Source organism: Patagioenas fasciata, chromosome 9 (genome assembly GCF_037038585.1).
Source record: "Patagioenas fasciata isolate bPatFas1 chromosome 9, bPatFas1.hap1, whole genome shotgun sequence".
Taxonomy (NCBI): domain Eukaryota; kingdom Metazoa; phylum Chordata; class Aves; order Columbiformes; family Columbidae; genus Patagioenas; species Patagioenas fasciata.
Window position 1 is genome coordinate 26,026,423 of NC_092528.1, and position 68,235 is coordinate 26,094,657.

General features: G+C 52.3%; 5 protein-coding genes across 8 annotated transcripts in view; 3 read left to right on the forward strand and 2 right to left on the reverse strand.

Annotated features, from left to right (window-relative positions):
* Positions 1-4,410: 4,410 nt before the first annotated feature.
* MASP1 (MBL associated serine protease 1) lies at positions 4,411-28,588 on the forward strand. 2 transcript variants are annotated; one of them, XM_065844861.2, is made up of 11 exons: positions 4,411-4,680; positions 6,644-6,869; positions 14,066-14,243; positions 14,499-14,630; positions 15,124-15,320; positions 15,610-15,757; positions 16,266-16,384; positions 17,224-17,302; positions 21,830-21,967; positions 22,975-23,049; positions 26,024-28,588. In XM_065844861.2, the coding sequence occupies exons 1-11, from the start codon at positions 4,460-4,462 to the stop codon at positions 26,917-26,919; spliced, it is 2,409 nt and encodes an 802-aa protein (XP_065700933.1). In that variant the 5' UTR covers positions 4,411-4,459; the 3' UTR covers positions 26,920-28,588. The 2 variants fall into 2 exon arrangements, with proteins under 2 accessions (XP_065700933.1, XP_065700934.1); XM_065844862.2 differs by lacking the exons at positions 21,830-21,967; positions 22,975-23,049; positions 26,024-28,588 and adding an exon at positions 18,944-19,497 and having other exon boundaries at positions 4,419-4,680.
* Positions 28,589-31,736: 3,148 nt separating this feature from the next.
* Positions 31,737-33,949, reverse strand: LOC136105309 (receptor-transporting protein 3-like). Its single transcript, XM_065845010.2, has 2 exons — positions 33,693-33,949; positions 31,737-32,596 (listed from the first exon to the last, which is right to left on the reverse strand). The coding sequence occupies exons 1-2, from the start codon at positions 33,872-33,874 to the stop codon at positions 32,035-32,037; spliced, it is 744 nt and encodes a 247-aa protein (XP_065701082.1). The 5' UTR covers positions 33,875-33,949; the 3' UTR covers positions 31,737-32,034.
* Positions 33,950-43,025: 9,076 nt separating this feature from the next.
* Positions 43,026-48,447, reverse strand: LOC136104826 (programmed cell death protein 1). The gene is made up of 5 exons (XM_065844064.1): positions 48,339-48,447; positions 45,732-46,064; positions 44,586-44,741; positions 44,043-44,077; positions 43,026-43,244 (listed from the first exon to the last, which is right to left on the reverse strand). Exons 1-5 carry the CDS (start codon positions 48,445-48,447, stop codon positions 43,026-43,028), a joined length of 852 nt encoding a protein of 283 aa, XP_065700136.1.
* A 4,083-nt stretch (positions 48,448-52,530) lies between these two features.
* DYNLT2B (dynein light chain Tctex-type 2B) lies at positions 52,531-57,539 on the forward strand. 2 transcript variants are annotated; one of them, XM_065844872.2, is made up of 5 exons: positions 52,531-52,675; positions 53,173-53,306; positions 54,902-54,971; positions 56,406-56,469; positions 57,099-57,539. In XM_065844872.2, exons 1-5 carry the CDS (start codon positions 52,608-52,610, stop codon positions 57,144-57,146), a joined length of 384 nt encoding a protein of 127 aa, XP_065700944.1. In that variant the 5' UTR covers positions 52,531-52,607; the 3' UTR covers positions 57,147-57,539. The 2 variants fall into 2 exon arrangements, with proteins under 2 accessions (XP_065700944.1, XP_065700943.1); XM_065844871.2 differs by lacking the exon at positions 57,099-57,539 and adding an exon at positions 56,724-57,092.
* A 1,565-nt stretch (positions 57,540-59,104) lies between these two features.
* The window catches only part of PCYT1A (phosphate cytidylyltransferase 1A, choline), a 20,878-nt gene continuing 11,747 nt past the window's right edge, over positions 59,105-68,235 (forward strand). The window contains exons 1-2 of one of the 2 annotated variants that reach the window (XM_065844687.2): positions 59,105-59,232; positions 66,949-67,089. In XM_065844687.2, coding sequence (XP_065700759.1) covers positions 66,973-67,089 — 117 coding nt within the window. In that variant the 5' untranslated portion in view covers positions 59,105-59,232; positions 66,949-66,972. Of the gene's footprint in view, positions 59,255-66,948; positions 67,090-68,235 lie in introns of both variants that reach the window. The other variant, XM_065844686.2, reaches the window with a different exon arrangement.

Here is a 68,235-nt window from a genome sequence, read left to right on the forward strand (position 1 = left end):
CAGTACAGGAGGGAATGCCAGGTTGCTGAAACAATCCTGATCATCTCATATCAGTCGTGAACATACCTAAGAGTCAGGGTGCACCCCATGACCTGTATCACGGTGTGCATGGGGCAGAGGATGGGGTTGAAAAGGATGAAAAGAGGGCTCAATATTTCCACTCACAGCTCTATAGATTTGATTTTCTCTTGCAGCCAAATGAAGCATCGATTTATTGCAAATAGCCACTGGGCTGTGCTGATAGTACACCAGATTTTTTTTACGTACCTTCTAGTGGATGCTGTGTGCTACCTCAGCAAGTCACCTCTGCAAAGGGCTGTGGTGTGAACCTTAGGCAGGGCAACTGCCAGAGGAGGGACAGCATGGTCCAGGGACAGGGAGGCAAAGCTGGGTGCAACTCAGCTGTCCCAAAAAACCATGCCACCTCTCCTTATCCAGACCACAGGGCAGAATTCCCCCTGGGAAATGCCTGCAAGGAGCAGTTTTCAAAGCTCCCGGAGCCCAGCGCTCCCCGAGCTGCCCCGGCGTCCCCAGGACCCCCGTGTCGCAGCGCGTCGGGCCGCTGTCCCCGCCATCCTCCCCAAGCAGAGATTCAAGTGCCACCTAGTGGCACCCGGGCCCCGTGGGACACACGGCCACCTCCCGGGCAGCCTTTCACCTCTGGGATCGCTGCCTCCACGCTGTAAGCCCCTCTTCTCCACAGAGCCTCCCTCTGCCATCACACTCCTTTTCACACCTCTGTGTAGCCTCCTTTCTCCATGGGTCTCCTTTTTCCCATTGTCATATATCCTCCTTTTCCCGTGTCCATACATCCTCCCTCTCTGTCCCCCCATGTGGGGCCACCTCTGCCTGGGACTGTCACACAGCACCATGCAGCAGCCACCAAGGAGAGGGGAGAGCAAAGCCTCAGATGGACTTGTCTCATCCAAGCTCACGAAGCATGGAGATGGCTTTGCAAAGGGACTACCTGCCTTGTTCAGACTCCTGAGTGTCTCTGTTGTCACCTCTGTGCTCTGTCCCCCAGTGACATCCCCAAGGTGGGTCTTGCTGCCTCCAAAGCACTGAGGCTGCAAAAAGAACCAACAACAGGGTGCTGTGGGCCTCACAATCAGCTCCCCAAGGACAGTTTTGGTGCAACCTTGTCAGTGGCAAGAGCCACGAGGGGGCTCTAGGAACTCATCTGAGCTAGAGGGGAGATGCCAGGAGCAGAGCTTGTATCTCCTGGAGGATGGAGGGGAGATGCTAGGAGCAGAGCTCACATTTCCCGGAGGATGGAGTCCCCTCCAACATCCAGAGTGGAGGAGAGCAGGAGAGATGTCACAGCTCTGTTGAGGAGCGGGATCTGCAGTACTTTGGTCCATGTCACATACATCATGACAAGGAGCAGCGCACGTGTCACAATGTACCCAATATGGAGCCTGCGAGGGGCTGTGGCGTGAGCTGTTCTGGCCTGACCCGGGGCCAGCAGGGCCACAAGCTCTTGCAGGATCCTGGTGTTCAGTGTTTGATCATTTACACCAGCTGTGGGTTCATCCCACAGTCTTATTCCTGCAGATCCACATTTATCCCTCACAGTTGTTTTATCCCTGTCTAACTCCACTGAGCATAGGGTAACACTGCTGAGCTCACTCCTTGGTGAGCATCATGGATGTGCAGAAGTAACTCCAGGGATGACCTCTTTGAATATGGGAGACATTGGTTAGAAAGCAGGTCCAAGTCTGTCAGCTGGTCTGTCACAGTCTAACTCCACTGTACCATCAGCACTTGGGAAAGAAAACACTCCTCGTTAAGGATTTACCATGCCCACTCTTACTGTGTGGTGAGACCTCAGATAGCATTTTTGTAAGTGCCCCCGTAAGGTGGGGACAAGACCCAACATTGCTGGCATCACTGAGGTAGTTATGTGTTAGCTGAATGTTTCAGGTAGAGAGCAGATAACAGTGTACATGAGACAAGGTGACTCTTGCCTGGCACCCTGGCTGGCCAGCACCAGAACCTCCTCTCAGTGACCTATTTTTCCCTTTCCTCATGGTGGACACTTCACACAGCCAGGTGACTGGCCAGGCCTGACCATGGTGGACCCTCCTCTCAGACAGGTGGGAATAATCCCGGAGAAGGCGTTGCAGCCAGAGCAATTACCCAGGCCAGCTAATTAGGGCTCCAATAGGACTGTTTTGGAGACCTGAGCCACCTAGGAGGGGGCTGGAACACTGCAGGTGTTGAGGCTGGGGGGGCAGGAGGGAATGGGGATGCATGAGGCCGAAGTTAGCTTTAGACACTGGAGAACAGCAGAAGTGAGGTTGTGGCCATTCAGCCACTGCCTCTCAACTTTCTTTAGGAGCCCATGCTGTCTGAGATCAGATTTGGCCAGAAAAAGAACCCTGATCCCTGGGCTGGTCAGCATGAGCCTGCAGAGAGATACGATTCTGCACACCAAGGGGTTTGGGAGGCTGGTGGATGGGGACAAGCACTGGGGCAAGGAAATTCCCCAGGATGTGGCAGTCTGGCAGGGTAATCAGCTCAAAAGAGGGCTCCTGATGGGATCTGCAGTTACATACCTCTTGGGCATCCTCTGCCGCCTTCCAGAGCCCACACGGTCAGCGTGGACACTTTAAGCCCATGCTACACCCAACAACATGGTCCAAAACCCTGCAGAGCTTCTGCTGCCACTTCATGTGTCCCAGTCCAGCCTCACAGTGTAAACAGAGACTTTGACCCTCAGTGATCTGGCTTGAAAGAAGCAGCAGCAGGCAAAGAAAATGACACTTCAGAATTAAAGTTGCCCCTGAATTAGAGGAACTGTTCCAAAAAGCTATGGAAGGTTGTTGCGATGGAAAAATGAGGGTATGAAGGACCCACCCTGCAGAACAGGCAGGGAAAAAATAGATCACAATGTATTCAGGGCTCAGGCAAGACCACACTTGCTTGCAAAAAATAAAGCCTTGCATTTGACACATTGCTTACATATTAATTAGTTTGATCAGCTTGCCTGGGTGTGTTAGCATGAGTGAGAGCTCATGTCTGTACAGTGATGAGCTGTTAAAACTTCCCCAACAGAGCTACAAATAATGGCAGACTGAGATCTTCCCTTTGCCCACAGCCTTCCTGCTGTTCTTCTAGCGCTTTTGCACTCATATTTTTCTATTTTACTTCACTGTGTCTCCCAGGTACTGTTTCTCCCCAAGTGCAGAACCAGAGGTCCAAGGGAGCAAGAGAAGCAGCTTCTGCACAGAAAGCCAAAGAATTGTCACCCCCCAGAGCACAAAGACAATAAATGGAAAAGGAGGAAAACTCTATTTTCTTCACTAAATCCCCTTCTTTCCCAGCTTGTCCGGGATGGCTGGAGGGGCAGCAGCCGCTGCAGAGGCTGGAATTAACATCGCCCCTTTAACGGCAGCGCCGCAGCCTGACTTCAGCGAACTGAGGAGGGCTGGAGCTGCTGCTCCAGGAGTGATGCCAACACATCCCTGTTTCCCTGCTTCTTCCCCGCTCTTGTTTGTGTGCCTTTTAACGTGCCACATATGTATCCGTGCCTGCCAGTGGATGTCTGCAGGGTTTACATTAACCAGCTCAAGCTGAGGTTGGTAAACAGCTATTAAAGTTTTGCTCTTTCTGTCTCCAAGGGTGTCAGTTCTGCACAAGAGAATCACTTGCATCCTTCGACTTCCTACAGACTATTCCCTTGTTTGTAGCTCAAATGGATCTTCCCGTTTAGTTATGCAGACAACAGGGGTTCGGGTTGGTCTGTGCCTGGCACAGGGAGGGGAAATTAATTTCCTGTGGCTTAGTGGGGAGTGTTCATATTTATACCTTTTTCCTCGACAGGAGAGAGTCAGGCGCAAAACCTGTAACTTCAGTGTTTAAAGTTCTCACTCCTAAGCAGAGCCCAAATCTACAGCTGTCCGTGTCCTGGGACAAGCTGCTGAACCCAGCAACTTCTCACCTTTGCAGGAGGGTGCAAAGTAGGTTCCGATTTTACACACACTGTCACAACTCTGAAGTTTCTTGGAAACCAGATTCCAGTCCGAAACGCTGCACGGCACTGAGCGGAGAAGCCAAAAACAAGTCCTGAGCACCCATCCCAGCTGCCGCACCACCACTAAAGCTACTTATCCCCGCACGGTTTTCTTTTTTCACACGTTCTTGCCTTCTGTTTTTGCTGGAGGCTCCGACCCTATTGAGAGGCAAATTTTAGCCATCTGGCAAAGCAGGCTGTAGGGAAAGAAAAAAAAAACGGAGAGAGAAAAAAACACAATGTGCATGGGCACACACGCGCACACACTCACACACACACAAAACTCTGGAGATTAGGGAAGACAAAAACTTGGCTGAATGGCGCGGGTTTTGCTGGGGCGCACGGGCAGCCCCGAGGCGGGAGAGGCGGGAGCGGCGGGCGGGCGGCGGGGAGGACGGGTTCCAATGCAGGCAGGTCTGCCTGCCTGCCCGCCTGCCTGTGGGGATGTGGGGAACGGCTGCAGGCAGGGGAAGGCGTGACCTGCATGGAAAATGCCAGACAACTCCAGACGCACACACACATAGGCGCGCACACGCTCACAAATCTCCGAACGGAGATAAGGCGGACGGCGGAGCGTTTGGAAGAAGGCAAAGCCCTCCCCCGCAAAGCAACCGGCGATCCTCCCCGCCAAAGCCACCGGCAAACCCTCCCGGCTGCAAAATGAGGTGAGTACCCCCGCGACAGGGTGACCCCAGGGTTCCACATGCAGTGGTCGGGGGGCACGGCCGGGCAGGGGGGCCGTCCCGCTGGGGAGGTTTCCCTCTGATGACCGTGGCTTCGGTTTCCCCATCTGCGAGCAAGCAAGAGGTTGCTCATGCCTGGGCTTCGTGCTGCAGCCCAGCTTGTGTGCTGGCATCCCGGCAGAGCCAAAGGGAGCTTGGGGTGACGGGCACGCAGCGGTGATGGGCACACAGCCAGGGGTAGCGCTCTGCCATGGCCCATGGGCAAAAAGGTGCGAGAGAGGCTGGATGTGCTGCACGGACTTCAGGTTTCTGTGCACGCCGCAGTCGTTTATCACTTTTACGTGAGGTTAAGACTTTCCTGGCATGAGAAAGAAGTTTGATGTTGTTTTGCCTCCCCTGTTTAAAGGGAAAGCAGAGAGTTGCACCAGCAAATGGGCCAGTTCGAGTCAAGATGATGATGCCCATTTACGCCAAATGAGCATCCTGCCCCCCATGCATGTACCCTGACCAGAGGAGAAACAGATTTTCCCTTCACACATGTTTGTGGTTTCAGACAAGCTGTCAGAAAAAGGCATGTTCAACCTCACGCTGCTTGAAAGAAAAATTGATCCAAATTTCTCAGCTCCCATTAGCTTTGTTTTGTAATGAAGAGCTGGGAAAAGTGATGGCACTACACAAATGAGTCTCAGAAATCTAGTGCCCTGGTTTTGAAAGAAGACAGACAGGTTAAAAATAATCCACTTATATAGCTTCAATTTCCTCACTAGCATACCTAAATCAAGCCCTGATTTTGAAACCAAGTGTACGTGTACATGTGAGTAATTCCAGCTCCTGTAATACACACCTACAAGCCTTTGCCAGGCCTTAGTACCTATTTAGAAAGTGGAAATTTTATTTGCTAATGGTTCTAATTTCCTGCATGTTTCTTTTACTTTGTGCACTCCACTGAGTGTAAAGAGCCTGAGGTCTGCTCTTCTTTCTGGGTCCCATGCAATGGCACAGGGTTTTGAGTTTGCACCTCCAGCACAGGCAGTGCTCTCCCCTTGCACAAAGAAATACTTGGTTTACTCTCCTTTTTGTGCTCAAATGGAGCTCAAGGCTGGTGCGAGGTCAGCTGGACTGCCACTGATTTACCTGTCCTCTGCCCTTCTCTGGAAGAAAAAAGTTCCTAACAAGTTGGGACCAAGTCTTTAGGCTGAGGTTTTTTAAAAGCTGACTTGGATGACAAAAGATCTCTAGGGATCTCAAACTTTGTGGTTCTCCATCTGGGTGAGTGGTACCCTAAGAACTGAAGAGAAGAAGAAGAAAGGAAAAGGAGAAGAGAAACAGAGAATAGTGGGGAGTAGCATGCTGGGTGGCACTGCTGGGGCCCCAGTCCATCCTTGCCCAGCTGCAAAGATGTGTGCTGTTTATTGAGAGTCAACGATCCCATTTTGGCAGGATGAAGCTAAGCAACAATAATAATAATGATACTTAGCAGTTATTGCCATGATGCTTTCATTAAACCAATTTAGAAAGCGTCATTATTTTATTAAGCATCCTTATGCTTATTCTTCCATTAAATGAAGATTTGCCCATCAGAGCCCCATTAGTTAAAGGACATGTTGCCAGCGACTGCTGCTCCCAGAAGCTTGAGAAACACCGAGATCCCAGAGCTGTCTGGGAGCTGTGGAGGTGGCTTTGGATCGCATGTGGCACCTGCATCACCCACCTTCCAAGGGGACTTTCCCCTTCTGGGAAACACGTGCAGCTCCTGCCGTCACCTTCATCTTCCTGTGGCTTGGCGGAGGGTTTACTTACGGTGACGTGGTGATGTATCAGCTCTCCCAGACATTTCAAGTGTCTGACCTTACATGATACAACCCACTTGGGAAAACAGACTGAGCACTCAATAGGTTTTGGCGTTGACAGAGTTTCATTTCATCTCCCCATGTGTGTTTTCCAGGTACCCCCTGATCTGGTCTGTTTGTGCCTTGCTGCTCTGCGTGGCAGATGCCATCGAGCTGACAGACATGTTTGGGGAGATCCAGTCTCCCAACTTCCCTGACTCGTATCCCAGCGACTCAGAAGTGACGTGGAACATCTCTGTGCCTGATGGATTTAAAATCAAGCTGTACTTCATGCATTTTGACCTGGAGTCATCCTACCTCTGTGAATATGACTACGTGAAGGTGAGCTGTGGTATCAGGGGCAGATGGTGGGGTAGACAGTAGACTTGTTTGGCCAGCAAAGAGAGGGTAGTGCTGGAAAAGCTGGGAACAGACTGGTTTTCCCCATTTATTTGGCACAGGAGTTGTCAATCCAGTGCACAACTAGGAGAGCATAGGCAGGCTGACAACATCCATTGAACTAACAGTGAGTGGGACACCAGATTCAGAGCTGAGCCACAGAGAACCAGATTTCTGGAAGTATTTGGGCACTTATTTCTCATTAAACCCAATGGGATTTACACACTCATGGGCTGATGAAACCCCTGTGGCAAAGCCACTAGCCTGTGGCACACTGGTGTTAGCCATGGGCAAGGAAGACCCCTGAGCCATGGCCATGAATGCATCTTACAGCCAGCCTGGATCCCTGGCCGTGGCTTTGCAGGATCTGGGGACATCCTGTCCGGCCCCAGGGGAAGCAGAAGGGAAAGGTTAGACCCAAGCTTGAGGCTGCAAGCTGGGGTCTGCAGGCAGAACCCCCACAAGCCACAGAGGACAGACCCAAAGGCTCGCTTAGGTTCCATGCAAACCCATGTCACAGCTCAGATCCAAATTTCAGGGCCATTGCTGGCAAATCTCTGCAGCACAAACTATCGTGGTTTCCAGGGAGCTGTCATGGACAAAACCACAAAAGATTCCAGCCTGCTTCATTGCTGGGCAGTAACCCATCAGAAACCAGGGTGGGCCACACACAGCAGTGCCACAGAGCACCCTCACCCCTTGCACCACAGCTCTCTCCGAGCAGGACTCTCCTTCATGTCCAGGACAAGCTGGGTTCTCCATATCTTTGAACTTGGTCAGGTTTGGTGCTTTCTAGCAGACAAGCAGTAGCAAGCAGGTGCTTTCTACTTTTGCCTGACTGAACATGCCTTACCCCATCACCCAGTGCAACTTCCACAGAGGCAGGTGGAGGTTTCACCCAGGTTTTGAAGTGAAGAGCTCAGCCCTGCTTCTAGTTGTCAGCTAATTGAAATTATTATTTTATTCTTGCCCTGAGAAAACAAAGGAAACATTTGTGTTTTTCTCCTCTAGGATCTGTTCGCTGCTTTAATTTCCCCTTTGTGCTGGCACTCATTCCGCTACTAACAGCTCTCATTGAGGTTTGATTAGTTCTTTCTGCTTCTGCTGGATCTTCTCCAAGCACAAGGGCCAGGGACATATATAGAGATATATTGCTTTAAAAACCCAATAAGCTCAAGGAGCAGATTTCCTGGAAACTTTCCCCATTCCAAGCTTTACCCCTCCTCCCACCCTTCACCCCCTGCTCTTTTTTTTCCCCTTTTTCATAAGGCTCCCTGTTATTTGGCCATGGTGCCAACTTGGCATCACAGCTCTCCCTGCTGCTGGATTTCCATAAGAAGGTGGTATTTTTCACAGGGATTTAGATCTCAGCTGTATAAATTTGCTTGGGGCTGTAACTCAGCTTGCAGAGCTTCCACCACAGAATTACATTTTTAAAGTGCTGAAAATGGATGGATTACGGCCGATTCATAGGCTCCTCCACTGGGTAGGGGGTGCAATCTTTAATGCTTCTAAACCACCAGCTTAACAGACATTAAGGAGAGCAACAAATGACTCCATGGCTGTTTGCCTTCTTGGGTCTGTGTGTCCAGCCCCTGTCTGTGTGAGCTCAAGATGTAAAAACAGCATCAGCTTGCTCTTTGACAGAGGCCGACAGTGCCTGGCTACAGAATATAATTATAGACCCGGTGCTTACAGGTGCTTCTCTGCAATACTCTGCCAGTGCCAGTGAAGATGCTCAGAAAGCCACAGGTGGTATCTCTGCATTTGATGGCACTCGATAGATTCCCCCTCCATGAACTTTTCCGCCTCCATAAACTTGTATTCTTTCTGAACTCATGAGTGACTTTAATCTCTGCAGCGTCCTGTGGCAGAGAGTTGCACAGGTTAAATATATAATTACATGTGTATGTGAAGAAACACCTTCTTGTTTGTTCTGACCAGGGGTTTGACCATGGCTCTCCATCAGGGTCTTCATCATCTTGACTGCAATAAGAAGGAGGTCAAAATGGGGGCTGAACAGCCCCAGTGCAAGGTGGGGACCCAGCTCAGGACAGGCAGAAAGCCACCGTGCCCTGGCCTTTGTTTTCCTTACCTCTTTGGCTGCCCATGTGCCTGAGATCTCAAGCAGCATAGAAACTCATCCTGTGTGCCAAGCTCAGGGCGAGCTGAGCTGTAAACCCATGCAGATCTCTGCCTTCGGGGTGGTCTTCAGAAGGGAACAGTTTCCAGAGCTCTGAAACAATGGCTAATTAAAACAATAGCTGTTTATTTATATATATAAACACATATATGCGTGCATGTGTGTATATATATAAAAAGAACATGGCTCCTAACACAATGCTCAGAGGCCAGGAGGATTGTTTGTGTGAATGGGGATGGCAGAGAGGAGGAGTGGTACTTTGGTAAGGAAGTGAGCCAGGAGGAACAGCCACCCCCAAAATACCCATCCGAAGAACATCAGCCCCACATAGGTAGGGAGCACCAGCCACTTGGACCTCAGCACTTCGGAGACAACCTCTCCTCAGGTTTTGGGTGGCCACCTAGGTCAGGTCCAGGTGCATGAGAAAGGAGCAGCCATCCACACTGGGTTTTCAGCTCCTGCCCTCCACTCTGCTTCTCAGCAGGTTCTGCCCGGCTCATCACTGTCCCCAGGGAGCTGGCTTGGGGTTTCCTCATTTGCGGGGGGCCTCACCGTGCTTTGTCCAGATGCTTTCTGATGTCACCCAGCACTGAACGCTTTTGCACGCACATCTCCAGCACTGGCCTGGGGCATCCTGAAAGCCACGGACATGACTGGGAAACTGGGTTAAGTGACTTGCCTAGTGTCACTGGTTTGTGCTGTGGCAGAGGCAGGGAAATGGGAGATGAAATCCCAGTGGAGGCCCAGAGATGGGAGATGAAATCCCAACTTCAAGGGGCCTTCATGAGTAAGTCCCCAGGCTTATTACACAGATCTGAGCCTGGGCTCCAGCCCATGAGATTTTGCACATAACTCGGTCAAGCCCTGAAATGAAATCAAGCCCTGAGGGCATGGCAGCCAACTTGGGACCAGCTTCTTGATTGCAGGGAGTTTTTGCCCCATCCGCCCATGACTAGTCCTTGTGGACTCACAGTCCTTTTGGGGTTACATGTCTTCGGCTCAAGCCCTACCACTGAGTCCTGGTTCAGGATGGCTCATGCTTGAGATCCGTCAGGTTTCAGCACCTGCCACAGGATTTTCCCTTTCCTCCTTCAAAGCCCAGGGGCTGTTTGTGATGGGTGTCTCCAACTGTACAGGAGGGCAGAGGGGTCCATGACACTTTGTGGGTCTGGTAGGTCACCTCTTCCCTGACACAAGCCAAGTCTCCTTTGGATGCATCTCTTTATGTTGTGTTCAGACTCCTGCCCATACATGGCACTTGGGATGCTTTTCTGCAGCTGCTGTTCACACCTGTGTCCCCAGGGAGGCTCTGTGCTATGGAGTAGTCATGCACCCAGGCAGGACTCCTGCTAACCTCATGTGTAAGCGCCCAGAAATAGGGCACAGCAACCTGTGAGAGGGGACAATCTCCAGACACCAAGCCAAGTCCACAGGAGGGGAAACCAGCCATCGTCCCCTTTCACCTACCACACAGTTGCTATGTATGTTCCCGTGGAAATTCAGGTGCACATTTGCACAAGAAAGGACCGTTAACACATATCAAGGAGAGGATGTGTGCATGTTGGGGAGAGAATCTCTAGGACACCTAGACGCAGGCTCCCGCTCTCATCTGGGACTGTCCCATCCCTGCCTTGTTTCCAACAGTCAGCAGCAGCAGCATCAGTTGTTTTGCAAAACCCCTGTTCATCTAGGTGTTGCCTTCTTGTGTGCACGCTGACTTCAAGGTCAGGGGCTGTTTGATGCCTTTCCCTGTCTCTGAGCATCTCCTCCCCATGTCATGTTCCCAGTGTCTTCAGCCCAGCGCTTCGATTTCTCTGCCTAATGAGCCATTTATATATATTACAAGGAGTGTGTTTGGCCTTCATCAGTCCAATTAGTGCATTCCTGGAGGGCTGGAGAGGGGGACTGGCGGCTGCGTTTCCGTATCGCCGGCTGCCTGCCCCCCTCCAGCAGCAGACACTGAACTGTCGGGCCAAATTCTCCGTGGTGTTGTGGTGTTTGATTAACCCATCCGCTGCAGGAGGCATCTCTGGAGCATCGCTACTCCAGCATTCCCAGCAACCCTGGTGCAGCATCTCGTTGCTGCCAAGCCAGGGCACCCAAGCTCCTGCCTCCTGTTCCAAAGGGGGAAGTCAATATGGGGCACAGGGGGATGGCACAGCTTGGGTCACCCCTTCTCTTAGCCACGGTCCAAGCCAAAATGCAGAGGGAACAGAGCCATAGCCACGGAGAGACCTCATCTGCCTCTATCTAGAGAGGCAGAAATATTGACAAGGGAGTGAGAAGGCAAGCAGAAACAGGGGAGATGGTGGGAGGCGGTGGCAAGGGTAAATTTAAGACATAAGAGTGTCACTATATTTTATTTTTCAAAGGAGGATTCTTTCAGCGTATTTTTATAGGGAATTTCTCTGCGGCAATTGATATTTCCCTCAGGGACACATCTTCTCTAGTGAAAACGTCGACATCGTGACCCGAGAGGGAGAAACTCCAAACAAACAACCAGGATTTAATTACCAGCCTGCTCGCTGGATGTAAATGATCTATGAAAAAGTATACAGTCCTCAGCAGAAGCAGCAAATATTAACCAGGGATGATGACCTCTCTGTTTAGTTTACTGCCGGAGGGCTGTCTCTGCTCCCTGTGGCTCGGGGCATGGGACCCGTCACAGATAAGGGGCTGTGGATACCTTGGGTGAGGAGAGTGAGGGTCTCTTGGGCCTCATCCTGCCACTCTGGGGCTGTATCCTGGGATGCTGGGGGTGGTGTTGGGGCTGGCCCCATGGTGGGAGCATCCTCAGGACAAGACACAGGCCACCAGTGAGGTTTTGTTGTGCATGGGTGATGCTGTGCTGCAGGTCCCGCGCCGGCTGGGGCTGGAAAGGAGGGATGGGAGCTCACACGGTGGCTCGTGTGTCCTTGCAGATGTGACAGCCACCAGTCCCGCACAAAGGAGCTGGCTGGAAATTGCTCCTTCCCACAGGTTTCCTTCGGAAGAAGCAGTTTCTGCAGAAAAGGCTGCGTGCCGCACGCTTGCGCAGCCAAGACTGTGCCAGGTCTGAAATGCCATTGTCCTTTGCTTTTGGTGATGGCACTCCCGTTTTTCAGTCTGAAACGCTATTTCATTTCAAAACAATCTTCTCTCAGATTTAAAAGAGATTCTAAAGCACCGCAGTATATTTCAAAGGGATTGAAACCAGATGGATCCCAAATTACTTGTTTTCGTTTTTTTTTTTTTCAGAATGCTGTTTCACAAAAAAAAAGAAAAAAAAAATTCAATTGAGTTGTTGTCTCAATGCAGGGCGCGTGTTTTTTCTCCAAATTCTCAAAATTTATCATCGGAAAGTCTCTCTCTTTTCTGGCCAGCTCCAGCTGGTATGAGAGGATGGAAAATATCTGGAGGCAATGTCAAGGCATGCTGAGTTGCCATTTCCATGTTGGCTTTCCCTGGTGTGAGCGAGTTTCCGCCTGCTTGTTCAGCCCTGGGAAATTTCCCTTTCAGCCGCAGACCCTCCCCAGCGGGCACATCCTGGGGGTCTGCAGGAGACAGGGATGCAGCCAGAGGGGGATCCCACCTCGCCAAGGCCACTCAAGATGGGGATAGCATTGCAACACCTCTGGGACCCTGTGGGTCCCCAAGCAGGCGGCTGTTTTCCCCGGACACAAGGTGGGGGGGCCGCACACTTCATCACGGCCTCAGTAGTGTTGGCTTGGCATGAGCAGCGACAGGCTGGCATAGTGGTGTTCATCATCGCATTCCTCAGCTGAGGAGTTATTCATATTCAAATTTCCTGGGGGAAAACAGGCAGGGTGCTGGGAATGAGCTGGGAGAGGTTGTGGTAGAGACACAGGCTGGGGATGGGATGTGCAGGAGAAGATGGGGTCAATGCTGAAATAGTCCTGGGGAAAATAGTGAAGAAAAAGGAAGGGAGGGAGTTTCCAGGGATTTTCCACAGGCACAAGCACAGCCATGCTTTACAGGGATGTACGTAAAGCCTGGTGAGCACACTGAAATTATGTCAGGGCATGCTGGCCTGTTGGTCCCCTCCTGTACCCCTCTGAATCCAAACCATGCCTGGCACTGCAGACCTGGAGCCAGACAGGGACTCTGGATGGCAGGGACAGGACCGAGCTTGTCCAAGCCAGTCCAGGGGACAGAAACAGCATCCAGATTACAGCTACTGCTTTACTGATGTAAAACTGATGGCCAGGGGCTTCTTTGGGGTCCCAGTGCCCTTCCAGCAGCACAGTGCTCACACAGATGCTGCTGCCCAGCTCAGCGTTCAAGCTGAGGGGGAGGGTGAGTGGGAGCATCTCAGGTGCTGACAGCTCTGAGTGGAAATGATACGACCTGGGGCTGATTTTCACATTCTGTCATCTGCATGCCACCTGCCCACGTCCTCACCCCAACTCCCAAACAGGCTTTCTCCCTGCATCCTTTCCTTACACCTGCCAGCTGCTCCTGACACCCAGGATGCTGCCTGCTCTCTCAGCATCTGCTTCGGGGGTGACCCCGGGCAGAGCGGGCAGACCAGAATCCCTGTGTTCATTTCGGAGAAACCGTTTAATTGCTTTACTGCATTTACAGCACCTCAGAGAGCTGGAGCAGCAGCAGTCAGACCTGCCAAGCTCTGAGCATCTCTGGGGTCACGCTTGGCTGCAGGAGGTGATGTGAATGCAGCAGGGATGGCTGCAAATTGCTGTTTCAAAGATGTCCTGGGAAGGGCCAAGGCAGTGCGGGGCCAAGCAGGATGGGGCATCCAGAGAGGCAAAGCTGCATCCTTAGGCTGTGGCCACCTAAGGCTGCTGGACGAGCAGCATGTCCCATGGTGACATTGCTGAGCCCTGGCAGGGACAGGCTGGGCAAACAGAGGCAGAGATGTGAGCTCTCAGGTGCAGATCAAGATTCCAAACACAGCCTGGCATCCTCCAGGATGGGCTCTCTGGGCTTGCAGATATCCACGCTCTGCCAAGTGCCCACCCTTTCTTTCTGCTTACAGATTGAAGCTGAGGATCAGGAGCTGGCAACCTTCTGTGGCAGAGAGACAACGGACACAGAGCAGGCACCTGGCCAGCAAGTGATCCTGTCCCCGGGGCCCTACATGGGGCTCACGTTCAGGTCTGACTTCTCCAATGAGGAACGCTTCACCGGCTTTGATGCCCATTACACCGCCGTGGGTAAGCAGTGGTTAAGCCTGCAGGACCAAGTTTCTAGGGCAGCATAAGAAATTTGTGAGGACGACATCCCAGACCAGCCTTGGGGAACATAGCAAAAGTCCTTGTGTGCAGCCCGTGGGCCGTGTGGGACTTGTTGGGTGCTTGTCTGACCTACCACATGGGACAATTAGTTTCTCAGTGCTCTGGCAGAAGTCTCCACGAGTGAGGTGTGGAGGGCTTCAGGGAGACCTCCCTTCCTTGTTATCTCTATCCTAGATGTGGACGAGTGCCTGGAGAAAAGCGACGAGGAGCTGGCGTGTGACCACTACTGCCACAACTACATCGGCGGGTACTACTGCTCCTGCAGGTTTGGCTACATCCTCCACTCCGACAACAGGACCTGCAAAGGTACCACCCAGGCACAGCTCAGACATGGGGACAGTCACACACACAGGTGTCCCTGGGCAGGCAACAGACCTACCACACACAGGCAAAACTGCTCTTTCTTGCTGCCAGGAGGGATGAGGTCCTTCTTTCCCTACAAACCAATAGTGTGGGACTGGAGATTGCCCAAGGCCTGCAGTCCTCTTGCATGGGAGGAGATGTGGTTTCTCCATGGGCTGTGCTCCTCAGCTGAGCCCTACAGATCTCCTCAAGTCAGAGAAATTAAAAGGTTTAGCCTCTACTCTGAATCTGCATCATGTAGATTAGCTGGGATTAGCTCCCAGCCCAGGACCTCTACGCCACAGGAGGTTGGCTGTGTGAGGTTCTCCTTGCAGGGACCCATATTCAGGGTCCACGGACCCACTCAGCAGACCCCACTTCACTGGGAGGGCCCCTGAGCATGGTGAGGTTGGGATGCAGCTGGCGGGGTGCTGAGCGAGCCCTGGCTGTGTTGCAGTGGAGTGCAGCGACAACCTCTACACCCAGAGGAGTGGGGTGGTCACCAGCGCCGACTTCCCCAGCCCCTACCCCAAGAGCTCGGACTGCCTGTACCGCATTGAGCTGGAGGAGGGTTTCTTCATCACCCTGAGCTTTGAGGACAGCTTTGACGTGGAAGACCACCCTGAAGTGACCTGTCCTTATGACTACATCAAGGTGAGCTGGGCTCTGCACTCTCCTCCTGTCCCACTCCTGTTATTTCCCTGGCGCCCTGCTGGTGGGACCATAATTCCTGGGTCTAAACAGGGGCAATGAAGCCAGCAGGAGTCCTGTTGCTCCATTGAACCCACATCTCTTACCACACCTGATTTTGACCCTCTCAGCCAATGGTGACCCTGTTTCAGTTCATATCACCCCAACACATGGTGTTTAATCCCCACTGCAGTGAAGTGTCCCCATCCATCAGGCTCAGGGATCAAAGATCCACTGTTCTTTCCCTTTGCAGATCAAAGCCGGCCACAGGGAGTTTGGCCCATTCTGTGGAGAGAAGTCCCCAGGGCGCATTGAAACCCAAACCAACAGCGTGCAGATCCTCTTCCACAGCGACAACTCTGGAGAGAACAGGGGCTGGAAGCTGTCGTACACAGCAATTGGTAACTCCTGCTGCTTTCCTCTGTTTGCTGGTCTTGGGCAATGGGAAGGGCTTTAATAAACTCTGCAGGTGGAGACCATGATTTTGGTGGTCTATGACCCTGTCTCCAGAAAGTGTCTGTCACAGAAATCACAAGAGAGGAATAAAATAACATGGAGCCCTCCCTTCAAAGGGTGCTTCTTTTTTCCTGTGCCAGATGGGCCCTGAAACAAGACCACATTGCAAAGCAGCGCAGTTTTGGGCAGGATAATTGCAAAACCTCCAGTTATTAGCTCCCAGTCTTGTAATGCCCAAAGCCAGGAGCAGCCCAGGACTGGGGGAAAGACCTGGATCCTCCTTTTGTTCTAGGAGAGGAGCCTGGCTGAGCCATATTAGTGTAGGTTAATAGCAAGGGCAGGGCAGGGCTGCTCAGACCCTGCTGCAGGGGCTGGGTGGCAGAGCTGGGACTCTCCATTTTCTCCATTTATTCAGATGAGTTTTGTTTTTCTTCGTTTGCCCTTTATTCAAAGGAAACCCGTGTCCACTGGTGCAGCCACCAATCAATGGGAAAATTGAGCCTTCCCAAGCCAAGTACACCTTCAAAGACCAGGTTGTCATCAGCTGCAACACTGGATACAAAGTACTGAAGGTACGGGGTGACAGCGTGGAGCTGGGCAGCTGGGTAGGAAATAGGGAATCCTCCCTCCCGGGACTACTGTGTCTCTGGAAGTGTGAACACAGCCCACACACCATCCTTACCCCCTCTCCAAGGGCGAGGACAAAGCTTCCTATGGGAGCCACCAGCTTTCTTTCCCAAACGTGCAGAGGAAGAGAGGAGATGGCACTTTCCCAAACCACCCTCTCAACATCTCTCTGCAGCCGGTGAGCTCAGAGGATGCCAGATTTGGCACCTCTGCCAGAGAAAAAGTCAGCAAAAGCCCCGGGGGAGCTGCCAGGGCTCTGCCTGCTCCTCACCTGCTGGCTCAGCTCCCCAGGCAAAGCCCACCCTCCACACACCGGGAGCTCCCCCAGGACTTTGGGACAGCTTTGGAGAGTCAAGGGGGCCGGGATTTTGGCAGACACTCTCCGGGAAACAGCTGAGAAACATGGGGATCGTGGGTGACTCACATGGTGGCTGTTGTCCCTCCAAAGCAGTAGCCCGCTTGGATTTCTGACATGGAGCTGGATATTTCTCCAGTGTCTCCTCAGCCTCATACTTCATGCAGAGCTGCCTCCTTACCCAGCACTTAGAACGGGAATAAACTTCTCCATTTGTTTTGCATTCAGTATGTCACTGAGTTTCTGGCAACAAGAAAACTCGTGAATTTTTTCATTATGATTTTATTGCATGTTTTAACTAGAGAAGTCCTCTTCCAGGGGGGTCTGGCTATTTCTTACTAAAGCACCAAGAAATTTACTTCCTGTGGTGGGATGAATTTCCTTGCTTTGTACATTGATGGTGCTTTTCTGCTGGCATCTCCTGCACAGGATGACCTGGAAAGTGACTCCTTCCAGATTGAGTGTCTAAAGGATGGGACATGGAGTAACAAGATCCCTATCTGCAAAAGTAAGGACGCCCTTCCCCACCCTGCCAATGTCCTTTTCCTTCTGAAATCGTTTCATGCTAAGGGGAGCTGCTCTGCCAGAGCGGAGTTCTTTACTCAGAGACACAAACCCAGCCAGAGAGGCTACGTAACTCTGTAAAGCTCTTTTGGCTCGTTCTTGGATAACATAACGGGGCTTGCTCCAAATGCCACAAGCAGGATGTTGGTGCTTTTATTTAGATTACTCATATAACTTGATTTGCGAGCCGCTTTGCTGTCTCCCTGTCAAAGAGCAACCCTGGCTCTTGAGAGCTGGCTCTGCTGGATAAATCTGGGACAATTTGAGACAATCAAGTTCCTAGTCCAAATTTCCTTCCTCGTGGAGGCTACTAAGTCATAGGGCATTAGAGAAGTCCCAGGTACTAGCCTAAACTGAGCACTGCTCAACTAAGTGAAAGGAGAGAGAAAAGTTGCCCAAGTATTTACAGACCTCAAAACAGGAGAAGAGGGGAGAAGAAAGGAGATGACATTTGGAAGGATGGGTGATGATTTTCATCACTTCTTCTTTCATCTAACCCATCTCCCCTCTCAGTTCACGTTTGGGAGGTGTACCTGTGAGCACCTTTTCACTTTTCCCCCAAACACCCTCAGCCCTCGGAGAGACTCTCACTGCTGCTCACTCTCCTGTAACGCTGCCCAGAGAGGAGAAAAGCAGCAAACACACTCCAAGAGGGTCCCAAGATCTTCCAGAAGAGGCAGGACAAGATACTCTCAAGGGATGTTGGGATGCAGGCTCTCCCCATATGGGCAGATCCTTTTTCTTTTAATGATACTGTGCATATTACCCTAGGAGAGTATTTCTGGAGTGTTAATTCATGTTTTCTCACTCAAAAGGGAAAACAGGAGGCTCTCAGGCCTGCTAAATAGATTCATAGCTGAAAAGGCTCCTTAGAAGGTTTGGAGTCAGTGATGCCTCTGCCCTACCAAGGAACTCCCCACTCCTACCACTCCCACTACCACAGTCTCCCATTGACTTTATCCAGCTTGAGCAGAGATCAGATAAAAGTTGGTGTTGCCTAATAAAAAAAAGAACAAAAATCTAGGTAAATATTTCTAACCTCAAAAAGTATTATTTTTTGGAGAAAATTGAAACGATTACCTGCATTATTCCAGCCAGACTGGAACCAGTCCCTTCTTGCGTGATATGACTCACTACGCTAGATTTCTAAGACTGCTTTTGGAAAGCAAAGAAGCCCCTAAATGGGCAACTCAGGCCTGCAAACTGCAATGCCTCCCACCTCCCCGGGCTGTCTGGGAGAGGCAGGGCACGAGCAAAAACAGTTTTAGAAAGCAATGCAGAAAATAGAAAACTTCTCAGCCAAGGTGGATAAAATCCAGATCCGTGGCCTGGCGAGGCTAAACACAACCCTGTGACAGCTTCTCCCAGCCGCTGTCCCCGGGTTGCCCCGGCTGAGCAGAGCGAGTGGGTCCCCAGCTTGGCTGTGGCTCCGCCAGCATCTGTGGCACCCTGGCATGGCTCGCCGGGTGCTCATTAACGATTTCTGGTGTTTTGGGGGTTGGGTTTCCTGCATGCCTCTCTCTGCTCATCTACTAATTGGGCTTTCTCTCTCTGCTTTCCTCCTTCCCTTCTGCTTTCGGTGCAGCTGCAGATAGAGCCGACAACGAGACAGAGGGAAGAGCCGGCTCGGAGCGAGTGGCCGCGTGAGGCTGGCGCCGGCCGCACCGCCCGAAGGGCAGCCTGTCTCAGTTCCCCTCTCTGATCTGTCCGGTACCCAGGGCAGGTCCCCTTTGTCCCTGGCCTGGCTGCCAAATCCATCTCCGTGGCTTGTCTAACTGGCATGGCACTCTTAACCCCTCCACGCCTGGTGCTTTCTTAACTCCGCCTCGAGAAGGGGGAAGGAAATTTGGAGTCAAGCCCCCTTATCCTGCTGCCGTGCCACCCCATGGGGGAAGGTGCCTCTCTGGTCCCGACACCGCTGCCCGGGGACCGCGTGCTGCCGCCAGCTCCCAGCACGTCCTCCGCATCCCTCCCTCTCCGCTCGGATGCCTCAGCCCATCTCAGCTCCCCCCGACCGGCAGAGGTTGCGCAAGGGGCGCATGGCTGCCTGGTTCTTTGTTTGTTTGTTTGGATTCAGCCTCCCGCTGCCCTTCCTCCCTGGCCCAGCGTCACAAATAAGAAACACTCATTCCTCTCCTCTCTCCTGAGCATCTTGGCACCTTTCAGATCCTCCAGGCGAGGAGGCCTGGAGGATGGGTTGGCATCACCCGCCCTTTCCTGCAGGCACTAAGCCCTGGCACCAGCACAGGGGGATGGATACTCCTCTGCCTCCCCTACACTCCTCACTGTTGGCCCAGCACAGCCGAGGTCAGGCTGGTCTCAGGCTGGTTGCAGCTGAAGGAGGTCAGAGCCCAGTGTCTCGCCCCATTCATGTTCCCAAGAACCCCAGGTATACACCCCGGGCTTCCTGATGCACTGGGGGGTCCTGGGGTGTGGATCAAAGGCTGGGAAAGGAGGAGGAGGTCCATGTTGGGGAGGTTGATCCAGCTGTGGTCCTACAAAGATGGAGATGCTAAATGGCCTTTTTCCTGAGGGAAAAGTCTGGAAAGGCTAGCGGCACAGACTCTGTCCCCTCACCCTTTCAGCAGGACCCAGGACACTGGTGGGCAACGCCTCTGTGCAAAAGCCCATTCTCCAGGCATCAAGCCTGCCCTAAGCCTGCAGGACATATAGGGAGGGGACAGGTTGTGCGGACCTGTGGGTGCCGCCCTTCAGCCATAAACAACCCAGAGCAGCTGTGGAAGCCAGACTGGTCCCCCAACATCCATTCCCTCCTTCCTGCAAGCCCCAGCATCCCCCAGTGCCTTATAAAGGTCCCACGGTTGCTAACATGGTGCACAGAAGCACTGTGTGCCCAAGCACCATGGGAAGAGGTCAGGAAAGCTCAGGACATCCAGGGAGACCCTGGGACTGGTGAAAGGGATCTGTGTCCCCTTCTCTGTCCCTCTTCAAGGCACAGCTTCCCAGAGCCCACACCCGACCTGGCTACACCAACACATCCATCCCATCACCTGCTGTCCCTGCAGGGGGATAGAGGGAGCCATGGTGAACACCGAGCTGCAGCACTTTGCTGTAAACCAGGCTTTTTTTGCCCAAGTAGTTGAGCAGCCCTGAGCATCGTACTCATCCCTGGTGCCAGCTACTTCTTCTAGTAAATTCTCTGTTCATTAGCCTGGATTACTGCATGAGGAGTTGGAGCTCCTGTCCTCACCCCCCTTCCCATCCTGGAGCACATGAAGAGCCATGTCATCCCTGATCCACAGGACCTGCTTTCTGTGAAGTCACCTATACCCTACTCAGCTCCTCATCTTAAATGTGGCAGAGCCCATTTCCACAGCACTGCATGTCCCAGACAGGATCAGACACAGTTACTGCCCTCCCCTGGGGCAGGTCCTCCAGGATGGGGCAGGGGGAGGTTGCACAGCATCACCCAGGTGTGCTGTGAACTGCCCACATGCCAGGGAGCTGCAGCTCTCATGGGTGACTCCTGGCTTTGGCAGATGAAGCACCTTGCAGCCTGGGGTCCTTCCTGGGGCGGGTAGCACAATCCAGGGAATAAACTGGGGAGAAGAGGCTGGGCAGGGCACTGTGCGGGACGTGGGGGAGAAAGGTGACCATGGACAGGCCATGGGGAAGGGCAGTGGCACCCTGGAAATCCTCCTTCCACTACATCCTGAGGCCACACCAGGGATGGATGAAGTCAAAAGCCGAACCTGCCTGTGTCCTGGGGAGCTGGCATGGTCTCAGCCGCATCTGCTGGCCTTACCCCTGCCGGCAGACCAGCCAAGTCACATTCTCAAAGTCCTTGATCTCCTGCTGACGCAGGGCAGCCAGGCCCTAGGCTTGCTCAGCCTGAACTGTAAACACTTATCAGAACTGTTTGGTGAGCAAGACTCAAAGCAGGAGGGATGGGGCCATGCTCTCAGCAAAGCCTTGTGCACAGAGGGCCTCCTGCGATGCGTGGGGTAGGTTAGTGAATCCCTGCCTGCTTTTTCCTAAGGGATGAAGAGACACTCTAGGAGCATCTCCCAGTATCTCTCACCTGCCAGTGCAGGTTTCTTCCCCTCTCAAAAGTATAGCAGAGACATCTTGCACCAATGAAAGGCTCAGGAGGGGCTCCCAGCACAGGGGTCTCGAGCAGCATGAGTAGTGTTGGCCATACAGCCTGCGGGTGCGCTGTGCCGCTGGTGTTCAGCAGTGCTGGACGTGTGCCATGTCTTTGCAGGGTGTCCATGGTGGGTTTTCACAGGGCCAGGCTGCCCAGCCTGGGGACAGCCTCCTGCTGCCATCTGAGGCCATGCCAGGCTGTTCCCCCTGCACTGCCCTGCAGAAAGGGATACAGGACTATATGGGCCCTCGCTCTAGCCCATGGGACCGTCATCACATGCCAAAGTTCAGCATTACTTGAGTGCTGGCTGGCTGGATACCCCGAGAAACAGAGCTCAACCCACACTTCTGTGTTGGCTTTCAGTTGCTGACTGCAAAGAGCCACCGGAACTGGAGCATGGCTTTGTCACCTTCTCCTCCAGGAACAACCTCACCACCTATCGAGCAGCCATCCAGTACCACTGCCAGCACCCCTACTACCACATGGCCCCCAACAGCACTGGTGAGCAGTGGGGCTGGGCCGCGTCCCCACAGCACGGTGCGGGTGGGAGTCTGCTCATGCATGTGTGCGTTTGCAAGTGGGGGGGAGCTTGGGATGGTCACTCTGGGATGCATTGCAAGCAACAGGCTGTGGATGTAGCGTACACACATCATACCCCATGTCGATGCTGCCCGGATTGTCAGACTGGCCACATCCTGCTCCGCAATGAGGTAGGATGGAGTTAGCACTGCCCTGTGCTTTGCCTGTGTGTTTCACAGCCTCAGCAGAGCAGCGTGGTGGTTCTTCTGCGCTCTGCCTTCCCACCCTGCCACCTGCTTCCTGTAGCATATGAATTTTTCTGTGTGTCTGTGGAAGGAGCTGCTGCTGGAGGGAGCACCAGGTCCAGCAGCCACAGAAGGGGCTCCACAAGGCTCCCCATCCCAGCACACAAAAGTCCCATGTAGCTGAAGCGATAGCAGTGGGATCATGGCAGACTGAGTTTCCCCTTATCACCCTGGTCCATAACCAGAGACACCACAAGGTGCTTTGCCAAGCACCACAGGTCTCTGCACCCTTTGGACCCAGCTCTGGGCAGCAGAAGGGGTGTGCATACATCCCAGCCCTTCTCCCTCCTCCTCCCTCAGCAAGAAAAGCCAAAGGATTTCCTCACATTCCTGTCTCCCAGCTCATATCCCCCTGGACACCCGCTGGCCCCGTGCATCTGTTCCCAGCATCCCACATGCATTAGTGGAATGAGCACTGGCAGCATTAATGGGACGGCAGCTGCCAGCCGAGGCTGAGGGCGCAGCACAGCCCTCCAGACGACTCAAGGCAATGACACCAAGAATGGTGGCACATCCCCTGCTTGGAGGCAGGGCTGGAGGATGCCGCAGGGAATGGAGCACAGGTCACTTCCTGCTCTGGAAAAGGGTTCGAAAGATCCTGACAGCTGGACAACATCTTCTCACTGCAAAAAACACCCCCTCATGCCCAGGTCACAGCCCAGCTAATACTTTGCTCTCTTCCAGCCACCTACACATGTGACGCATCGGGGGTCTGGAGGAGCGAGGAGCTGGGGACCAAGCTGCCATCCTGCCGACCAGGTACTAGTGCTGGGATGGCTGGTTCCCGCAGCAAGGGGTGCGGAGCGGGAAAGTCCAGGAGGAGATGCCTCCATGCCTGACCTGCCACTTCCCTAGGCAGGGACCTGTTCCCTGGTGACAATGCCATATGCCTTGCTACACATATCCAACTGACTGGGAGGGTGATGGGGACAGAGACCTCCTCCTACCCCAGCTGGCCCAAACGGTCAGGGTGCAGCGGTGGCACTGGGCAGCAATGACGAGGGCATGTCTTCCTAGCAGTATAGGGCTGTCACCCCAGCTGTCAGGGTTCCCTGAGCTCCCTGCTCTCACAGACAAGGAAACCAGCAGCCCCAGGGCAGAGCCCACTGGCCATGTTCAGCCCCCAGCATCACCAGAGGTGGCTCCAGCCAAGGGCAGAGCAATACCTGCCCAGGGCTGCTGGCTGTCAGCTCCCATTAGCAGGGTGTCCACATGCAGGAGCAATTAGCACCTCTTCAAGCCCTGCAGAAAAACCCAGCCACTTCACAGGGAAGGAAAAGTCCCAAGCCTTGGAGCAGTGGCAGAAATGTTTGCAGCCAGCAAGTTTCCAGGCCAGGCGCCCATTTGGGATTAAACAAAAGTCCACGAGACATTGGCTGACCACAGACAAGCCTGGAGCCAGGTCTGGCTGCCAGGCGGAGGGGCTGGAGGCAGCCCTGGTGTGGGTTGTGGTCGGATGTGCAGGGACAGCTCTCCGGAGAGGCATGGGCATCCAGCTGCCATGCAGCAACTGCAGCTGCAGCCACCCCGGGGTGCAGGAGCTGGCTCAGCCCCATGGGTATCTGCTCTTCATCCATGCTGAATGACTGCAAGACCAGAGGAGGGACCCCCTGAGATCCCCTGCATCCCACAGAGCTCTGAGACCAGGGCTGTGGCTGCTCTTGTTGCAGTGTCTGCTCCCTGCATCTCTCCTTGATGTTTCATCCTGAACTAATTTGAGCTGGGAGCATATGGGGACATCTTTTAGGGCCATAGCAGCTTTCATGGGCCATTTCCAGGCCTCCTGATTAGTGACAGAAGTCAGAAAGTTCTTCAGGAAAATGGAAAATCCCAGAGAGAGGGTGACGCTCTCCTGAGATCGGGATCTGTGCAGGCAGCAAGCAGCTGGCCAGCTGCTCTTCAGATCCTTCCCCCGTGTCTCACGCCACCACCCTATCAATAGAAACTCCTCTTCCAGGCCACTCCGTGCCTGCCTCTGCCATTAGTGGGAGCATTTGCAGCCTGGTCAGCATTTTTGATATGTAATTTAATAGAATAAATATTTGGCTGGATGCGCTTCCTCTAAAACCATCTCCCTGGAACAGCCGTCAGCTTTGGTGCAGCAGACCAGCTGGGCTGGGGCGCAGGAATTATTTGCCTGAGCACATTTTCTATTCCTTGCAGCAGTGGGAAAGGCAGGGGAGTGGAGCACAGGCAGAGACACTCACCATGCTCCCTCCTGCCAGCGTCGCAGTTTTCCTGGCAGCAGACCCCAGCCGCAAGAAATCCACGTGAGCAGCTCCTGGTGCTCCTGCTCTGGTTCAAGGCTGACTCAGACCCCATCCCATCCCCCTGGGGGGCAAGACCCTCTTTCTGTGAGGCTTTGAATCTTCCCCTCACAGCACAGGGGGCATCAGGGCAAAGTCCTGGCACTTTCCATGGGGGATGTGGGTTCCCCTTGCAAACTTGGAGAGATGAGACCAGTGTGTGAGCTGCTGCGATCTGAGACTCTTACAGCTGTAGAAGTACAAGCTCAAATAAATTGCCACCACCTCCCAGCAACATCAGCACCCCCAAGGAACTTGGGGGTGCCCCTCCACAGTTCTGCCACAGGCATGAGCCAGCCCCACCACCCACAACTGTGTCCCAAGGAATTACGTTCCATGGGGACAGGATTGTCCCTGCCCACTCTGTCCAACCCTCTCAGGGCCACCTTCAGCATGTCGAGTCTCTCCTCTTCCTCACGCCATGTCACAGAGCCTTGATAAAGCTCCTAGAGGCAAACCAAGCAGCACATCAGGGCTCTTCAGACATTAATTCTGGACCTGGAGAAGCTGAGCAGACAGATGCTGGTTTGGCTGCCAGAATTGTGATGAGGGCTTGAGATGCAGGAGTAAAGCCCATGGTGCTAGACAACATCCCACAGCTGAGATTTCTCCAGCCACAGCTTCTCCAGGAGAGCAAATGCCATGACTGTGAGACCACAGACCTCGTGACAGGTCTCAGAGTGAGGGGTGAGGCTGGTCTGATGTCAGGCTTCAGTCTTCCCTTCAGTGTTCCCTTGGGTTTCTCGGCACACTGAACAGGAGCCAGGCAAGTGTTTGGATGGTCTGGGAAGGGCTGAACGAGCTCACGGGATATGGTGAGGCTGCAGGATTACTCATTTGGCCTTTCTGCTTCTGGAGTGGTGTGGGGCCAGCCAAATCACCCCAGAAACTGAACTGCAAAGTGAGAAATTGCAAAGTGCAGGCTGGCCCTCAAACCATCTTCTTGTCCCACCTATCAGTTCAACTGTACAACAACCCTTTAAGACACAGGGCTGTTTTACTGCAATCCAGGTTTGACAGAAATCATAGCATCTGCCAGGTCTTCGAGATAGCAGAAGGACCCCTTCAGTTGCCCTTCCCTAAGGAATCTGGTAGCACCATGGTCCCCAGCTGGAGCACAGATCACATAGATGTAAACCAACACTAAGCTCTGATACTACTTAGAGTACTTGAAATCCCACCTTGGATCACGTGTTTTGCTGAATCCATGCCTTGTGTCAGTGTCAGGAGATCTGGTACACCTTTGGGGTACCTAACCCTAGATGAAAGCCTCCACAGCCCCATACCATGCTATACACAATTCTCAGACACAGTGAGTGTTTCATTTGAAGATAACAAGCAATGTGGCATAATCTACAGGGATGTCCCTTTTCATTTGTCTGCTAGATAAGTGCTGGGAGTCACTGTCCTGTCCTTTTTGTCCCCAGTGTGCGGCCGACCGGCTCGTCCTCTGCCTGGGATCATCAAGCGCATCATCGGTGGGCGAAACGCAGAGCCTGGCTTCTTCCCCTGGCAGGCCCTGATTGTGGTGGAGGACATGTCCCGGGTGCCCAACGACAAATGGTTTGGCAGCGGAGCCCTGCTCTCGGACTCTTGGGTGCTGACAGCCGCCCATGTGCTCCGCTCCCAGCGGCGAGACAAGACTGTCATCCCTGTCTCCAAGGAGCATGTCACTGTCTATCTGGCCCTTCACGATGTGAGGAACAAGATGGAAGCTGTCAACCGTACAGTGGAGAGGATCATCCTCCACGAGGAGTTTGACATCCAGAATTACAACCATGACATCGCTCTGGTCAAGCTGAAGGAGAAGGTGACCATGGGGAACTACGTCATGCCTGTCTGCCTGCCCCAGTTCGAGCATGAGCTGGAGGGGCCTCACCCCAACACGCTGGGGCTGGTGGCTGGCTGGGGTATCTCCAACCCGAACATCACGGTGGATGAAATCATCAGCTCGGGCATGAGGACACTGTCCGACATCCTGCAGTACGTCAAACTGCCGGTGGTGCTGCACGCAGAGTGCAAGACCAGCTACGAGTCGCGGTCAGGGAACTACAGCGTGACCGAGAACATGTTCTGTGCCGGCTACTATGAAGGTGGGAAGGACACTTGCCTGGGAGACAGCGGGGGAGCCTTCGTCATCCAGGATCCGGGAACCCGGAGGTGGGTGGCCCAAGGGCTGGTCTCATGGGGTGGTCCAGAGGAATGTGGCAGCAAGCAGGTGTATGGTGTGTACACCAAAGTCTCTAATTATGTGGACTGGGTGGAGAAGAAAACAGGCTCCTCTGAGAGGTGGACATTTCTGGACCCGCAGCTGCCGAGATGAGTGACTAAGCAGCCAGCTGCCGCAGATCCCTTTCTTCTTGTTGTTGTTTAATGTGCTCCAGACTCTGGTCTTTCGCAAGCAGTAGCCACGATGCTCAACGCACGCCAGGCCTTTGCCAGCCTTCCACGTCATTTGTTTCGCTCGGTCCCGCATCCCTTCGCTTGCGCACTTAGGAAATGTTTGCTGGGGAGCTGAGGGAAGGGAGCCAAGGGCAAGATCTCAGCTGGTGTCCTCAGCTTGTGCTGCCTGTCTCCAAACCTCACCCAGTCTACCCCCCAGCCAGGACAAAGGCACAGCAATGGAGGCAGCACTTCCCTGCCACCAAAGCTTTGGGCCGTACACAGAGAATTGTCCCCACCCTTGGGGATCTCCAGCCAGATCTTCCCGTTGGACAACACAACTGCAGGAGCTACAGACAATGCAGGAAACCCAGCTGGGCAGGTCTGGACCTCACAGGTCCTCCACGCTATGGAACATCTCTTCTGTACAAGGAGTAGTGAGAGATCCTTGGGTGTTTGCTGTTATTTTTATTTGCAAACAGATGTCCCTGCCTGATGGCATCTCAGGTGATGTCCACCTGGCCCCAGGGATGTGAGGATGCATCCATATTAGCCTTAAACTTCAGCCATGTCTGGAAAGCTAATGGCTGCCAAGATGGCACCAACCGAAATGGGCTATCCTTACCCCACCATGTGGGATGAGTGCCCCACAGAGGACACAAGGACAGGGAGAGGGGTTTGGACTCACTGTCACCCTCAGTCCCAGCCACCAAAACTTCTCTGACCCTCCATCGCTTCAAGCGCTCTGCAGTCCTCCCCTCAGACTGGCTCTTGGAATGGTTTCCAGCCACAGCAGACCTCCCAAGTAAAGTTTCCCAACACATGAGACAGCATGACATCTGCTGTACCTAAGTGATACTTATTTTCAGCAGAATCAGATAAAGTGCCCTTCCTTGGTATTTCACCTCTTCTTTAGGGGTTGGGTAGTCCTGCATGGCAGTGCATTCATTCTTGCAAGAACTTAGTCCCTTTTAACTGCTTTGGAGGTCATAGATTTGGCTGATTTAGAGGTTACTGATGGTGTCCAGTGTTTGTTCATGGCTCTGCTGACCTGTTGCAGGTGTCCAAGTCACTCTAGACTGACGCCAACACACCAGAAGTATTCATATCTCCCCAGCCTCCCTCCATGGCCTGTGCAGACAAGTTAGCCCCACCAAGGAGCAAGGTTGGATGAGCTTACCTTTCTTCAGCAGGGACTTCATCTCCTACGCTCGCTAGCAAAGCCCTCCTATAGCTGTAAACAACATGTAAAAATTGCCTGCTGTCCTCCCTGCATGCCTGTAGCCTCCTTTGGGCCTGTCCTCCTCCTCCTCTGGTCTTGCCATGCAAGGAAGGAGTCAGCAGTGAATGAGCCACTCTGCCATTTTGCTATCGTCCAAAAAGCCATTTGCATGTAGAGGAGCAAAAGGCCTAAGGAAGGTTGAACTTGCAGACACACTAAGAACTGTACTCTTGTCATGTCATGTAACTACAAGGTATTTTTATATATATATATATTTTTTTTTTTTTCTTTTTTGATACGGCATTCTGTAAAATATCCAATATCACGTAAGGATGGTTCTGTGTTATATTCCTCCTGAGAACAAAGTAAAACTTTGATATATACTGAATTTGTGCCCAGAGGCTTTTATTCCAAGAAGAACATGGTCAAGGCTGTTTGCCAGTCTCTGCCACACATGCTCCCATGGGGATTCTCTCACTGTCCCTCACCCTGATGGCTTCTCATCCATGGCCTGTGCAGCTTCATGGACTGAGACAGACCCCCACCAGCCATGAATACAAATTGCAAAGAACGGCAACAGATCAGATCCTGCCCTTTAGTTTTTTATAGCCTTAGCACATCACTGAAAATGGGGGTGGTGGCAGGAGGAGAGTGCAGCAACCTGTACACTGTGAATAGCAAGCAAATGTGGTTCCAACTGACATAATGAAAAAATAACGGCTATGTGACTCTTGCTTTAAAAAGGGTGAAAAACCAGCCCCTCCCCACTAGCTGTTGCACTGAGGGAACACGTCTTCGCAGCAGAGGCTGTGCAGCAAGCACGGACGGGAGCTGAGGCAGGCACACAGCTCTGCCGGGCATCTCTGCTCTGCACCATAGGCTGTGAAAACCCAGCCTTCGGAGAGAGCTTAAAATCATGGGCGCTGTTTCCTACCATGTGCCTGGATCCAGGGCTGAGAGCTGGGTTATTGATCCCTATTTTTCTATGGCACAGAACTGAAATAACAGCACCAGGCTCCTCTGGGTTGACAGTGGGGAGAAGGGCAGCAGGTCTAGCTCAGCCATTCACGAGTCTGCTAACATTTCCACAGACATCAGAGGGATGATGGGGTTGAGAGAGAAAAAGCAAAACTGAGACATGGTCCCCTGAGCATTAAACCATCATCTGTAGGATCTGAGCCTAGACAGCTCCAGGGAAGGTTAAAAAATATTGCTGCTTTGTAATAGATCAGTCATAAATACTCCTCCTCCCGTCAATAGCTCTGCTGGGAAATCCCCAACACAACCCAGCGCTTGTCCCTTGCTCACCATGCTGCTGTGCTGCTGAGTGCCAACCTCTCCTGCCCGCGGCCGCTGCGGCTGCTGCTTGCAGGGCTGGGAATGGGCAGGAGAGGAGAGAAGTGAGAGCAACAACAATGGGCTTTGCATTTGCTGGCACCTCGCGACCTGCAACAGTGGTGAGAGCTTCTCTCCAGGGAGACAAGCGCAAAGACAGCAATTTATCAGTCTGGCTGTGGTGAAAGGCCAGCAAAATGTCTCTGGGTGAGGTTTGCCCATCCTTGGCTGCATGTTAGGGCCAGGCGTGAGTTGTGAGTCAGCTGTGGGAGCGTCCAGCCCCGGACAGGCCAGGGGGACAGCTGGGACCTGGCCAGGACCCATGGGGAGAGAGAGCATCCTTCATCCCTCAGCTGCCTTCCCCAGGATGGGCTCACTGTCCCCATACCACCCCTCACCATCCCTGATTGCTGAGCAGAGCCATGGAGACTTACTCTGGGCTCCAAAATTACCAAAAGCCATGAAGAGCAGCGCTTGGAGGGCAGTTTGCTAAGAAACAAGTGGGAGATGGACACAACTGCACATCAGAGCGGGTCATCCTGGAAGGAGCCCAAAAATGAGGCTGTGGCTGAGAAACCCCCGTATGCATGGATGTCTCCAAGTAATGGGTAAGGGATGAAGGGGCTGTGTGACAAAGAGGGCAGAGGAGCTCCAGACATGCATGCACAGGAGACAGGCAGGTAAGCAGGCAACATCAGGGAGAGAACCATGAAAAAGCAGTGTATGCACATGGGGCCGTGGGTAGGGAAGCACGAGGTGTGTGCAGAGGGCATTGCAGGGGAGCAAGGGGTGGCTCTGCCCTTGTGAAAGAGCAGAGACACAAGTACGAAAATATGGACCCCTGTCAGGGATGTGGTCTCCACCACGATTGGCTTCCCAGGCAAAGGCAAGGGAGTTCCCTCTCAGCAGCTGGGTGGTTGGGGAGGCTGCAGACAGCCAGATATGATGACTGCGGCTGGGAAAACCTCAGCATGGAAAGAAGAGGGCTATGGGCAATGGTAGTAAGAAACTTGGCCATGTCTCTGTTTTATGACATAACGCCAGCATGGAGAGGGCGAGCTGCTCCCAGAGTGGGGAGAGCTGTGCAGACGGGAATGGAGTTGGTCCAGGCTGAAGGGTCAGCCTCCTCCTCCCAGCAGAACCTCAGCTCTGGTAGCTGAGCAAAGAGAATCCTCCTCCAGAAGGACAGGTCCATTCAGGCACAGGACCCTTTGGGTCCCAAGCACTCCATCAGTCATGGTTTGCCAGCCAAAAACACTCAGCACATCACTGATACTCACTTCGAGGGGAACCAGTCACGCTGGCTCTCCTTCCTGGGGAAGTCCCTGCTGGTGGCACCATGCTGGTCCCCAGTCTCCTGCTATGACATCACTGTCCCCCAGGCAGATATGGGGGCCAGGAGGGGTTTGAGAACCCACAATTTGCATTGTGTGTGCCTCTCCAGTGCTCCAAGACGGGGAAATCACAGCAAGAGATCCACAGATCAGGACCATATCCACATAGCGGATGATTTGGGGGACCTGCTGTGTACAGGGATTCAGGGGGAGGGCATTCCCCATCTGGGGACGCCTCACTCTTCCCAGTGCTGTCGAGTCACTGGTTCCAGTGCTTCCCAGTGCAGTGCCGAAGATCTCACAGCTCCATCTGCTGGCTCCGCGGCCAGGGCTGCAGAGGCTGCAGAGGGAAGATGCTGGGGAAGGGGGAGAGTTGGTGAGATAAGCTGGACAGACGGCTTAAAAAACAGAACCCACATGGTCCCTGGATCACACAGGTTTTTCTTGTTATTTGGGGTTTTTTTTAACCAACAGCCTTCAGGTTGCATATATGAAAGAGAATTTTACACCAGAAAAAAAAAAAAGCAAACCCACAGTGAGGAGTGTAAAAGGCCCTGGAGGACACAGCAGGGAGGAGAGCAGCCTGGGCTTGATGCTGTGCAAGCTGCACCAGCTCACAGTGTGTGGTGCCAGTGTCCACTGACATCTGCTCCCTGTAACTTTGCTGCAAACCTCCAGCTCTAGGTGCCCTTCAGCTGCCTTGGGTGCCCAGCTCCACCAAGGCCAAAGGCAGGAGAGCATCAGGATGTGTTTCCCCAAAAGCTGAGCCCAGCTGGTAGATAAAGGCAGCCCCCAGCTTCCCTCTGAGCTGCTCACAGGTACTTAGAAGAGGCTCTGGAGAAATTAAAAAGCACAAATGCAGAGGGCTGAGGAGAAAGGGCTGGTTTTATTCTTGCAAGTACAATCCAGTCATTGCATGGGGCAGCTGAGGGTCATCCTCATGCAGAATATGACCCGTAAGAAGCTGTCAGACCCACCAGGCTCCCCAAGGCTCGGACAAGGTGCCTGGCTGAGGCACGCCAATGTGTCCCCATCCCCTCTCAAGCTGGTGAAGCCTTGCCATGCTACGAGCAAGGGCTGACCTTGGGCACCCAATTTTCCAGGCACTGCATCAGCCCTCCCCGGCCCCATCATGCCTGTTCTTCTTTGCGAGCCACAGCTCCCACTACAGTATGGTGAAATGAAGCAGGGAAAAGAGTACTACTGCAAAAATACAGATCAAAGAGATGCTGATCCAGCAGCAGCGTTTCCAGGGGAAGTTGGTGGTGGTGGTTGAGGAGTGGTGGGTTGGAGTTGCATAGGGCCTTGTGTTCTGGTGTCTCGGGGTGCGATGGGTGCTGGTCTTGTCCATACCTTTCAAGGGTTTCCAGGCATCTGACACCGTGGCCAGCTTTGCCTTGCTGCAAATGCCGAGCTGGCACCCCTCGCAGCGGGCACTGTCGTGCGGCCCCGCCACCAGTGCGTCCACCACAACTTCCAGGAGTTTGGAGGTCTGGACGTGCACACCATAGCAGTACTCAAGGATCTTTAGCACCAGGTTGTGTAGGAGCCTCTCTGTGGTCTCCAGGCTGAATTCGGGCTCCTCCAGTTGTGGGTTGGGGCAGCGCCTGCACGCCTGGCGAAATACTCGCATGCACACCATGCCCCATCCCCGGTGCCGGCGCATGTGGAACAGGATGTGTGCTTTGGCTGAAGACCACTCATAAAAGCACTGGGAGCACTGAAACCTGCCAGAGCAAGAGGGGACCAGCTCATCCTGGGCTGCCTGCATCGAGCCAGCGGCTTGTCGTGGAGTCAGTGGGGACCAGGGCAGACAGGGCTGGTGGATTAACTTCCCTCATGCAAGCGTTACACCAAACAGTCCTCCTTGTAACAGCATGATGCTAGTCTGAGTAGTTCAACACAGATGTGAGCTAAGGGCTGGCACCAGCATTAAATATTTTAGGAGCCATGCTGCTTGCTTGGACCCCCCTGGTCTCCTCTCCTAGCCTATCCCAGCCCCACTGCCAGGAGCAGGGGTCTTTGGGGAGAGAAGCATCAGGCACCAGGTCTATTTGGGGCTTCATTCCCTCACCCATGCTGGCTCATTACGGCTCAGCGGAAGCCAACATCAAGCCGAGGTCCGGGGAAGTCAAAAAAACCCCAAGAAAAATAGAAGGAAGGTGTGGGTGGAGGCTGCAGGGCAGGTGAGATGTTTTGAAGAGTGGAAAGGTACGTAGCCCGCAACTGTTCATTTTGCACAATCTGCAAGGAGCTAAGGTCTACATTTGCTGCCACCTGGGCAAGGTCTCTGGTCAATACCCAGGATCCTACTCAGGGTGGAAGCGGTTGGGATGGGGCCTCTCACCAGCAATGCAGAGCCACAGCTTCTCTCTGCTCCAGGACCCCTTAGCCTGGTGCAGATGCGGGGACTGCTCAGGCATCGCCCTGTGTCCTAGCAGACAGTGGCTCTCCTTCTCCTCATCCTCTGGGTGCAAACCCAGCAGATTCGCCTCTAGCGTGGTGCAACTACCCCTCCTCACTGGGAGAGCTCTTTGACACCCACATGGAGAAACTCTGGGCAAACACCAGCAGCCCTTCAGCCCTGTGGACCTGTCGCACTCCTCTCCCCTCCAATTGCCATGATTTTTTTCTAGTCTGGCAATAACCCATCAAGCTTGGAACAAAATGGGAAAACCTCTCACAGCCTCACCTGCTTCCAAACTGCCCTTTCCATGTCAAAAGCTGTTTCCTGCAAGCAAACTCTGGGAAAGGCAATGGTCTGCATGGCAACCCATCAGCCCCAGCCCTGCTCCCACAGGGACCCATCCAGCAGTCCCCTACCTCCCGAGTGCACGGCGCTGCACAAACTCCTTCCATCCAGGCTTGAGGACATGCACCTGCATGGTATCATCCTTCTGAAGCGTCCATGGCTCTGTTAAGCCCATGTCAGCAATCTTCTTTGCAAAAATGTCCTGCCAAGTCTTCATGGTCCCACCTGGAGCTGGAGAACAGGTAGTCACCATGGTCAAACTTGCAGCTTCTGGGTGCCAACATGTGTGTGCAACTTACTTTTCCCCAAACTTTTCCTCTTCGCACAATGTCTTTGTGCTCGGGGACAGGAACCTTTGCTCCCGTGTGAGCAGCACCGCCCCATCCTTATCCCTGTGTCAACAGGCTCTGCTGACACTGCACCAGAGACTGGCCAGGTGAGAAGTCCCCCAAAGCAAGGACAAAGTGGGTATCTCCAAGGCCCACACATGTACCCCCAACCCTGCTGAAGCCACGGTCTCATGATGCTGCTCTATCCATAGGCAAAGAGGTTGGAAAAGCAGCCAAACCCCATGCCAGGACGTCTGTGCCCATCACTGTCACAGCAGTGGGAGGTGAACCAGCAGAGATTGCACCCAGTGTAGAAATAACGGAAGCGAAACCCACCAAAAACACAGGACTCAGCAGCTGATAAAGCTGCAGGTAACCTTATCTCTCTCTCGATAGCTGCCACCAAGCACGGGCTGTTTTTAGCAACTTTCAGCCAACTCGAGCAGAAAAAGGCCTGATATGAAACTTCAGGGTGGAAAGTTGGGGACGACGGCACCACACGTAAAACCGAAAGAGCCAAGGTGTGCTCTGTGCTGAAAGCACCCAGGGAAGGTATAAACAGCATAGCCGGGGCTGCCTGCAGCCCTCTGCCCCCCAGCTCACCCCTCTGCAGGAGCGGGTTCCCTAGGACACCCCATGGAGAGCAATGGAGGACAGCGAGCAGCTTAGTTAAGATGCCAAATGATAACTGGTCTTAAGTTAGAGGAAGATCTGCAGCTTGACAAAACAAGCTCAGCTTGCCATGGAAGTAAAACCATCTCATTTGGCATGAAACTTTCAGAGGAGACTGTCCCACATACAGAGAGGGTACAAAACGCCCCAGAATGCCTTGGAGGAAATGTGCTGGGTGGCTGCTGAGGATGAAGCCACCATGGAAAGTAATAGCAGTTCCTTGTGTTGAATGCCCAGAGCTGCACTCAGGCTCCCAGAAGCAAGAGGGTTTAATCCAAAGACTGTGGAATATTAAAGCCTGCAGTAGGACAGACCTCTGTTTGGAAGAAGAAAAAAAGCAAAAGGATCTAAGCATTGGGCTTAAAGTACTTCACGTGGGTTTCAAATGAAGTATGTCCTTTTCTGGCTTGACACCCCAAAAGCCCAGGTCCCTCAGACAGCAGTTCCAGCAGCTGGTCCTGCCCCAGAGCCAGCTGGGACAGCAGGATTGCTGAGGATATAGGTGATGGCACTTGTGGCCTCACAAGAGGGGCACGGCAGCTGCCAGCAGCAGGTGGCAGCAGCTGTGAGGTCTGAAGAGTCACCAGCACATCAGGCTCATCCTCCAGATCCCAAGAGGAAGACAGACAACATAGATAAGTCCCAGTAACCACAGGCTGGCAGGGAGCCTCTGATCTTCACTGCTGGAAGGGAAAAGCCAACAAATCATTAGTATCAAGAGCTCTGCAGGACCTTCACAACATGTGCTGCCCCTCCTGTGAGAGCAGAAGGTGTGATGAGGTCCCTGGGCAGACCCCATCATCAGCTTCGAGGTTCTTCCCTGCTTTGAGGTCCTTTCACCCTTAAATAAATCTTGAGGCTGCAATCTGAAGCAGGACTAGAAGGAAGGAAAGGTGATTTCCTGGAAACACAGAAGCCAATCAAAAGTCTACAGGATCCTTATGGAGAGCTGCCAAAGCCCTAACCTCTGGAGAGGACCTGAGTCACTGTCTGCCCAACAGCCTTGCCATGAGGACGTGGGGTCCCACCTGGACTGGGGAAGCGCCCTACAAGCAGGATGGTGAAGGAGAGGTCATCCCACCAGTGTTTCCAGTGCTCACAGGTGCAGACCAGGGGACAACCCTGGCTCTGCACCAGTGCATGGAGAGGAAGAGACGGAGCAGCAGATCTCCCTTACCCCCCCAACTCCTTTGCACAGGGCCCCCATTTCTATAGGTTCGCTATAGAAGATCCCCTCATGCACCTCACCACAGAGGGGTCTTCAGAGCAGCAAATCTCATGCAGAAAGCTGGAACGGTGCAGTGCTTAACATCGCTGTGCCACAGCATGGTGTGATGAGCCATCCACAGCAGGGTGACATCTCCTTGGGTCCCTCTGTGTTAGGAGCTGAGATTTGCCTGGGGGCGATTGAATATAGGAAAAAAACCTAAAGTTTTTGACATCTCCCCTTTATTTTGAGGGCAGTAGTGTCTGTGGCACCTTGAGCTATTTTGAGGAGGAGGAGGAGCCCCCAGGGAGGCAGCCCTCTCTCCTGGCACTCTCATATTCACCCAAACAAACTGATCACTTCATCTGGGGGATCTGTGGTTTCAGCCCAGCCCTTCTTCCCCGAGGCTGTGGCTGCAGGGCAGAGGGATGCTCCCCCCCAGGGCAGACACTGCTCCCAGCACTGCCTGTGCTGGGGGACACGTGGCTCGCTGGGGGGCTGGTGGCACCTCTGGCATGGGAAAAGGCCCCTGTCTCCAACACCCGGCTCTGATGGAAACCAGCCTCCCATTACATCACGGCAACACAACTCAAATCATGACTCACGATGCGCCGAGCCCTCCGAGTCATCTCTGAGAAGGAGCCCAGCGCTGGTCCCTCTATTAAAGCCTTTGACTTGCTTTTACTAAAGGGACTTTCCCAGAACCACCCACAGAACTGAAATTGCTTTGACGTCCTGTTCCACTTCATGCACACCTCCCGGCTCTGCCCCAGCACCTTGCTGCTTACCGGCACCCATCTGGAAACAAAAGCTGCTCCTACAGGTCCCTGCACAGCCCAGCCTTGGCAGGGACTGGGGACAAGCCCTGTCCTAGTCTCGGCACGACCCTACTGGGCTGGCCAGACCTGTTGGGGACAGACCCTGTCAATCGTCTCCATTCTGCCACACTGGTCATGGCTCCTCCATGGGATGCGTGAAGGAGGCGAACACAAGGTGCAGCCCGGGCGGTAATTTCCCTGCTGCTTTTGCACAGCCTGAAATTATTTTTTACTTCATCTCCCACCCCCAGGTGAGCCACCCAGGCGAGAGGAGGAAGTTTTCCCAGGTTCCTTATCCTCCTCTCCGTTTCTCACTGTGTGTCAGCTTCTTCGTCACTTACCCCTCCAGCACAGGGAGAAAGCGCCCACACTGTCCTGCTTGGCCCACGTGCACCCCATCCCTGCTGGGACATCCATACCTTCCCTTTGGGGTCACCCCACACCCAGGCGGCTCCATCCTGCCAGCAGTCCCCAGGAGGGGCAGAAAGGGACATCCAACCCTGGTTCCCAGGCAGGACTGCAGGGCAGGACATCCCCTCAGCAGCTGGAATGCGGTGTCTGTGGGCACAGTAAGGCTTGCAAGACAGATGGACTACCATCTCAGCAACAGGGCATAACCCTAAACACTTCTCTGTCTTTCACTGCTTTATACCAGGGCTCTTTTCCCCCACCATGAAGATTTCTCTCATCTTTTCCTGCATTAAACATGCCCAAGTCTTTTCCATCAGTAATCCTTTCAGGGAATTTTTACTCTTTTCTCCAGGTTATCAGGGTGAATTTGATTTCTAACCCTCCTCCAGACAGAGCCTACACCGTTCCCTCAATAACATTTTGCCTTCATTTGAGCCATGCTCCCCCAGAAAACCCCTGTTTAATGCCATCATGAGCTATTGATAACTGCTGATAGGACATAGTTTCCTGGGCAGCCATTCACTCATAGTGGCAGAATTTCCCATTTCCAATTTCCATTGCTTATGAGAACGTCATGTAAGGCAGGACAAAGATAGCATCGCTCCTGCTTTCTCTGCAGTACCCAGGCCGTCACCCTAATGAAAAGAAAATTAGGTGGTTTGACATAATGTGTTCCTGGTAAATCTGTGTTCTCAGACTCGGTGCTGCCCTCTCAGTGTTTACTGCTTGGTGGCCTTACTAATTTGTTCCAGCAGTTTTCTGGGTACGGAGGCAAGCTGACTCATCTGCAGTTTCCTGGATCCTCTTTTTCCCCCTTCCTTGAAGCAGACGGTGAATTGGGCATCTGTATCCTCCTAGGACATGGCAAAACCCACCACCTCTAGAGACAAGTGACAACTAACATTCTGTGATTCTGTGACTGTAGGATCCCTTCCAGGCTGAACTGTCTTCATAATCAAGCCCTTAGAGGGTCCACCTGTCCCAGGGTGGATTTGAGGTAAATGGGACCCTTTGGAAATGGACATATGCCAAGACTGGACTGTAGAGAGGGGTCACTGCCCCAGTGTCCCCTGGACTTCAGGAATGGAGAGGGATGCTGAGCAATGGGGAGAAATTGAAAGAAGGAGGTGGCTGTGAAGATGTGAGCACGTACCACCCCACATGGGTTTGGGCTCCTGTTCATCTGGTGGGCCTTGTGATGGCCCCTCCAGGGGTAAGGAGGGAGCTCAGTCCCTTTTGACAAGGTTCTGTCCTGGTGCCATGGGTGGTGGGTTTGCTCTTGGGAGCTCACGCCTGGCTGGGGAGCACAGGCTGCGTTGCTTGCCTCGGTGCCCCAGGATCCAGCCTGCCAGCATCCTTCTCGAGTAGCACCACCTGCTAAAGTGAGGAGAAGAAAGAAGGAGAAACCCTGGAGCCAACTCAAAGCAAAACCAGAGAAAGCAACATGAGGGCGGCGGGAGGAAACACAGATGTTCTGCAAACCTATGGCAGGTTCAGCAACAGGCAGGGTGAGGCTTTCGGTGGGACAGGACGGAGGAGATGCTGTGGGCCTGGACCCCTCTGGACACACCAGGGTTGTGCAAGCTGGCCGTGGTTAGGGGTCCCTCCCACCAATCACCCATGGCATCCACCAGCTCATCCCAACACCCAGATCCTCCAGGACCAACAGTCACTTTCCCAGCAAGTCAAAGCCAAGGCAATGCTCCCACACCAGACCGGTCCCACCTACAGATCATTCCATTAACTTGGTGGCCAAATAACCCACAGATTTGCTGCAGCACCTGCAGCCCAACCTCTCTCAAACCAAAACATGGCTCTGAGACCTCGCAGTGACCAAGACAGTGCTCACTTGTAGAGGACCTTACTGCCACACGACCTGGCCACCCCTTCTCCTCCCCAGCATCTGCAGTGTCCCATTCTGCAAGAGTGGTGCTTTGCTGCTCCATGACATGGTTCACCTCAAAGACAGTGCCACCAGCAGCAGGAGAGGACTCCATCTCTATATTTGTCTGCCTGCCCAGTTTTCTTGAGACGCACTTTGAGGCTCAGGTTTCTTTAAGGGGTGCTTGCTCACACAGTCTTTCAATCACCTTTAATCAAGGCTGGACTATATAAGGAGCCAGCCTAGCTCTTAAGCACCTGTGTAGGGTGGGTTTTCTTGTCAAAGGTGTATATGCAACTTCCTGCAGATGCTGATAGGGATCAGTCCCAGCTTTCTGAGGTCTTCCAGACGGTTCTGGCCATTCTCCATCAGCAATGCACCAGTATGGGTCTGGAGAGGAGCTCTGCTTTCTGGAGCTCTGCTTTCTATATCTCCCAGCTGCATGCAGTTCTTCAGAGCTGACATGGCGTTTTGGCACCGTCAGTTGCGGCAGCCACTCCTTGGGGGACCACCAGGTATTGGTCTGTGGTTGGAAGCAATTGCTGTAGCTGCCAGACCACAATGTGCAGGAAATGCAGCAGCTTTGGTGACCACAGCCAACCCCTCAGCTGTACCCAGGTCCTGGTGTGGGAGGAGCTACAGCATGTGGATGGAGGATCTGGGGGGCTGTGTGTCTGCAGGGGTGTTCATGTATTTGGCACACAGTAGCTGTGCAAATCTGGGGGTATGCACACAAATTTGCGTGGGGAGTTGTGTGCACATTTGTGTGTGCATGAGCGTTTGTGTGGGCTTGCACGTCAGTGTGCACAGCCAGGCTGGTCATGCTTGCTCTGGGGTGATACAGGGTAGGGGGGGAGATTGGAACCTTCCCAGTTTGGCTGCTGTGCACTTGTGAGCACAAACCACAGGGGAAGGGGCTGTCAGAAGCGTTCTCCTTTATTTGCATCAACAATGCTGGTAGGAATGAGATGGGCAGGCCCAAATCTATGCCCTGTCTCCTCTGGCCTTTCAGGAGTTGTTCCCAGTGATGGTATATCCTGAGAGCACAGAAGAGTTGGGTCCAGGTGCTATTCAATTTTACAGGGTCTTGTTCTTCTCCCACTTGCACAGCTGTGAGCCTCATCTTTCCCAAAATGGGATGCTGAGGTCCTGCTTTTGTGCTGCCAGTGGCTCTGAGGCACAGGGATTAGCCCCAGTGGCTGTGATGCTGCAGGTAGCGAGGTTTAAAACCAGAGCCAGGTGTCAGGGTCTGCCTAACCACTCTGCAACACGCCTCCTCTCCACAGCCTAAACCAATGACCACTGAAACCCTTCCACCCACATCCCTACAGAGCCAACAAAGCAGCTGCGGCAGGAAGGATGTACCCCAAAACCGTACCAAGCCCATCTCAACCCAGCCTCTCCTCTGTGGAGGCAAGGAAAGCCAAAGGACTTCAGGATGTCAGCTCAACTCCCCAGAAAGCCTGATGCAAACCTTAGCATCATAGGTGGAAGTGAATTTGAGTTCTCGCTGAATTCAGAGTGGAGAAAAGGGACATAAGCCTGACAGCTGGTGCAAATAAAGGGCAGCCAGCTGGTATGGGTGCAGTGGTGGGCAAAAGCAGAGGGACCTCTGATAATGGAGTGAGGGGCATGGGAAGGATGTGGGAAGGTGGAGCTGGGAAAGCCAGAACTGGGGACTTCTCAGCATGGGAGGTAAAACAGCTTCCTCCAGATCCTGCGCAGTGACCCCAGGAAGACTGAACTACTATCAGCACACTGGAGGGAAAGTCAAAACCGTGGGTGGCTTCTCTTCTACCTTGCACAGAAAGACAAGAGCAGCTCCTGCACATGAATGCTCTTGGCTCCCCATCCCTGAGTGGGATGCTGGAGTGTGGGGGCTGACACCCATCTCAGGGCACTGCTTGGTTTGAGGATGCTCAGCTGGGAGCTTGAAACCTGCATCCCATCCTGAGCTCATCCCAGCCTTGCTCCTGCTCTGGCCAGCACAGCCAGTGCTGTGTCCAGCACAGGGGAGTGTAGCTTGGGTTTCTGCCAGTGTTGGGCACCCTGTCCTCTAAACAGGGATAGGAGATGATGTCTGGCAGTTTGGAGGATCCTCACCACTCCTCCCACACATCCCCAGGCCCCAGCCTTGCTCCCTGCAGGGGCAGGATTGCAGACAGGCTGCTGGGGAGCCAGAGCGGCACAGGTGCTGCTGCAGGCTGGGTGTTCTCCCATTGCAAACGGCAGAAGGAGATACTTTTGCTACACCTCCAGCCTCACTGGATGGCTTGAGAGGCTCCAGCCAGCTGCAAACCACCATCCACCGAGAGGGGAAGGGACCCAGCCCCAGCCATTCCTGAGGAGCCATAGATGCAGCCAGGGGGGTGCAGGAAGGGCTGAAGACCCAACAGCTCTGCTGCCCGAAAGGCAGGATGGAAAATATGAAGTGGGGCCTACCATCTCACTGATATCGCATCTGACGGGAAAGCCAAAAACAAAACTGCTGACTGAGCTTCCAGTTCTCGCCCGCTGCGGCTGCCTCCTGCCTTGGCTTTCCGGGTGAGCTGAGCCCAGCCGGCCACCGCAGGGCTCTGCCGGGGCACGGAGCAGGGCTGCTGCTGGCCAAAGTGGATGTTGTGGGAGCTACAGCACTGCCTGTGGTGGCTACTGGGGACTGAAGGGGGCCACAGCATCCACTGTCCTGCTCTGAGAGAGGGTGAGAGCCATCCCAGGTGGATATGCATCCTATCTGGTCCCCTCTTGAGGCTTCTCAAGCACTTTCTAGCCCACACAGGGGACAAACTGCAGTGCCTGGCATGCCTCACCCCTTCTTCCAGCAACTGGGCTGCCTCCCACAAGGCTGCGCTGGTTTTACTGGGGGTAAGGGAAAAAGAAACCTGCTGACGGTACCACCAAAGTGTGATATGCAAGTGACTGTTCTCGGTTTCCGCTGGGTTTCGTGGTCTCCTGCCAGGTCTCTGCTGACTCCAAAGCCACTCCTTACTGGGATTTCTCCCCTCTCAAGCAGTTGTTGCATCTTTCGGTTCTGGTTTCTGGCAAGTGGCATGGCCTCAGCATCACTTCCAAGAGGGAAAACGGAAGTTTGCAGCCAGAAAGTTGTACTGAGCACCATGCCGTGAGCTGCACTCTCTGGCTGATGGCAGCCAGGTCCCTGGCATGGCAGGGATGCTCATCCCTGGCTGGGTGAGTACCCTGAGATCAGCCTGGTAAGGGAGGGGCTTGGTTTGCAGCTGTACCTGGGGGCCAGCCTAGAGAGGGGCAAGAGGAAAAAGAGCGGTGGCTTCTCTAAATTATTAAGAGCAGCTTCGTGGAAGAGCGGCTTGCATATCGCACAGAGCGGCCCAGGAACCACAACAGAAGGTGCCGCCTCCTGGCTCTCGCCTGCGCTGCCAAGAGCCGTTATTTGCCTGCCCACGCGTTCGCCATCACGAGTCAACAAACTCCCCAGACGTGAAACCCTTTATTCACCCTCAGGGCTGGACCCATCTCCCACCTGTGGAGGGAGGGGTGCGGGGGTAGATTTCCCCTCTTGTAGAAAAGGAAAGTGCCTGGAGAGAGGAAGAAAAGTAGCTGCCTGCTTCCCAGGGGTTTCTTTAAACATCGGTACACAAGACAGTCTCTGCCCTGGGGAAGGAGAAGCCCTCAGCCCCAGGCTCCCCCACAGGCAACATCTCCCCGGATCTGCTCCAGCTCTGTCCTCCAAGCTTTTCCTCTCGCAGTTGTGCTTTGCTGTTTGAGTCAGATCCAGGCAAGGGAAGCAGCACGGTCACTCCAGGGAGCCCCAGGTGAAGGCAGAAAATCGAGACATTATGTAAATCGCCTTTGGCACAGTCCCGTCGGCATCGCTGCTCTGCCCCAGCCCAGCATGTGGAGCAGCAGGAACCTTCCTCATTCCGCGGTACCCACCCCACGGCCACGATCCTGCCGTGGCCAGGACTGTCCACTACCAGCTCCAGCAGCGGTGCCTCCATTGCTCCGGTCCTTGCAGGCTGGATTTTTCCAAATTGCAAACTGGGGTGGGAGTGAGGGGCTGGGGCAGCCTGTCCCTACCGAACTCCAGCGAGGAGGGACCCTGGCCCTCAGCAGGGCTGTGACTGCAGCTGCCGAGTCCTCTCATTCTGGTGCTTCTTCCCCCGCTCTGGTGTGATGGGTTTCTCCTCTGGGAAGATGATGGTGGCGTATTCAGTCTGGTCGACCAGCCGGGTCTCAGGCAGCACCTGAGTGCACTGATCCCGCTGAAACTCCAGCACGCCATAGTCCACAGTGGACACAGGCACCACAGGGGGCTTCTCTTCCTCCTGCAAGGAAACCATGTCCGGATGATTCATCATTCAGAGGTATCCGCCATCCCCAGCACAAGCCCCCTTTTTACAGCAAGTGCCAAAACCAGCTCTGAAGCATCCCAGGAGAGTGAAGGTGATACAAGGCAGAAAGACACATAGACCTGGGATAGCATTTGCGCAGAGAAACCAGACCATGAGCCTTGGAGTCACTGCTGAGATCATGGGGGTCTCAGCTCTCTGCCTCTGCACGCAGTGGGGCTTGCTGCCTGCCTGGCCATTAAAGGCAGGGTCATGCTAGGACACCTTTTCTCACATCTCCACCAGGCTCTAAGCTGGCACAGCATGCACAAGAGCCCAGGACTGAGTTCGCTCAGTGTGGAGAGGGGAGAGCAAGGGGCCAACCGCCTCGCTAACTTCAGCTACCTAAGGGTGTTGAAGAGAAGACATAGCCAGACTCCTGGCAGCGCCCAGCAAAAGGAAGAGAGCAAGAGAAATTTTAGCTTAGTATACTGAAGGGGGGAACATTTTGTCCCATTTTGTACAGCAACACTATCCACAGTCAAAGATAACCTCACTTTGAGCAAGGGTTGGACTACAGGGGTCTCATCCTATCTCAGGCAGTTTTTTGATTGTGATGGGGCTTTGATACAGGTGCAAAAAAGCAGTTGTAGCTGTGCAGAAAAGATTGAACAGCATCAGAGAAGACAGGAGAAGCGAGAAGCCTGTGAGAGCTGATAAAGGGAGGCTCCACACCCCAGCGATGCTGCAATGCTCCCTTGTAGCAGGGCAGAGCATCAGAGACGGAAAACTCACCGCTAGCACGTTTTCACTTGGTGGTTTCTGCACATCTGCGAAGTAACACATTTGGTTAGAAGATACTTGTGTGCCAACACAGCACAAGCATCTGGGGCTGGGGCTGACCAAGCCTGCACATCCTAGGAGAGCCCCAGACACCACAAACATGACACCACGCTTTGTCCTTCTCCACTCAGGGTCTAACACCATGAACATTACAAGGATAAGTGAGATACACAGTCTAGGGCTTAATCGGGATTAGTGGGATTCAACTCCTTGGGGGTTCCCCTCTGGGAGAGCCCCTTGGTTGCCCATGATAAGAGACCATGCTAACAAGCAGTTCAGAGCCACAGCACGTGGCCTGGGGGGTCTGCAAAGGGTGAGCATGGCCCCAAGCATCCTTTTCCCTTAGGCATAGAGATACCTGTCCCATGGGGACATGTCACAGCTAAGTTTAGCAGGTTAAACCAGCCCATGTACCCCAGGGAGCTGCAGGCATGTGGCTGCCCCTGTGTTCAAGCTGGATTTGTTGGATAAGCATCAGCCCATGGGGGATCATACCTCCTCTCCTGTATGTGACGGTGAGGTAGCCAAAAATCAGCAGCACAACCGCCCCAGCTAGCAGCAGAATGCCCAGGAGCAGGGCCTTGAAGTGATCTGGGGGATTGCCTTCCTCCATCTCGGGCTCATTGGTGGTGTTTGTCTTCTCAGGGGGCGCTGTAATAGCCGTCCAAAAAAGAGGGAACAAAATCAGCAGATCAGGTGTGTAAAATGGTTTCTACAGTCCCTGAGAAAGTCACCATGTGAACATAGCGGCTGTTCCCCAGAAAGGGCTCAGTCCCTGGCAGGCTGTCACATCCCTCCAGAGGCCCTGAATTTGGGCTGACTTGGGTGATGTTTTGGCCATGTCCCATTCCTTCCCATTGCAGGTGGAGATGATGATGCCACGCTGCTGAGAGCTCGGGTGCAGGGGGCCAGGGAACTGCATGACCCCATGCCCGGAAGAGCCCTATGGAGGACACGGCTTCCCCAACCTTCCTAGCTGCTTCTGCACCCTGGAGCCAGCGCAGATTCAGCTCACGGTGGGAGGAGATGCTGTGAAATACAGTTAACTTTTGCAGTGTTTTTCTTTTTTGTAAAAGGCCATCTTCAGCCCCCCAAAGCCTCCATCCTGCCAAGCAAGTGCATGGCCTATCTTCCTGTGAGATCTCAGCCTCCCACACCATAGGGCTACCAGACCCTCCCACCGCATGGTTTACAAGAACAGTATCTACACCAACACCAGCTGTTCAAAGGCTCTGAGCCCTGGTTGTCACCTCAAACACAAGCCCTGTTCCCTGATAAAGGAGCTGTTCAGGTGTGCGGGCAGCTCCCTACACTGGTCTCCTGCCTCTATCCATGGGCAAGAACTCACTCCCCCCCGCAGCATCACTGGGGATGCAGCCCCAGCAGGATGGAGACCTCCTGCCTCAGGGCCAGATCCAGCACAGTGCAGATGTGTGAGGACAGCCTGTGTCCCTGGGCATCAACCAGGCATGCAAAGGAAAGGGGAAATGGCAGAGCTGTGCTCTCCTGACCCACACCAGGAACCCACCCAGCGAGGTACCACCTGCCTTGTGCCCTGGGGCTGCGGTGTGCCTGGAGGAGCCATAGCACCACAGGACAACACCAACAACCTGTCCCCATCAGGGCAGCCCCCAGGCTGACCTGTGACCACCAGATGGGACCGGTTGCTTTCCATCACTTTATTGGGTTCAAAGAAGGCGATCAGCCCACAGTAGTAGGAGCCTGAGTCATTCTGGTGAAGGTTCAGGATCTCGATCTTGAAGGCAGGAGTGTGGTTGGTGGTCAGGTACTTCTCTGTCATCGTCGGGGGGCTGTTCCGGCTGATCTCTGCAATTTTTTGGGCTTGGCTGTGGTTGGTCTCCTTGTACCAATTGAGGCTGTACTCTGAGCCAGAGTCATTCTCCATGGAGATGTTGCAGAAGAAGGTGGCTGAGCTGCCTGCAGGGAGAGTTAGCATAGCTGGGAAGAGGGTCACTGTTGGGGAGAGAGGAAACAAGGAAAACACATGGTTACAGTGGGCACAGGTCTCAGACACAGCCGTATCCCCCATGCAAGAACCAGAAATGCAAAGAGTGCCATAGCCCATTATCACCCCCACCAGTGCCCCATCCCATGGAGAAGTGATGGGCTCCTCCATCCCAAACCCAGAGGCCCCGTGCTCTCCCCAGCTGTTTCACTCTCAGCTCCTGAAGGGAGAAGGTAAATCCCCTAAATCCTAAGGGGATTTACAAAAACGTGCCAGCAAGTGCTTGCGAGCCCAGCCCTGTGCCATCACCAGCACCCAGCTCACTGCGGCCAGGCTCTGGGGTTTGCCAGCAACACAGGTAGCTGGATGCTTGGCCAGTCCACAGCATCACCCCGGATCATGGGGAGGTACCCCAGACCTCAGGAGGTACTCAGGAGGTCTCTCCCCTCCTGAGTGTCCCCAGGGGTAGTAACTGTACTGTGAAGTGGTTTCAGTAGAGCAAATTGTGCTCTGGGCTACCTAAAATTAACCCAGAACACCTGTACTGGGGAAAACAAACTTAGGGGGTTGTACTATTTTAAAATCTATGCGTATTTTAGTGTCTGAGTCATCTTTCCTCCAGCTGATGTTGCCTCTGGAAGTGAGCAGAGGGACCAAGCCCTGGACCGGGGCAGTGCCCCACGGTGCAGCCCATCCTGCCTGGGGGCTCCGGCTCTGTCCCCTGCTCCATGCTGGGAGCACAGAGCAGGCAGGTGCTGCCCAGAGCACTGTATTTGCCACCTCCAGCTTGAGATCAGGGCAGAGCGACCTGGAGCTTATGGACCCTTTTCCAGCTGCTTGTCCCCTCCTTGCATGTATGTGGGCAGCCTGGCACCCACCCTGGGGGGTCTTGGCCAGGCTTGCTGTGTTGTTCCCAGCACAGAGGACAGTTGGCCATGGCCGCAGACCCCCAGCCCTTAGCACCAGCCCTGTTGCTTCACCACACTTCCCTGCCCGTGATCCCCATAGGTTCATCCTCCTTGGCAGCAGGTATGCTACATATTTGGGCCAGGCTCCCAACGTCTCAGCTCAGCCAGCCCCATCCAGAAGGACAAGGCGGCTACCACATTAACTTTTGCTCGAAGCAATAAAAAGCAGGAAGAAGTATTTCTCACACGAGTTATCTGACCAAGCATTTCAAACTGCCAATGCTTTGCAACATGCCTGCCGTTAAGAAATTTATCTTCCATTTGAAAATGGAAGAAATTTCTGAAGAAATCACCACCGATGGCAGCCCTAAGGCTTGCGGACAGAGTCAGAAAGTCCCTCCCGTCTCTTCAGCACTGGTCTGAGACCACAGGACCATGATCTCAGCATCATGAGCCAGAAAAGGAACTCAAACAATTCTTCAAATAGATACAGGATTAGATGGAAAACTGGGCTGAGAAATGACAGATGAAACCAAACAGGAGAAGGGAGAGAAGCAAGTGCCTCAGCTCCCACAAGCAGCGCTGGCCACTGCAGTGCCCAAATCAAGAGACGTAATTTTTGCAGTGTTTTGGGTTATTTGTGTTTAACAGGAAACATTCAGCAGGCTTGGGGCTTTGCTTCCTACCCAGTGCCACTGCCAGCAATGAATGAAGCGCTCAGAGGAATTCTGAAAGCAGAGGTCGAGTTTACATGCTTCGTCTCAGTGTCAGAGGTAACATCTGCTCCACGGGATGCCCAGCCCTGCGACCACCGTTGAGGCAGAAAACACCTGAAGCCACCAAGGAGAGAACTGGGCTGTGAGGAAGGGGTGACAGAGCTTCATCAGGGCTCTTGTTTACTCTGTCTGGACTCACCCCTTCCCCTCCATCTCCCCTTCTTCCCCAAATTTCACCTTGAACAAACTGCACACAGTACCCTGGCTGCCTCAGGGTCAAGCCCAAACCGGGAGGCACAGCCCAAGGGTGCAGCCTGAAGCTGTGAGAGCCAGAGCAGAAAACTTCCAGACCCCACATGGCACTGGCAAACACAGGCTTTCAACGAGAGTCTCAACACTGAACCCCAAATACAGCCAGTGTGCCCACAATACAGCTCCAGCGCAGGTACCGCGGGCTGGGGACTTGTCTCATTCTCCATCCTTTAACCCCATTTCTGCGCCAAGCATCCCCATTTCCCTTGCTTCAGCAGCTCGTACCCAAAAGCTTTGGGTTTTCTTGATTTCTTGATGCCAGAGCTATTTTTAACTACAAAGTTTCCAGCCCTTAGACATTTTCCACCAGCTGAGAACGACATGGGCACCGCGCTCTGGTACCTACCCCGGCGGCAGCCGGCCAGCATGGGGCCACAGCAGAGCAGGATGGCACAGAGGCTGGTCAGGGCCATCTCCACACTGCCCCACATCATCTTCGAGGCAGCCGAAGCCATGGCGAGCTGGTCGGGCAGGTGTGCCGTGCTGTACTGTGCTGTGCCACCCCCGGCTCTCTGTGTTTCCTTCCCCGCAGCGGTAGTTTGTTCTCTGGCATGCGCGGCAGCGGCTGGGGTGGAAATGAAACGTGCCCATCTCTACCCCAGAGGGAAACCCGGGCTGCCTCCCGCCCCCGGCTTCCTCCCCACGGAGGCAGGGACCAGCTGAGCTGAGCCTGGCCCCTTCCCCACCCCACGCATTCCCACGCGAGGCACTTGGCTACCGAACAGAAAGGATGGGCACGTCTGAGCCCACACCCTTTTTGGGGAAAGCTCCCAGGGATGGAGCAGGCAGGGATAACAGGGGACATGTCCTCAACTGCAAGTCTGGGCCATAAGTAAAAGAGCTGTCTTGGGTTCCCAGGCACCCATGGGTGCTCCCATTGGGTGCCCATGGCAGTGGGGTGTTGGGGGACACGTGGCACTCGGCAGGGTCCAAGCAGCCATGGGGCACCTGTTGGAAGGCTGCTGCCACTGGGATGGGAGAGGAGGGAGAGGAAGAAGAAGAATGGAGAATGGAGGAGCAAGAAGGAAAAGGAGGAGCAAGAAGGAAAAGGAGGAGAAAGAGAAGATGAAGGAGAAAGAACAAGGAGAAGGAGAAGGTGAAGAGAAGAGAAGAGAAGAAGGCGAAGGAGAAAGAAGGAGATGAAGGAGATGAAGGAGAAGATGGAGAAGATAGAGAAGACAGAGAAGATGGAGAAGTTTTGCCTCCCTAGGTGTTTTTGTCCACAGACAGATTTGCAGAGAGCAGGGGCAGGTGCCTGGGGCTAGGGTTCTGTTATTAGGGTGACCTTTACATCAGACTTATTTAATTTCTCCAGCGATGATGTTCCCCGCTCACCTGCTGACTAATATTCGCATAGGAAATAACCAAAGGTGAAAGCGTGCGGTGGCTGGTTCCTCTGCTTCTCTCAAACACAGCATCAGTGCTCTGGCAATTTCGGATAGCATCAGGGGAAAATTATTAATCGGGGTGAAAGATATGATTCTCATGATGATTTCATTATTTTCCGGGCTTTCAGAAACGAGTTGCGGGACTGGAGCTTGCTCACCTCTCACTTGCAGACACAGCCCCAGCAGGTGAGCAGTGTGGGGGAGCCACCCTTAATTTGGGATGGCCAAGGAGGGGGGTTCTGAGCCAGGACAGACAGGGCTCACCCTGGGTCAGGGGCTTGATCTAGCCTGTCCTGGATCCTCTTTCCAAGTTTCCTCCTGGCATTGCATCTCATGAACTTTTGGCCCTGCATGGGCCACAGAGCAAGACGGAGGGGCTGTCCCCTCCTTGTCACCTTTCCATGCCACCTGGCTGGAGCCCACTGCTTGGCAGGGTGGTAAGGGGAGCACTGTCCGCCATGTTCAATGGTGCTGGTGGGCTCAGAGGTGGACATCACCTCTTCCTTCGCAACTTCCTACATCCCCATTAAAAAAAAAAAAAAACACACACAAAACCTAACTAAACTAAATTGAATTCCAGAAACCATGGAAGCTTACAGCAAGGAGGCTTGTCCACCTCGAGGCCGGGTGTGGGGTGGTTCGTTTGGCACTTGCAACATGTTTTGATTTCTAGAGGCAGAAGATGTGATGGAAGATCTCACTGTTGAGATCTTGACTCACCAAGCCAGGGGTCGGCAGGAAAAACTGGCTCATCCTCTCCGCCCCACACAGCAGCTGAGGGCTGTGATTAAAATCATAGCATGAACTGCTCAAACTTTCCAACACACACTTGAAACAGGGTGTAAGTTGATACCTGAGGTGAGGAGAACCTGTTGTGTCCCATGGGTGCCTGGGAACCCAAGACAGCTCTTTTACTTATGGCCCAGACTTGCAGTTGAGGACACGTCCCGTGTTGTCCCTGACTGCTTCATCCCTGGGAGCTTTCCCACTGGTTGGTAGAATTAGACCGTACAGCAATGTTTTTGGATGCTCGGGGCAAGCCAGGAACTCTCTGGCATCATGCTGATGGAAAGCTTGCTCTGCCACAAGAGAGAGAATAGGGGGCTTTTTGTATGGGGTAGTCCTCTTCTATCTGGCCACTGAAAGAGCAAAAGAAGGGCAAAAAAGCAACGAGAAATATGTGAGAATGCAGTTTGTTCTTCAAAACTAAGAAACGGGGACTTCAGCGAGCACGCCACACCACTTCACTGAAGCACAAATGTCCTTTTTTATTACAACACGAAGATGGCCCAATGAGTCAACAAGGGTCTCACCAATGCAGCTGGGACCCAGATAAGGCTGCGGTCTCCTGCAGCCATCACCGTCACGGCACACAGGTATCACCCTGAGCAGTCACCTCAAAGGGTAGAGGGTCAGTCCCAAAAGGGCTTAGAAGCATTTTGGGTATTTAAGTAGCACTGAAATTTTGAAAGATGTGCAAGAAAGCAATGATCAAACACCTTGGATGTAGCTCGCTGAAGCGCATGGAAAGCAAAGCTTCCCAAATAAGATGGGGAACACAAGTTAACATGAAAAGGTGCTGAGGAAGAGATTATGATCTGAATTCACACCTGTGGGTCTGACCCAGGCAGGAGGCAACAGCTGGGGCAAGAAGAGGAAATGGTTAATAGTGTTTGCAAATAAACACGGAAAGCATTGAGGTCTGTCAGATACTTCTCAGAAATTAGGAAGGCCCCTGCAAACGATTTGCATGAGCAACAACAACATCAATGCCTGACCCTGCAGGGAAAGGCAGCAGCCCTGGGGAGGGGGTGGGGGGTGAGTAAGCAGTGAGTAAGCGGAGGGATGGAGCGGAGGCACAAAACTGTTCCTTTAGCAAGCAGAAATCTGCAGGGCTTGGGCAGGGCAACGGTAACTGTGATGCAAAGGTGCCACAGGGGTATGGCATGAGGTCACTGCCACCTTCAGCAGGACATCAGGGTGCTGCTCCGGCCAGTTGGCAAAGCTGATACCCAGCCCAGTATTACCAAGGGCTCCGATGGATCAACTCTAGCCAGCAGTGCCGCTAAAACCCATGGAAATCAGGAGCTGCTGCTGCTCAGGTTCTCAGTAACCTGCCCACACTCAGTGCAGGACCTGGCGCCAACTGGAATGCATCCATGCATCCCAAGTAAAACTCCAGCAAATGCACCTCCTGGTGCAAACTCACACCCTCCTGGCACCCAGGGACACCTCCAGGCAGCACCCTGCCCGCAGAGCCGCAATCCCAGGCACCCCCAAGCCCTGCTGCATGTCCTGGTGCTCTCCAGCCCCTCACAACCAGCAGCAGCGGCACGCTTGGCCCCAGCTGCACCTGCACGCTGCCTCCATTTGAAGCTGGGTGAAGCGCTTGGGGACCTTTCTCAGCAATGTCACCCGCTGCATGCTCAGCGATGTCACCCACTGCATGCGGGAAGCGCGATCGTGGAGATTGCTGCATCAAGATAAAGAGCAGAGGAAGCAGGATGTCATCTCCTCAGGAGGGGCTGTCAAACCAAGCCTTCCTCGGGACAGACAGCAGCTGCCGAGAGGGCAAAGTGCACAAGGTCATGACAGGAGGAGGATATAGGGGAGCAACATTTTTAGGCTTTTCTGGAAGTTTTAATTTCCTGGAAGCAAGGCACAAGGCTGTGATCCCCCTCTGCTCTGCTGCCCCCTGGACCATGCGGGCACCCCATCCGCAGCCGCTCCAGCCCATTGAGCTCCAGGCTAGAGAGCGGGCAGCAGTCGGTGTGGGGCTGCAGCCGGGTTTTGGGGTGGGAGGAGGGTTTGGGGCGGTAGGAGGGCATGGGGACGCACCCTGCGCTGAGGCCGCCTTCCCAGCTGAGCCCATCAGCGCCCTTCCCGAGCACCAGGCTCATCACACCCTTCATTTATTACTGTTATTGCAATTAGTTAGCATTTATTTACCGATTATCTCATTAGAGACAAAAAAGTCAAGATAAAAAATTTCTGACCAATTTATGACACCCACCCCCCCTGCTTCCCGCACCCCGCTCCCTGGGTCCGCACCGCCGCGCCGCGTCCGCGCCCCACGGCCACGTGCGAGCCGCCACTACGCAAGACGCGGGGCGGAACGCGGCGCCGTGACGTAGCGTGGCGCGCCGTGACGCAAGGAGGCGGAAGTGGCGGCAGTGGCGGCGGTTGCCGGGGTAACCAACGCCGGGCGGCCTACGGGTGCTGCGGCCATGGGCGAGCTGGGGGCGGATGATGGGGCTGGGAATACGTACAGCCTGCGGCCCAGCCTGCAGCGCCGGTGAGGGACCGGGGGGCGCCGGGGACGGAGGGGGGATGCCCTGGGGGCTTTGGGTCTGAGGGGATGTGGGAGCTGCGGTGGGACTGTCCGGAAGGGGGTCCCTGGGCATGGGGGGCTTGCATGAGGCTGTGGGTGCTGAGTGAGGGTGTTGGGAATGAGGGGGCCCCCGGGGTTTGGAGTCTGGGGAGGGCACTGGATCAACTTTGACATGAGATGTAGGGGGTGGGGGGGGGAGCAGAGGTGGGGATGCCGCTGAAGGGGCAACGTCGGATGGGGCTGGTTTCACACCTCTGCTTGTGGGTGTTTGGCTTTTGGCAGGGCTGGGTAAGTATCGCTGTCTCAGCTGGGCTTTGTTTCCCCGTGGTTTTCATTTGTCATTATTCTTTATTATGTGAAAGTTACATTTTCCCACGTGAGGTTGTGTATGTTTTTACACATCATGTTAACTTTCTTGGCCTTCTTTTGCCGTTTTGTTTTTTCTGTTTTTTCCCTGATAGGTTTAAATCATCGACAGTAAAAGAATGTATCCATGCAATACTGAAGGAGAAACTGGCCAACGTACAGTACGTCCCTGAAGAAATGCCTCAGCTTACAAAGTCTTTGTCAGAGATAATAAAAGACAGACTGAAAGGTAAGGAGACTTGCTGGGGAAGTCGCTTCTTTTCTTACTGTGTCCTCTCCCTTTGACAAAATCCCTCTTTCCTCCTTTATTCTTTAAATCTATTTCTTTGCTGTTGACTGACTCGAGTTGATGGTTATGAAACATTCTGGCCTATATACATATGTCCTTGCCTGTGGAACTAGAAACCTAATTCAAGCAGACAAGAATTGTTTTTGTAGACCGGCTGGTCTGGTATATCAGCCTTGGAGGGCTGCAGGGGGAAAGAAGCTGCATTAGAGGGAAGAAAGAAGAAATGCTTAATTGCTTCTTGCCTCAGTATAGCAGAAAAAAACTACTGCCAGTTAAAACAGAGTTGGGTCAGAGTGGAATAGCAGGGAGATCAGAACAAGACCCAGTGGGAGCAGCAAAGGGGGAGAGAGTTAGGGGCACAGTCAGCCAAGGAGGGGTGTGACTACAGCCTTACAGCACTGGAAAAAGGTCGTGGTGGTGCTATATGGGATGCCCTCCAACATTTCTGAGTTCAAGAACTAAATTTCAGGCTCCAGCAGGTGTTTCCTGCATTCAGTGCTGGAACAAGTACATAGATACGTGTTGGCACTGTCACTTTTTTTGCCTTCTCCCTGAGGACAGGCTGGTGCTCCATCTGCTGGGTTGGCCTCACACGGTGACACAGACATACCGTCACTCTCAGCAGGAACTGTGGGTTTATTCTTCTCCCAGAATTATGCATCTGCTTTAAGACAAGCAGCAGCTGTAGTCCCAGCATGTGTTGATGCCGAGCTAATACACACAGGGCTTGGCTTCAATAATCTGTAAACACACTCGCAGTAGCCTGAAGCAAGACTGGCCCAGTGTGGCCATTGTATCAGCTGCTATCTCTGACAGATCCTGACATGGTGAATGTCACCAGCCCCAGCATCTTGATCTTAATCCTCCAGTGGAAATAGTGCACCAGAGCCTTCCTGGGACACTGTTTTGTTGAAGACAAGCATTAGGATCTATATTTCATTTTAAACATGCTTGTTCTGATTTGGCTCCTGGAATACTGCCATGGCCTGATTGGATTTGGCCTGTGCCCCAAAGGTATTTCTTTACTGCTGTAAAACAATTGTGTATCTTTGCAGACGCATAACATAGACCCGCATATGCTTTTATGTGGTGTTTTATCCCAGTTCTGAAGCAAAGGAAACACCTGTGTGGCAGAAGAATCTCTTCAATACCTTTGCATCAGAACATTCTAAAAATAAGCCAATTTTTTTCAAGGAGGGTTTTGCCCATCAGTGGCCTTATTTACATTCTTTCCACGTGTTTAGTTCTTGAAAGCTGTCCAAGTAGAATGCTGACATATAGTGTGGCTGCTTAGGGGTGTCTGCTGCCGTAGATGCATCTTTTGGCGGATGCCAAATACTCTGTTCACCTTTAACTCAAATAAGACCATTGTTCTCTATACCTGGGAAAATGAAGCCACATGGCAGTTTGTCCACTTTGCCAATTGCATGGACTTGTACAGGACACTTGCTTTGTACCCAGAAATCTTTTGCTTCCTGGCTCCTGGTTTGGGCTTAAGCTGTTGTTCTCACTATTATTTCTTTCTCTCTCTCCAGAGGAAGGATTTGACAGGTACAAAATGGTGGTTCAGGTCGTGATTGGAGAGCAGAGAGGAGAAGGAGTGAAGTAAGTTTTGCATATTCTAATTGTATTTCTGTCATTTTTGTTGGGTTTGCATGTATTTTTTTCCCTTGGAAGCTGCTTCCAACTTTCCTAGGTACAAAGATCTCTCTGCAGATGATAAAGTGTGTAAAACACTTTCTCTTTAATTGGCAAGTGAGGGTTTGGATTGTAGCTGACTGAATTACCCAGTGATAATTGTGTGTATGGTCATTCTTAGCAAGCTGAAATGCTGAAAAGCATTTGTGAGGAGTGTTGCAGAAAGGCATTTCATGTTGTACCCATGATGAATAACAGCACACATCCAGTCCATTCTCAAGGTCCTGCTGGAGCACAGGAGCCATAGTAAGTCAATTCTGTCTAAAGCCAGATTTCCATAAATACTTCATTTGCATTTAATCCCCCAGGTAGGCAGTTTTCAGAAGTTTAAATTTCTATAATCCTCATGCAATACTGTCATGGGAATCAAGCCTAGACTGTGGGTGCTGAGCACTTGCAGTCCAGCTCCAGATGCCTGCAATCAAACAAAAGAATTCCTTTTGGCTGCAATAGTGGGCTGTAATTTTCCATTACAAGTGAGCAGGGAGAAGACAGAAGAGAACAGCTCACAGGGTTTATGTTCTTTATCTGCTGGGCTTATCTTTATTATTGTGCCTGGTACTCCAGCAGAAGATCAGTGCAGCAGAGCTGTAATCAGATCTGGTGCCTCGGTGTTCTGGAGGTCAGGGAGGAATATCCATACCTGCTGCTCCGGCTTTTGTCAGGAATGTCTGTCTGCAGGCACGCTGCTCCAGAAGCACCGTACCAGGGTGAGCAGTTCAATTAGGTGGTCTGATTTGAAATGTGAAGCCCAGCAACACAGACTGACAGAGCCAATTGGAGAAATTCTCTGGTTTGAATATCCTATTACGGTCTGGTTGCTTGTCTTCAAGGTAAGGCTTGGACTGAAGCAGATGTAGAAAAAGGCTGGCAGGCTGGTCAGGGAACAGAGAGTATAGATAAGAAAGGACTAGAAGAGCTTAGCTCATGGTCTAGGAACACAACGTCTGCCAAGGAATACGATAGCTCCCTATAAATAAGTTGGGAATATGTACCACAAGGGTGCAGGAGGTGAAGGACAAGAACAAATAAGCTAAATTAGCCACTAGTGCGCATAGGCCAGAAGCCAAAGATTCTTAAGCACCACAGCAATGAGGTTTCAAGCCCTGCTGCCCAGTGGAGGTGGGAGGGCTGCGAGCTGATGAGTTTGAAGATGGAGCTTGATCCACATACAGAGGGCATGTGGTGGAATTGAGCAGTGGGGATCTAAGCAGGATTCATGAAAATGCTTCCCATTTCCTTTATCTTTAAAGGAAGTCTAGTTTGCTTTTCAAGGCCATCATTTCCATCCTTGCACATGAACTCTGTGGGTAATGGCTCCGCTCTGTCTCCTTTGTCTAGTATGGCTGCGCGATGTTTCTGGGATGCCGACACTGACAGCTACGCTCACGATGTGTTCATGAATGTAAGTATTGGTTGTTTTACCATGAGAAAGTGTAAAGCTACTTGCTTTTGTATGAGAGGCCAAGTGACCTTAAATAACGGAGCAGGAAAAAAATAAGCAATAGAAGGAAGGAACCAAGACTCCACTGAAACAGTATGATTTATGTCCTCATTCACAAAACATACTTAGATATAATATCTACCATAGTAAAACTTATTTCCCAAGCAGGTCACACAGTACTGTACAAAAGTCATTACAGTCACAACATTTTACAGGTGGGGAGAGGAAGCACAAGAGATAAAGTCTTATATGCTTTGCTGAGCTTCTGTTATGGAGTATAGCTGGAATCCAGGACTGAGCAAAAGGCAAGGTTTTATTTCATTATTAGCTTGGTTTTATATTAAACTGACACCTAAACATCTGCGGGTGGTTGGATGGAGTAAATTGAGGCACTTCTGGTATTTGGACACACTGGCCTGGGTTACACTACAACTGAGGCAAATAAGAAACTAACTAAAAGATAGAAAATCACAGTCTATTACAATATAAGATTATGCTGTGGTCTAAATGTTCCCTTAGGTTAGCCTTTTCATTTAGGCTAGCAAAAAGCTCGACTTTACTAACATGGGGCCTTTCTCTGTTCTCCCCAGGACAGCCTGTTTTGTGTGGTAGCTGCATTTGGCTGCTTCTACTATTGAAGATGGTAAATATTGCACAGAAGGACAGAGGTGGGGGAGAATGCTTTAGGGTGTTTTTTTGTTAAAGTGCACAAAAGCATCATATTCTTCCTTTAGTACCTAACAAAATAACAGCTCTACAAAGCACGTCCTACACACTACAACATTCCTTCTTTCTTGTGGATATTGACAGAGCTTTAAGCACAATAGTATTACGTCCTTTATTTAAATCACCCTTTGTTTTTTATATAGTGTGTTGGTTTTGTCCTAAAAAAGTGTTTTGCCAATTGCCATTGTTTCTAAGGCAAACCCAACTTTTGTCTTGAAAGGGTTCTGTTGCTTCTATTTTTGTTAATTTTCAGAAATGAATGAGATATTTATAAGAAATGTAACACAATAAATTTATGTATTTAATATTTCCTCTCCTGTGGGTTGACTCTTGCCATTTCCACAGTTTGTCCTCTTCCTCCGCTCTACAAGATGCAGTAGCCTTGAGCGCTTGTCTGTGCTTCTCAGATGATCGTTTTCTGAGGATTCTTTGTAAATTAACCCATAAAGCCAACCTCATACTCTGGTTATCCAGATTTGTTCCTATGACTCTCATAAGATTTGGGCTGTGAATCCCAGCGCAGCGTCACATGAGATGATATTACCTGATAGGAAGACAAGGTATTTAGGGCATTAGGTCAGGCCAGCAGCCTGCTCACCCCACTGATTGCCGAAACTCCTCCCTGCTCTAACTCCCCATTGGTTTGGTGCAGTTTGGCACCCATGGATGCTTTGAGTAATCGCTGCTCATTGCCCTCTTCAGCAGATACTGCGGTGCTTTCCCAGTCTTTGTCTTTCTGTAATTGTTTTGGGATACAAGAGTGGATGTTTGGAGCCTGAATCTGTTAGGACTCTAGCCTCAGAAAGGAGCAGTAGAAAAGGCTGCTGTAGATCGGAAAAGGAGTACTGAAATCTGACATCTGCCCAAAAGTTAGAGGACTGGATTGGTTCCTGAGAGACTGAGTGCCACCTGAGTGCATCTCAGGTGTCCATCGGAAGGTGGGATGAGTTGCCGTCCTCTTGTCTCTGTGCTGACCAAGGCACAAATGCAGCTGAACCATTTCAGCGGTATGAATGGCTTTAAAGTGCTGAAGTTGGGTGAGGTGAATCCTGAATCCCCACCAACTGTTTGAGCAGAACTTGCTCTGTCCATGCAGCTCCTCCAATACAGGGAAGTAACAAATTATAACGCATCTTCTAGAATCACTCATTCAGCTACAATCCTGGAGGCAACAGTCTCCTGTTTCTGTATTTGTTTGAAAGCAGCTTCCTCTCCTTTCCCTCAGATGGGGAAAGGAGGGTGACTTACCGGATTGCTTTGTCCCTGCCTGTGGCTGTCACTTGTTAATGGAGCTGCAGAGAGGAGGTGATGGTGCTGTTTGGTTTGTGTGTGAACCTGGGAGTGCAAGTTTTGGGCAACAGTAAACCCTCCACATAAAGACACTTGCCAGAAGACCATATACAGCCACAGATTAATTTCGAGGCTGTTATTTAAAAGTCATGGTGATTAAATCACGGTTTTTCACCTTGCGCTCACTCTGTTTTGGAGTCTTTCAACAGCTGTTTCATGAAAGCGTTGTATGGAGCAGCTTCGAGTCTGTGATTGTTCAGCTCCAGCCACCCTTGGCCATGACCTGGGCTGGGTAACAGGTGCTGTGTTTTCCCTAGAGAAAAACCAAGCAGCTGCTGAAGCAATAGGACGACGTGAAGGGCTGAGGCAAAGCTACTGCGGCATGGAGCAGCTCTGGGAGGGTTTGGCTCCCCCTTCCATAGTGCCCGCAGTTTATATTTGACACGTGAAGGCCCGCAGGGTAGGGTTGTGGCCGCAGCAGCAAACCTCCGCTGGGCTCCGGGGCACCCTCGACCGTAGGAGACCGGCCCCAAGGAGGACGGGACCCGTTGCGAGCCGGAACGAAGGTTCCGGGCGCGGTTTCCCGGGGCGCGGCCGGTCCCTTCCTGCCGCCCCGGCCCGACACGCAGCGGCTCCGCCCGCCGCCCCGTTGGCGTTGGCGGGACCGGGGCGGGGCCGGCGCCGGGAGCGGCTCCGGCAGCAGCGGAGGTGCGAGCGGCTGGCGGCGCTGGTAGGAGGGAGCGGGGGGGTTGTTGGGGTCTGTGGCGGGTCCTGGGCTGGCTGTGGGGGCTGTCACTGCTGTAGGAAACGATTACCTTGCCAGTAGAATAGGCCTAGGCGGGATCTCTCAGCAAAGCTTATTTTATTAAAGACTTTGCAAGACCGGGTGTTCTACCTGAAGGTAGGCACATGGAATAGAGCAAAAAGCCCCTGCTTATATCCCCCCCAAATCCTGGCCGCAAATTCCCTCCCCTGCTCCCTACTGGTTGGTACTTAAGGGTTTACAGACTACCCGACCCTACCTCAGTTTACCTGTCTCATTCTTCTACTTCTAACAACCCCCTTCCGCTTATCAGTGTATTTAAAATATGGATTCCTGGCTCTTTGGCTAATCTTCCCCCTAGATGGACTTTTAAAATACAAGTATCAGTATGTATTCCGGGATTAGCTCAAAGAGAGTTTGTTTTACATTAAGGATTCGTAGTCTGATGTCTCTCAGTCTTTTCCCCTCACACTGGGGTCAGGCACCGGGTCCCCAGTGTTGTAAAAATGGCATTGGTTTGTTAAACGTTCCTTACAGCTGGGGGGACATGGGGGCTGTCCCTGGGGTGCAGGCACAAGGCGCTCTCTGGCACAGAGGGGTGCCTGGAGGCAGGTGTGGGGGCTTGGTTGGAGGCACATGAGGGAACCTGCCCTGGGGGGCAGTCGGGGGTCCCTCCCCAGGGCTGCTGTCACAGCGGGGTGGCCATGGCGCAGGGGGGCTCGGAGAGGTGCTGGCTGCTGGGGACATGGGGCGCTTGGCTTTGGGAAGGGGGCAGTGTCTCCTGGGGAGGGGCATGGTGAGCTACTTCCCTGTGGCAGGGGCTTGAGGACAGGCTGTGGCTTGGGCATGGTGCTGAGGGATGGCAGGACTGGCTGTGGTGGGGGCAGGCTGAGAGGAGATGCAGCAGATGATTTGGGAAACTTTTGGAGGACAACCCTAGGGCTTGGAGCATGGGGGCTTTGGGGAGCATCCCTGACCAAGGGGATGCAGCCAAGGCCTGGGCAGAGAGGAGCAGAACAACAGAGGTGGCCCTGGCTGCGGAGGAGGAAGGTGTGACCCAGCTGCTGCGCAGGCACACGTTCTCTCTAACCTGCTTTTTGTGTCCACCGAAGTACTGGTCATGCTGATTAATCGTTTTGTAATTAGAGTCTGCAGGAATTCCAAGAACTGTGATGCTCCTTGGTAGCCCTCGCTCACTGTGGAGGGAGGTGCAGGACACTGCAAGGTGGCCTTCCCTCCTCTGTCCCCATCCTGTGCCATTGCAGCACCAAGTCCCCCAGCCTGCGGGGATGGCTCTGACATGATCAGAAGCAGGTACTGGTGGGTTTCCATCTGTAGGAGTCCTGGGTCTGAGGACAGCCATGGTATTAGCTTTTGAAATTCAAATAACAAATACCGGTGCTTTATTTCATGAAGGAATTTGCTGTATATACAGAATTATTAACATTCATGATTTGGAAGTTTCTTGGTCCAAGATCTGGGTTGTAATTCTCTTGAAATTAATGTAGAACGAGCCACAAACAATAGATGTTGGAGCAAGGTTTTGGCATTGATGTGTAAACTTACTAAAGGAGGTTGCCTCCTGAATTCTCAAAAGGCTGTTGTTAAGCCCTAGAAACGAAAATGCAATTGAACGCAAAAGTCAGGACAGAATGACCACCCATCCTTGTACTTTATTGTCTGTGGGCAGGCTCCTAATCGGCCTTGATGTTCTGCATAAACCCGTCTCGTGCAGCTTCACTGACCGCAGCAGCAGAGACTTTGTTGCATGCCAGGACGCTCGGTGCCTTGGGGTTGTGGTGCACGCAGAAGGGCCCTGAGTTCATGGAGAAGGTCTTGCCAGCAGCTTCTTTTTTGTGTGCATGGATTTCATAGCAGTGCTGCTCAGGTGATCACAGTGCTCTGTTTTCAGTTGTGGTGGTGTTAGGGAGAATTATCTTGAGCCATTTGGGACTTTGTTGGTGAAAAGCAGCATCTTTTAATCAATTGCAGGATGTAGGTACCAGATCTTCTGCATGCTTGAGCAAATGTTAGGGGATGCAAGGCTTGGGACTTTTTTTTAGCCAGTATAGCAAAGATCTGGATGCTGTTGGACAAGGTTGTGGCACTGGCTGAACTGGATTCTCTTTTTATAGGTCCATGTGGCTATTAATATGCTGCAGGATGACTCCTTTTGCTCAACCAGAGCAGCTGAAGCAGCCTGTGTGTTAAGCACAGACAGGATTCTGCCCGCCAGCTCCTCCAGGAACCTTTATAAGGGGCTTGAGGGCTTAGACCATCTAGATAGAGCAGCTGCTGACCGTGGGGAGAGCAGCCGTGCTGGGGAGAGTCGCAGCCTTCTCTGGGGGTGAGCAGGCTGGATCGCAGCCATTAGCACTCAGCTTTTAAGCAGATGCTTTCAGTCTGGAGATTGGGGCGAATCTGGGCTTTACAAGCCTGGGCTGGGAATGAAGTTGCCTTGGAGATTGGGCAAGACTCTTAAGCGTGGATTGAAGAGAGATCCTGATCTCTCCCAGTTGTTATGTGCAGGTTAATCCTCATCTTGTAAACAGGCTTTCATCAGTTTCTCAAGGAGTCTGTGATGAGTCTTCTGTCATTAACCTTTTCCAGGTCTCTGTGTCTACAAGAGATCCCTACAGGGGTACACACCACTAAGGTCAATCATAAACTGGGGGCTGGAGGTGGGAGAGAACAGGGGGAAAAAAGATCTCCCTGTGACTGAGGATTGCAGGGTGGTTTGGGTACTTCACAGCCTGGAAGGGGAATGATCGGAACAAGGGGTAATGGGTTCAAACTGGAACACAAGAGAGGTTCCACTTAAATTTGAGAAGAAACTTCTTCTCAGTGAGGATGCCAGAGCCTGGCCCAGGCTGCCCAGGGGAGTTGTGGAGTCTCCTTCTCTGCAGACATTCAAACCCGCCTGGACACCTTCCTGTGGAACCTCAGCTGGGTGTTCCTGCTCCATGGGGGGATTGCACTGGATGAGCTTTCCAGGTCCCTTCCAATCCCTAATATTCTGTGATTCTGTGAAGTGACAGGACTTCTTCCTTTCTTCCTGAGGCTCTCCCTTACATGCAGTCCATGTGTCAAGGCATTTCCTCTCTGCAGACAGCTGGCAGAGTGCAAAGTTTAGCAGTATTTGCCTGCAGATGAGTCAGCAGAAGAGAAATATCTTGCTCTCGTAAAGTGGACTGATCTTGTAGGCAGAGCAGCACATGACAGTCACATCTGACTGTGCCAACACCTCCCAAGTTCAGAGGGATGACAGGGCAGCCTGGGAGCCGTGGGTGTCCGAGGGGCCCCGCTGGTCCATCTTGTGCTGACTCAGAGCCCTGCTGGGAAATGCAGCAGCTTTGGGCTGGAGCATTAAGTGAGTTGTTGCAGTAAGCTCTTGTTTTGCACAGGCTTCAAGTTTAAGTAGCAGGATTTATTTTGCCTCTGCAAGTGAAAAGCAGGAGAAGTGGCAGAAGAAATCCTGCAGTTGCATGTAGATTTGCAGATAATATTCTTCAAGAAATTCCTCCGGACATCAAAACACAAAGAATGCAGGTGGGCCTGGTCCTCACACCATCAGTGTGCTTAGGGTGCAGATATATCTCATCTGCTTCTCCAGTGTAGTGTGAGGCAGGCAGTTTTCTGGCACCCTCAAGGATAAATAAAAATCAGTACTATCCAGTGAGATAAGGCTTTGGCAAAGCAAGAAGATTTGCTGCACTTATTCTGACCTTCTCCTTCTGGCAAAGGTGTTCACTTCAGTGTTGTGGTTAAAATCCAGCTTGGAGAATGGTGTAGTTCACTCAAGATAAGGGAGAAGTTTTAAATTCCTTCCCTTCCTATGTGTTTTTTTCCTTTGTGGTAATCAATGCTTGTCCTTCTTCCCTTCCAGAAGTGGCTGTGTTTCGGTGGGAAATGGCTTGAGCTTTGCAAGTATTGCTCTCAGCAAAGTGCTGGGTGATTTCTGAAGGCTGTTATTGCCACAGTTTTAAGAAAATTCCTGTTTCTCCCTTCAACTGCTTCCCCTCCTTCATTCAGTGTCTGCATTTGGGGACTGAGGAGTGATTCCTGACTGGGAGAGCAGCTCTCCTCCTGTCTGGCAGTGGGCTGCTCCTCGCAGAGCCCGTACAACACTCTCTCTCGAGGTGAGCTCGCTGGCAGGTGATGCACAGCGCTGCTTTGATGCAGGATGTGCACTAAAGAAGGAAGTTTCAGAAGTAGAACCCCCTAGTGTTTTGTCAAGTGGCACAGGGACTGTAATTTGCCCGTGGCTTTGCCAAATGGGTCTCTTCTGACTTTGCTTCTTGCAAGTGGTTTCTCATATTCAGCATGGACTCAATAATTGCCTTAGACAAAATAGAATGATGTTAGTATTTTACAGTAGGGCTCACTCTTCTGGTTATGCCTGGTGGTTATCTTGGAGTTTTTCAGAATGAACATTGAGAGCTATCTTCTCTTTCCCCTTCCCCATCTGCTGCAAATGTAATTAATTTTGGAATAGTCAGTGTTTTATGCATTTGAGGAAGCAAAGCTGTGTGCTCATGTGTTAAGCTCAGCTACAGATGCTGGATCCCATTGTCAGTAAGTAATTGTTTGCGATGCTATTTTAGTCATTTGAGTCAAAATGAAACATTCTAAGATTAGTAGCTTTATCACAATAAGATGTGGTTTGTTTTTAAAAACCTTCCCAGTTTTTGATGAAGACAAGTTTGATGCTGGGAGGGCTACCCAGAAACACACTAGCTGCAGGGTAGAGGTTTTAAAGTTCCGAAGAGTAGTAAAATTATTGTTTAATTTCTGCATTAATTTGAGTAATTAGCAGAGCTGCGTCACTCATGAGGTGTCCAGCTCACCGGACACTGCAGAGGTTCCTTCAGCAATACCTGTCCTGTAAGGTCAGAGCAGGTAGAGCATATTTACACCATCCTCGAAGCAGGTTTCTCCCTTGGTATGTCAGGTAGAGCTGCTGCCGCTTATCTAATGCAGAGCAAATCTATTTGCTTAAGCTGTTGTTTGCCATCATTTGACTATGTCTACCCTGTGTAAAAGTGAGTTAGGGTGGAGAAGGGCAGATGGTGGGGTTGGAAGAAGCTGTTGGAGATTTCTCCGCGGCTCAGACAGTGCTGCTGTACATCAGCATAAAGCACAGCGCTGTAATCTGCAGTTTTTTGGCTGCCCCAAGCTCTGCACCCAGCAGCAAGATGCTGCCGATAACTCAGCAGAGAGCGTACTCGTGTGTGGAGAAGTCTGGTTGCTCCGATGGGCCAAGCTAACATGGCAAGGGCTTCCCCAGTTTGTGCGTGGAGGGGGCTGCATCTGTGCTTCAGCACCAGCGTCTCTGCCAGTGGGTTTTAATGTTCTGCTGGGCACTGGGTCAGAATAACTGCGTTCAGCACGTTAACAGAACTTTTAATTCTCTCTGAAGTGAAGGAAAGCGAGTGGTCAAAGACCAACAGGTGATTTGAAGCGTGGTGAAATTGTATTGACCAAATAACAAGAAAATCTGCTGCTGTTTCCCCCACTGTTTCCGTGAAAACTGGGGTTATGTGATCAGAGGTCGGCTGCTTTTTGTGAACTGGATGGTGGTGAAGTGAATAGCTGACACAGAGTGTGCTTACGAGATGGCACCTTGCAAAACCTAAAAATTCCTTGTCATACCATGTGTTTTCCCAGGCGCACTCTGGAAGCTGCTGCACTTACAGCACAGATCTTGCCTGAAAGATAGATGCACGTTTAGCTGTTTGAATACTAGAAGCTCAGGGTTGCACATTCTTTTTGCCTGAGATTGCTTTTGCCCTCTCCCGTATGTTTGTCTCTTGTTAGGAAATAGTAAATTAATTACTGGAGGGGGGAAAACTCAGCAAACTTGACTCGCAGGCATTATGGAGTGAGTGCTGGATGGCTCATGTGGTTCTGAAATGTCCTTGTGGCTGCTTTTCACTGTCACTTTTGTCTTCCCCCCCAATATTTTTTTGGCTACTCACTCACCTGAGCTGCTTTTTTCTTGTTCTTAGTGTGGTGTTCTAGGTCTAGCAGAGCGGTCTGGGGTACCCATATGCATGTAGCCCAAAACCAGTTCAGCTTTGTTTAGTCCTGATGCTGTTCATAAGGGATCATATTGTTGATACAAGGTGGGGAGAGCGATACATTCATCTGTCATTGAACTGTGTTTGACTCCTTACTTTAGAACATTCCTCAACTTGGAGTCATTTTTGCTTCAGTGAATCCAATCAGTAAATGCGCTTCTTAACAGCTCTTTTTCACAAAGCCCACGCTTCTTGGTTGCCCAACAGCAGAGCTTCGCCCAGCAGCCTTTACTGGGGACCGTCCAGCTCATCCTGAGTCGGAACTCTTGGCAGGACTCCCTGCCGAGGAAGGGATGGTGTTCAGAGGGACATCTGCCCTTTCTCTACCTCATGCCCCACCTAACACGTTCCAGCACACCCACTGTGTGTGGGTGGGGAGACGTTTTAAATTCCACACGGCTTTTCTGATTAGGATGTTGAGGCAGGCGTGTAAGCACCGTTCCTGGGCGGAGGGGTCACACCGCTCTTGGGAGCAGCAGGTCAGGAGTGCCATTTACTGCACTGGAGAGCTGCATACTTCAAGTGAGCGAGAGATAATGCTGCTCTTTAGTTATAAACTTTGCAAATCTAGCACCCGTTTCTACCTCCTGCAGCAGCTGAGAAGGGAATGTTTGCTGCCATGCCTTTCTGTGAACCCCTGCATTTGCTTCAGCTGTGTGAAGTGCTGGGCGTCCTGATGCTCCAGGGCTCTTGCGGAGAGATAGAATGACTCCACCTCAAAAGCACAGATCACTTATTTCCAGATAGCTGTCACGATTTCTGTCCCAAACGGGTTGTCCTATCTATTCATCACAGCAGCAGTTCAGCTGAAGCACCACTATTTACAGCCTGGTAGGTAAAGTGCCAGAACTAAGTGTGCCTGAACGTGGTGTCAGCAGCTGCTTCTCCATCGGCTGAGTCACCACTGCAGCGGGGACAGGGGACGGGAGGGGAGCGTGGTGGCCGCCGTCCCAAGGTGAGCTGTCCCCACTGGGAGCTGCAGCTTGGTCTTACACAAACAGCAAAGCAAACCGCTGCTAGGTATTCAAGTTATGACCATGGGTTGCATCCCTTCCCTCACCCTTATCCTTCTGCTTAAACCTGCTCCTTCCTCTTTCAGGATTGTACAGGGATGCTGCACACCCACCAGTTCTCTTGTGATGGGGGTGGGCACAGAAGGGTAGAAGAGTGCTTGCATTCATCAAAATGAGAGCTGGGGGAGGACTGAATGCAAACTGGGCATGCCTTAATCCTTAGGTTGCTTTTCAGGTACTAAAATAGCATAATTAGCCTTTTAGTAACTATCTATAACTTGCATCGCAACTCTCGTTTGAGTATCTCTCCAGCCAGCTGACTGCTGCACGCTTCTCTCTGCAGAACAGCTTCGAGTCACATTAAATGATTCAGTATTCCCACCAGGCACTGTTTGTCAAGCCTTGGCAGCTGATGCCAAATACAACTGGCTAAGCCCCTTGTTAGGTGGCTGTGTCTTTGCGCTGACCTTCTGTATGCTGTGACTGCTGTTGGCTGATTCTGCTTTGCAAGAGCTGAGAAATATCTCCTCTTTTTTTTCCCCACCCCGCCTCCTTCATTTTGTTCCAGTTCTTAGTGGACGTGCTTGGCAAGATGGAGCCACTGACCTCGTCCAGGCTGAATTCCCGAAAGAGACGAAAAGATGGATCTGGCCCCAATGGGGCGGCAGAGCTGGATGGAATCCCTCCAAAAATGTCCCGGCGCTCATTTGTAAGTAAGCAGAGATAGGAGCTTTAGGTGCCTGTGAGATTAGGACTTTGAGCTGTAACAGCAGAAAGATAAATGTGATGTTTTTTCTGTGGACACAGAAAACAAGGGGGGTGGGGATAACCAAGTGACAGCAGCTGTCCTCCTTGCAAAGCCAGTTTAAAATCTTCCTTTGTTCATACTAATAACATACTTAGAACGTGCGCTTAAATTAGGTCTGAGGCAAGCGTCGCTAAGCTGCTTTTGTGGAGTGTCTGACTTGTTTGTAGTAACTTAAGCTGAACCCAAACAAGCATGCGTGTAGATATCCATGGAGAAATAAGCATTCATTTTGCACAGGTGGGTTTCCAACCGGAGTGGGAAATAACCAGACAAGTATGTAACAACTCATGCACCTCATGGAAAGCAGTTCTGTGCAAGTCAGGGGAGCTGCAGGAGGGTCTGAAGTCTGTAAGCACCCATAGAACAGAATTCAATCTATTGAATCCATGCTATGAAATGCTGGGAAGATGACTGTTAATTTGATTCTCTTGGTATGGCAGAAGACTGTGTTTATGCTGCTGGTACTTTGGAAGCGTTCAAATAAATAAACAAAAAGACAAAAGGATTTCTCCTTCTAGATCAACCTTGGGATGGCTTTGACTTGTGCAGTCTCTTCAAAGGGATTTTGTGACAGCGCTGGTGTAAAGGGCTGACTTTAAGTTCTGCTTGCCACAGTTGCAATGATGGGCTTTTTGCAGCTCTTCTCTACCCTCTTCCTGGAGCTGTCCCGCATATCATGTGTGCTTTAGTCGCTCTTTCCTTATCGCTGTCAGAAGCCAGCTACCATCCCTGCCACGTTGTACTGGGGTCATAGTCCTTGGCAAAATACAGTGATGTGCTGCAGCTTTCCTCTTTGATAACAACGTTTTGCTCTTCAGAAGAACATGAGTCCTGTCCCAGAGCATTTGACAGATGGTAACAGGGCAGCACCAGCAGTGAGAATTGGGGAGACAGGCACTGGGAATGGAAGCTTGAGCTGTTGTGTGACTTATCCCAGAGAGGCCGAGTATCTTTGACTGTCCCACCCTGTCACTCTTAGAGACCCCACACATTTCACTAAGGAGAGGGAATCACTTGCTCTTCAAATTGGCATCTGTCCTGCGTTAG

Coding starts and splice junctions, on each gene's coding strand:
- MASP1 (XM_065844861.2), top strand. CDS start 4,460: ATGTGGGGAACGGCTGCAGGCAGGGGAAGGCGTGACCTGCATGGAAAA. Junction 4,681..6,643: donor CCTCCCGGCTGCAAAATGAG/GTGAGTACCCCC, acceptor TGTGTTTTCCAG/GTACCCCCTGATCTGGTCTG. Junction 21,968..22,974: donor CATGGCCCCCAACAGCACTG/GTGAGCAGTGGG, acceptor GCTCTCTTCCAG/CCACCTACACATGTGACGCA.
- LOC136105309 (XM_065845010.2), bottom strand. CDS start 33,874: ATGGTGACTACCTGTTCTCCAGCTCCAGGTGGGACCATGAAGACTTGG. Junction 32,597..33,692: donor CAGCGCCGTGCACTCGGGAG/GTAGGGGACTGC, acceptor TTGCTCTGGCAG/GTTTCAGTGCTCCCAGTGCT.
- LOC136104826 (XM_065844064.1), bottom strand. CDS start 48,447: ATGGCTTCGGCTGCCTCGAAGATGATGTGGGGCAGTGTGGAGATGGCC. Junction 44,742..45,731: donor GTCCCATCTGGTGGTCACAG/GTCAGCCTGGGG, acceptor CGGCTATTACAG/CGCCCCCTGAGAAGACAAAC. Junction 44,078..44,585: donor CGTCACATACAGGAGAGGAG/GTATGATCCCCC, acceptor GTTACTTCGCAG/ATGTGCAGAAACCACCAAGT.
- DYNLT2B (XM_065844871.2), top strand. CDS start 52,608: ATGGGCGAGCTGGGGGCGGATGATGGGGCTGGGAATACGTACAGCCTG. Junction 54,972..56,405: donor CAGAGAGGAGAAGGAGTGAA/GTAAGTTTTGCA, acceptor TCCTTTGTCTAG/TATGGCTGCGCGATGTTTCT. Junction 56,470..56,723: donor CTCACGATGTGTTCATGAAT/GTAAGTATTGGT, acceptor AACATTTTACAG/GTGGGGAGAGGAAGCACAAG.